General features: G+C 43.6%; 1 protein-coding gene across 1 annotated transcript; it reads left to right on the top strand.

Annotated features, from left to right (window-relative positions):
- Positions 1–31,532: 31,532 nt before the first annotated feature.
- LOC126150560 (uncharacterized) lies at positions 31,533–44,456 on the top strand. Its single transcript, XM_049915884.1, has 2 exons — positions 31,533–31,541; positions 41,995–44,456. The coding sequence occupies exons 1-2, from the start codon at positions 31,533–31,535 to the stop codon at positions 44,095–44,097; spliced, it is 2,112 nt and encodes a 703-aa protein (XP_049771841.1). The 3' UTR covers positions 44,098–44,456.
- Positions 44,457–72,089: the final 27,633 nt, after the last annotated feature.

Here is a 72,089-nt window from a genome sequence, read left to right on the forward strand (position 1 = left end):
AACATAGTTCAAATCTTTCTAGCTGCCTCCTCTGCATTCACCCCTCTGTTATACCAAAAGTAAACGTTGTGTTTCAGGTGTTACACCTTTTTCCACTTGCGACTCAATTTTACAATGCTTAACTGTAGTTCATGATTTTCAATTATGCAAAATCCAGTGCTTAACTGCAAGATGATAACTAGAACTTCAAATTCGAAAATGACGGTTGATACATACACTGACAACGCGGCGCCGCGTTCACATGGGCGGCGCCGGATTTCAGGCGGCGGGTGGCGTCTGGCCGGTGGCCGGTAGCCGCTGCAGTGTGAGGAAACGCTCGAGCGTAAGCTGTTATGATCGCGGCGCAGCCACGAGCTGTCCTGCGGAGTTGTTTCTGGAATACTTGTCATTGCTGGTGGGTAGAATGTTAAGCGAATTATCTTCGATGCTCAATCAGAATCATAACTTTAGACCGAAATAAGGAAAAAAAAAATTGTTGGACACGAACAGGAGACCATAAGCTTAGAATGCATGACGATTACCATTTTTTCTTTTCTTTTTTTTTATTGTTCATTATCGATCGTTGTGTTTGGTCATTGCGGACGTCGAAGGACATCCTGTTCAAGTTCGGTGGTTGATCCTTCCACTCAGTTTTTTTATTACAGAGGCCAACCGGCTCTCTGACCGAACACGCTGAGCTACCGTGCCGGCTAGCACTAGACCACGGGCTCACACAATCCGAGAACATCTCGGAAGTAGACAACACTTCCTCCTAACGCTTCCGCATCTTACAGTGTTGCCAGATTGTGCAGATGGCCGGTCAGTTTTATTGGCTACGTTAAGTGAATAGACTCGGACTTAGTCTCTGTGGCAGGCGGCCGGCGGTCAGTTTTTATGTCTAAAACTGTACTCCAATGTGTTTCATTCACGTATCTGTGTGGCGCTAAAGTGTGGTTATGGATAATACGTGTGCTCAGATTGCGAATGTAACATAATAAGTAAAGAGAGGGAAATGAATTAGGCACCCTTCGTCTTCCGTAACATCAAATATATTTTAGTTATTCTATCTTAAATGAACTGCGCAGAAAATCATTCACCAGAAGTAAATAACTTGTTAGCAACATCAGATGATATTAACAGCTTTCCGGCGCGGGTTAGCCGTGCTTTCAACGGCGTCATATCGCGGATCGCACGTCTGCTTGCGCCGTCAGTTCGAATCCTTCCCCGGGCATGGATGTGTGTTAAGTTAGGTTGGTTTAAGTAGTTGTAGGGCTAGGGACTGATGACGTAAGCAGTTTGGTCGCATAGTTCTTGGAGCCATTTTTTGACCTTTCACGTAAATTTTTTTTTTCATAAACGGCCGTATCTTTAGATTGCGTTGACATAGAAGCTCACTTTTTTACACCACCAAGGGACCAGTTACCACAAGAAGTGCGATACATTTCCGCTTATTATGTCTACCCGTTCTGGAGGTAAACGGGTTTTAAAGTTTGAGTAGACCGATAGACGGCCAAGAAAGTGAGACTTGTAGGGTTCCGTTTTTATCGGTTTAGGTGACGAAATCCTAACAACGAAAACAGCTACGACAGATACTGAAGATGAGGGCTGCATAAATAACACCCACTACTCTTTATTCGAAATGTTCTAGTTGCAGTCGATACATCAGCATATTAATCGTAGCTACGCTTTCGATCCAAATCACGTTTACAGGAATGCAAATAGAATCCATTTGCCTATACACGTGGTAGTTCACATCCCAGTATTAATGCTACCGCGTTTTAGAAGTGCCAACATTCCCATTGCTAGCTAGCTTAAGAAACACTTAGGCTAATGAACGTTTTCTGGCTGTGGCGAGTCTAGTGGAGAATTCGAAACAGTGTAGAATATGTTTGGCAGCTATGTAGCCTTTTATTTCCTGAGGTGGTGCAGAATTATCCCACTAAATTTACCCTCTAATAAGAGTATTTTGTTATTTCGATAAACATCCCGAATGATTATCACATAAGCGGTGACATAAAGGAAGAAAATTCATGTTTTTGAGCCCAGAAAGCTCTATGGAACAGAATCTGTAGATCATTTTACCATCTTCATTGCGAAATTGCCGGCTTATTCATGTCTGGGGTAATAATAGAGGGCTGTTTGCCTGGGTTGTCTGCTAGCGTAGTGAAAGGAAAGTCTGGTTTGTTTTCGGTTCTAATCTCGATGGAGGCAGGTAGAATATCAGTAAAGCAATTTTAAGAAATTCTCGCGGCCCCAATACGTTTTATCGCTACCTTTATTCTGTACTGGCGCCCTGTGCATGTCAATATGACACTCTTGTAGAATTTCATACATGTTACTGCCTACTTTTTCCGCTTCTGTCAATAATGAATTTGACTTAAGTGTGGCACTGAATGATTTTTAACTGAATTTCGTTATGAATCTTCACGCATTGCTAAATTTGCACACTTTCATGGTAGGTCAGCAACGGTAATCCAGTAGGACTGGTCTGAACGTTGACACAGACCGTTTCGCGGCCGAAAGCGGATAATATTTTGCTAATTCGTAACGATCCGGCGTTCTTTGTCTTACTAAAACAATTGTGTTATCTCGATAAGTTGAAATTCATTTTTATTGGTACAGTTCATACCAATTAGCGTTTCTTCTTTCAGTTCTGTCTTATATTTACGTGTTGTATTTAACACACTAATCAGCATTAATATAGTCTTACAAATTATTGAAAATAGCCTAAAAAAGTTCAGATAGTTTGTCAATTTCACGCAAGTGCATAGTATGTTGGTAGCACTTCGTCGCCTTGCCTGTTATGCTGTGTAGCAGACTTTAAAGCCGTGCGGATCAGCATAACGAAAAGGCGAGGGGTCGCGCTCGTTTTGTCCACGACTGTACATGCTTTAAGCGAAAATACTGGTAATTCTGTAGAGAAAACTTCAAATGGGCGTATTCCCAATGATTTCCGAGATACAACACCTTTAACGTCAGTTTTGTATGTTTTTCTCGAATTGTAAACGGCGTCCTCTAGCGAAAACGAGTTCCAGTAGAGAAATGGAACTGCATGACATTTCCAACAAAAATGTCATATTTATTGGGCCTAACAGCGCGAAGAGAGCGAGAAAATATTGGAAATCTCGTGCGACGCGCATGCTCTTTAGCGTACGTAGTTTTTGTAGGCTAATTGAGGTTTCCTGACTAGACAGACCACAAGTGTCCTATATCAAGTTTTCATATAGAATTCCTCTGCCCTACTGTGGTACGTTGTAAACAGTGACAATGTACTGAATAATACAGAAAATACTGGGTTGGTACTTAAGTTCGTAGCGTTTTTCTGTACGTTCAGTACTACAGATACACGTAACGGATACTTAAGTTATCATTAATATATTCTCCTTCACTATTTAAAACAGTTTGCCAACGTTGGGGTAACTTTTCGATTCCTCGAATGCCGATATCAAGTGGTTTGGAGGCGAAGAACTCGTCAGGCCATGTCCGAAGAGCACTTTCATCCGGAAAAGAAGTTCCTCGAAGGTTGTTCGATAGAGATAGGAAAAGGTTCAAATCTGAGGGCGCAAGAGCGGGTGAATAAGGTGGGTGTGGAATGCCCTCCCAACCCAGCTCCTGTTATCGTATAGTGCTTTATGTCACTGTAGCAGAATACGGGCGGGCATTGTCGTAGACTAGCGTCACTTCACGAAGCTTTCCTTGTCCTTGTTCTCGGATTGTGTCTGCAAGACGTCCCAGATGTTGAGAATAAATGTCGGCAGTGATGCTTACCCCCCGGAGAAGCAATTCGTAGTACATTACGCCTTCCACCAGATGCATAACAGGATGTGCTCGGGTCACTCTACGGGGATTTGCTGCTTTGTGTGGGCTCAACCATTCCTTTATTTTCCTTTCGTTAGCATAAAGACACCATTTCTCATCACCACCAATGATACAAGGAATGGTCGGTGTTGTTCAAGAGGCAACTGATGACGAGCAAGCAGAGGTGAACATATGGCCGCCCACTGATTCTTGTGATTTTGGCTTAGAGCATGCGACACCCATACACCCGATTTTTTACCCTTCCCCGTTGCATGCAAATGTCGTACAGCGGTGGAATGATCACAGTTCATCACATTTGTCAGTTCTCGAGTGCAGTCGAAAAAAATTGGATATTTGTGGTAAGATCCTATGGGGCCAAACCGCTGAGGTCATCGGTCCCTAAGCTTACACACTGCTTAACCTAACTTAAGGGGCTCCGGAACGCGCTATACTTGCAATGTTAAAATAACGCTTATAAATTACATCTTTCCTCACAAAGTATTTGAGGTAGGAAGTTGAACTTTTTACAGATTATTTATTGGAATATGGGCTACAACTTAACACAAGGATTTTACAAAATTTTAGTTCAGTTATTAAAGATGATTTTTTTTCAATTGTAATGAAAATTCACAACATTTTTTTGCAATTTTTTATTTATATATTCAAAAATATACAGTTTTTTGGAAAAGCGCTGTGTTAAATTATGCAGAAGGTACTGTGTAACATTTACTGAAAGTTTCAAACAAATATGTTTGGAAGATCATTAGAAAACATGTAATTAGTATGAGAAAATAAAAGTTTTGGGAATCGAGCGACAAAGATTAGATTAACTTTTTAGTGCATTCCAGGTCCATAGGATGGATTATCTCCATCCTCTGCAAACTCCTCCTCCAGCTTCCTCTTGTTCCTCCTCCTGTTTACTCTTGCTTGTATTTCTAGACTCTTTACAGCCCTGTCTGCAGCCCGAAGGCGTTCCTTGTCTAAAGCAAGCATCGCTCGCACCATGTTAGAACCTATCTTCATTCCCATATTTCTAAATACCTTGCACCTTACAATGTTGCCATCATTGAAAGTCGCAACAGCATCATACACACCAAAGTGAAGTGTTTCTATTCCAACAAATACAGTCTTGGGGATTCTCGACCATATAACACTATTTACACTTTCATTGGGGTTTTGAGTTTTTCCGTGAATACACTTTTTCAACAGTTCAGGTGCTGCTATGTCTCTGAAAATAGGTTAGCCACAACACATACTTTATCTCACATCACTAAAATGTACCTGATGAACACGGACGTTAATAATAACACCATTTGACAGCAGTTTAACAGCGCCACAGTGGGTCACGCCCATGTAGAACACATTTTAAAAAAATTTAAAAATAGTTGTAGTCTTCGGAATTGAATAAATTATATATCTATTAAAAGGTAATAGTCTGCAGATTCAGAAAACGCAAAAAAGTAAAAATTGAACTTTTCATGATTTTGAGCCTTTCCGGAGCCCCTTAAACTAACTTACGGTAAGGACGACACACACTCCCATGCCCGAGGGAGGACTCGAACCTCCGACGGGGGAGCCGCGGGGACCGTGACAAGGCGCCTGAGACAGAGCGGTCACCACGCGCTGCGTGAGTGCAGTGATTTGGATCATCGTGCATTAATGCGTTTAAACGATCTTCACAAACCCTTAAGGTCTTCCTGAACATGGAGAACCCCTAATGCCAAAACGATCATCCTTAAAAGGAGAAGACCTTTTTCCTGACATGCTTTCATCAATGACATTATCCCCATACACATAGCAAATGTTTTTCGCTGCCTCTGCTGCTGTCAGCTCAAACAGAATATATCGGAAATATCCACTAGGCACTCCTTTTTCTAGCGACCACAGCTCCATTCACTCTCCAAATAACAATATGTAAACTCAAATAGCAACAGGGAACTACAAATAAAAGACGATAGTCGATAAATAAATCCTTAGCAACCGGAATACTAACATGCTAAACAAAAACGCTACGAACTTAAGCACCAACCTAATGAATAGATAAGAACGTACATTCAACCTGTTCTAGTTCGGAGGCAATTCGGAATAGGGCATATGTCCAAATGAAGCCTTTTGTTCAGAATCACCAATACTGTAACCACTCACGGCATGTACGTTTCATCTTGACTCACCCCGTATACTGGAAAAGCGATACTTATTATCCTTGGTGCAGGCAATAAGAGTAGTGAGATCGAAATTTTACAGGTTAAATCCGTATATCTACACGTAAACCTACATACATGCTCCGCAAACGGCCGTATGGTGAATGGTACAGGGTAAATTATACCATTATTAGACATTTCGTTTTCTGTTCCACTCGCAAACAGAACGAGGGAAAAACGTATATAAATGTGCCTCTAAACGATACCTAATTTCTCTTATCTTATCTTTATAGCTCTTACGCGAAATGTACGTTGGCAACCGTTGTTCTGCAGTCGGTTTCAAATGCCAGTTCTATAAGTTGTCTCAATAGCATTCCGCAGAAAGAACATTGTCTTCCCTCCAGAGACTCCCATCTGCGTGCACGAAGCACCTCTGTGACATTCGCATGATGATCGAATGTACCGGTAACAAATCTAGCAGCACGATTCTGAATTGCCAAGATGTTGTCCTTCAGTCTGACCTCGTGGGTATCCTGGACACTAGAGCAGTACTGAAGACTGGATCACACGTGTGTTCTGTATGCGGTCTGCTTCAGAGATGAACCACACTTCCCCAAAATCTGCCCAACGAACCGAAGTCGATCCTTCCCCCTTCGTACAAGTGTCAGTGGCCGTTCCCTTGTATATCAGTTTGCAACGTTACGCCTAAATACTGTGTCAAGGAGTACAGTACTAATACTGCATTCGAACATTAGAGGATTTTTTTGCTTCTCGTCTGCATTAACTTATATTTTTCTACATTTGGAACAAGGAGCCATTCATCACACCAACTAAAAATTTTGTCAAGCTTATCTTTCATCCTCTTACTGTCACCTTCCCGTACACCAGATTATTATCAGAAAATAGCCGCAGATTGCTGATCACCCCATCTGTGAGATCATTTACTGTATAGAGAGTAAGAGCAGTCCTATAAGTAATGCTCCACATTTCTTAAAAAAGCCATTAATATACATAGACAAACGTCCTTCTTGGTGCTTCACATCTGACGTTTGTTCTGTGCGCCGAACCGTTCTGGCAGATGGCAGAGCCGTAGTACAGCGTCAAAATGGTGGCTACATACAGGGTGTTTCAAAAATGACCGGTATATTTGAAACGGCAGTAAAAACTAAACGAGCAGCGATAGAAATACACCGTTTGTTGCAATATGCTTGGGACAACAGTACATTTTCAGGCGGACAAACTTTCGAAATTACAGTAGTTACAATTTTCAACAACAGATGGCGCTGCAAGCGATGTGAACGATATAGAAGACAACGCAGTCTGTGGGTGCGCCATTCTGTACGTCGTCTTTCTGCTGTAAGCGTGTGCTATTCACAACGTGCACGTGTGCTGTAGACAACATGGTTTATTCCTTAGAACAGAGGATTTTTCTGGTGTTGGAATTCCACCGCCTAGAACACAGTGTTGTTGCAACAAGACGAAGTTTTCAACGGAGGTTTAATGTAACCAAAGGACCGAAAAGCGATAGAATAAAGGATCTGTTTGAGAAATTTCAACGGACTGGGAACGTGACGGACGAACGGGCTGGAAAGGTAGGGCGACCGCGTACGGCAACCACAGAGGGCAACGCGCAGCTAGTGCAGCAGCTGATCCGACAGCGGCCTCGGGTTTCCGTTCGCCGTGTTGCAGCTGCGGTCCAAATGACGCCAACGTCCACGTATCGTCTCATGCGCCAGAGTTTACACTCTATCCGTACAAAATTCAAACGCGGCAACCCCTCAGCGCCGCTACCATTGCTGCACGAGAGACATTCGCTAACAATATAGTGCACAGGATTGATGACGGCGATATGCATGTGGGCAGCATTAGGTTTACTGATGAAGCTTATTTTTACCTGCACGGCTTCGTCAATAAACAGAACTGGCGCATATGGGGAACCGAAAAGCCCCATGTTGCAGTCCCATCGTCCCTGCATCCTCAAAAAGTACTGGTCTGGGCCGCCATTTCTTCCAAAGGAATCATTGGCCTATTTTTCAGATCCGAAACGATTACTGCATCACGCTATCTGGACATTCTTCGTGAATTTGTGGCGGTACAAACTGCCTTAGACGACACTGCGAACACCTCGTGGTTTATGCAAGATGGTGCCCGGCCACATCGCACGGCCGACGTCTTTAATTTCCTGAATGAATATTTCGATGATCGTGTGATTGCTTTGGGCTATCCGAAACATACAGGAGGCGGCGTGGATTGGCCTCCCTATTCGCCAGACATGAACCCCTGTGACTTCTTTCTGTGGGGACACTTGAAAGACCAGGTGTACCGCCAGAATCCAGAAACAATTGAACAGCTGAAGCAGTACATCTCATCTGCATGTGAAGCCATTCCGCCAGACACGTTGTCAAAGGTTTCGGGTTATTCCATTCAGAGACTACGCCATATTATTGCTACGCATGGTGGATATGTGGAAAATATCGTACTATAGAGTTTCCCAGACCGCAGCGCCATCTGTTGTTGAAAATTGTAACTACTGTAATTTCGAAAGTTTGTCTGCCTGAAAATGTACTGTTGTCCCAAGCATATTGCAACAAACGGTGTATTTCTATCGCTGCTCGTTTAGTTTTTATTGCCGTTTCAAATATACCGGTCATTTTTGAAACACCCTGTACGACTCACGTTACAAGCAGCGTGCTGATTTTGAATTCTTGTGTGCAGAAAAAGAAACCGTGGTGAACATCCATAAACGTTTGTGTGCAGTGTATGGCGATGCTGCAGTTGATAGGAGTACAGTAGGGCGATGGGTAGGAAAAGTCACAGCCTCAGAAAATGAAGAACAGAGCCCCATGGTCAGCCACGCTCGGGACGTCCTGCCACAGCCACTGCTCCAGAATCGTACGGATGCCATTATTCGTGCCGACCGGCGACTCACAACACGACAATCGGCTCTACAGTTGTCAGCATTGGTAGTGCGTCTGCAGTGATCTAGACTCTCGGATATTCAAAGAGGTGCTCCCGACGGGTTCCAGGAATGCTCACGGCGGACCACAAGATTCAAAGAAAGGGCATTTCATCTGAATTGTTGGAGCGTTTTGAGACCGACGGAGGGGTCTTTCTGGCACGGATCGTTACGGGGGACGAAAACTGGGTGCACCACTTTGCGCCGGAAACAAAAGGGCAGTCCATGGTGTGGCTTCATCCTCATTCACCACGAAAGAAGAAATTCAAGACAGCCCCTCTGTCGGAGATGGTTCAAAATGGTTCAAATGGCTCTGAGCACTATGGGACTTAACATCTATGGTCATCAGTCCCCTAGAACTTAGAACTACTTAAACCTAACTAACCTAAGGACATCACACAACACCCAGTCATCACGAGGCAGAGAAAATCCCTGACCCCGCCGGGAATCGAACCCGGGAACCCGGGCGCGGGAAGCGAGAACGCTACCGCACGACCACGAGCTGCGGACTCTGCCGGAGAAGTCATGGTGACCCAGTCTTCTGGGATTGTGATGCCGAGAGGGTCGAACCGTTTCCGACGTGTTCTATCGGACAAGAATCCAGCAGAAATCGTGCCCACAGACACGTCTAAACACCTGGGAACACATCGCCAAATTGGGTTGGACATCATTGTCTCATCCACGCTACAGTCCAGACCTAGCATCCTCGGACTTCCATCTCTTTGGGCCGCTTAAATGTTCTCCAAGTGGAACACACTTTGAAGATGACGAGAGTGTCAGTCATGCAGTGAAAACATGGCAATGCGTACAGGACAAGAGCAATTACAAGCGAGGAATACATGCTCTTCCACAACGTTGGCTTACGGCGATAGAAGGTGATGGAGACTACATAGAAAAATAGGACATGGACAAGACATGTTGATGAATATTGTCACCAAATTCTGACTCTTAACAATAAATAGGTTTTGAGAAAAAAAGTGGAGCTTTTTTTACTGAACGATGCTCGTATACAGATGAATGGAAAATAAAACTGAGAATGTGTTAGATGCCAGTCAGTTTGGCTTTAGGAAAGGTAAAGGCATCAGAAAGGCAGCACTGACTTTCTGGTTGATAATGGAAGCAAGACTAAAGAAAAATCAAGACATGTTCGCAGGATTCATTGACCTACAAAAAACGTTCGACAATGTAAAATGGTGCAAGAGGTTCGAATTCTTGAGAAAAACAGGGGTAAGCTACAAGGAAAAGTCAGGTAATATATAATATGTACAAGAACCAAGAGGGAACAATAAGAAGAGAAGATCAAGAACGAAGTGCACGGATTAAAAACGGTATATGACAGGTATATACTGGGTGGTTATAATTAAACTTTAGTAGTAGGGAGATGGGGGCATGAGCCCATTTTTGATATCAGATTGATATGCAAATTAATGAAATTGATCAATTTATTTCCCCTCCCGACCACGCCCATCCTCAACCTCGAACACGCCCAGCCCCACTCCTGGATGACATCACATGTTTTTCTCATCCTGCACGTGGGTACCTGCCTCTGCTCCCTATTTCCACTCCTCCCCCCCCCCCCACCTACATTATTAGTGGGAATTTTGAATATTGGCATAAATTTCGAACTTGGTGGGAATTTTGAATTTTGACGAGAATTTCGAATTTTGGTGGGAATTTCTTTGCCCCAGGGCTGTGCCGACGTACCAAACCCACCATTCCCTCCCACAAAAATTGGTAAAAAATTAAAAATGGCAATGCCCTTTCTGGGACTCGAGCCCTGGTTTTCACGGACAGAAAGTCCAAGTCCGCCTCCTTAACACAATTATACCACCAGAAGGGCTTGGAATTGGTGGTAAATGAAAATTGATGTTGACCCTTCTGGGACTCGACCTCTGGTTCTTCTGGATGGACAGCCCAAGTGCACCCTCCAACACATGGAAACTTCCCAGATGCAGGTTAGTATACTTTATTTATTTCAGTTGGGAAAATGAAGTAAAGATCGGTCCTAATTACGTAAATAGTCATAAAGGTTGGCCCTCATGACACAACGACATGCATAGTGCTACTCAAGGACCGCCTAAAAACGCAGTACAGTTCAAAAATTGACGCTGTCATACATGCGATTATATGCTGCTGGGAAAAAATTCACAATACGACAGGAAACTAGTGGAAGACAGACTTTGAAGTCTGCCCTTCACCTACAAGCTGGCGGGTAAAACGCTGAATGTGAGGTACTGTCTTTATTCTGTCTGGCGGGAAATATGTTCAGCTGACGAGATGCTGGTGTAGGACAGAGAGGAGTTTAATAAGTGATTACCTTTAGGCATACAGCTGAGGACTGTATCCACCGCTGTTTGATGCCAGAGTTCGCTACAGACTCCTGCCCGGCAATCACCGTGTAGCCCAGATAATCGAGGCCAATGCACGCTACCACAACTGATGGAAAACATGCATAATTGTTCTATTACACATCGAAATTGTCGTGAAGAAACAGCGCTGCTAACGAACAGGTCATAATGGAAGGCATGTACTGGTGGTTGGCAAAAAAATCGTCGTAATAGTACAACCACCGCAAAAAATTCAGCTGTGTTCTCCTCGACGGGCGCTGATGAACTAACCAACTTCGAGTTAGTCTGCACTGGAGGAAGACCATATCCAGCAGACTATCATTCACAAGAGAGGGTTCCTAAATTGGTCCTTCATAATCAGTGTAATACATATATATATATATATATATATTTTTTTGCTATAACACATCCAAGCTGGGTATGAATACAATTTTGTACACCTCCATACACTTTAGTTTTCTACCATGACTTCGAGGTCTGTGTCAGGTGCTAAAACGATATTAACATGTTTCGATCCTTTGGCTCCCACAGAAAGCTAAACATCACATGGTGTAAACTATTCAGCTCCCAAAACACACAGGCCGGTAGTAATAAAACACAGATATTATGTTTGTCATTGACAAAAATGTGGAAGACATCGCGATATATGGAAACTGGAAGTCTGTGGCATTGTACGGCGCTTCCAACAGATATCCGAGGGTGATAACCTATACAGTTAAACTCATCTTCCACAGCAACAGGGTAACGGAAGTCTCCATTTCGGCAAGCATTGTTCCCTCATTCTGCAGTCATGTATATAATTACTGTTCCGTCGTTGACCATCGCCGGAAGATGCCGTTCACAACACGTCCGAGATAGTAGAAACATAAAGAGGTACTCTTATCTCATTAGCGGAAAAAAATAAATAAAAATAAAGACATGTGGAGGGCATCGCAGATATGGAAATAGGACGAGTCTGCAGCATCGAGGAACGCTTCCAAACAACTGTCTGAAGTTGACGACCTCTACATTTAATCACATGCTCAACAGTGATCCGCAGATATCGAGTGTTCCGCCAAGTCTTCGTCCATCTCAACCAAGTGATGTCAGTCAGTCATTATGCAGCAATCAACAGCGTACCAGTGGACGGGCGGGGTCGGAAAGACACTTTTGATACGGGGCGATGTACCGTAATGCAGACCACAGTTGATAACGTGATCAATTTTAGCAATTTTACCTGTTGTTCCGTAGTTTCAACGCCAGCCAGTGACACAGTAGAATGCTTACCTATTTGTGTGTTATCAGTAAATCACTCCTTCACTACTTTGCAGCTACAATATACTATATTCTGAATGCAGCGTCCTATACATATTTCCAGCGCATCGATTATAGTGCAGAATTTACTATTGCGACTGACCAACTTCTCTCTGTGGATGGGTGTCACAGAGTATTCTCGCATTCGCAGGATAAAGTCGGAGGCTGACTGATCCTTCACTCATTGTGCTTGACCAATCCTCCCTGCAGCACCAATCATACCCAAGCCACTCATCCAAAAACACAGAATCTCTCCATATGTGTTCGTGTCGAGGAGGGTAGCGCCTCTTATCGGTGTATAGTAGACATGAGAGTGATGTGGTGATACAACAGATGTTTAAGAAGAAACGTATAGTTTATACACGATGGAGCTCCAGACGAATGGAGTTTGAAACAATTCACATACATTAACTGCGCTATCAATTCTGAAGCATTACTCTACTATCTGGAGTCAGTACCAGGAAGGCACCGGCATGAGAGAAATGACCGTAGAGCACAAAGACACACTCATATGGTTGGATGGTTATTGTTTGTTGTGGTCTTCAGTCCTGAGACTGGTTTGATGCAGTTCTCCATGCTACTCTATCCTGTGTGAGCTTCTTCATCTCCCAGTACTTACTGCAACCTACATCCTTCTGAATCTGCTTAGTGTATTCATCCCTTGGTCTCCCTCTACGATTTTTACCCTCCACCCTCCAATGCTAAATTAGTGATCCCTTGATGCCTCAGAACATGTCCTCCCAACCGGTCCCTTCTTCTTGTCAAATTGTGCCACAAACTCCTCTTCTCCCCAATTCTGTTCAATACCTCCTCATTAGTTATGTGATCTACCCATCTAATCTTCAGCATTCTTCTGTAGCACCACATTTCGAAAGCTTCTATTGTCTTCTTGTCCAGACTAATTATCGTCCATGTTTCACTTTCATACATGGCTACACTCCATACAAACACTTTCAGAAACGACTTCCTGACATTTAAATCTATACTCGATGTTAACAAATTTCTCTTCTTCAGAAACGATTTCCTTCTCGTTGCCCCAGTCTACATTTTATATCCTCTCTACTTCGACCATCATCAGTTATTTTCCTCCCCAAATAGCAAAACTCCTTTACTACTTTAAGTGTCTCATTTCCTAAACTAATTCCCTCAGCATCAACCGACTTAATTCGACTACATTCCATTATCCTAGATTTGCTTTTGTTGATGTTCATCTTATATCCTCCTTTCAAGACACTGTCCATTCCGTTCAACTGCACTTCCAAGTCTTTTGCTGTCTCTGGCAGAATTACAATCTCATCGGCGAACCTCAAAGTTTTTATTTCTTCTCCGTGGATTTTAATACCTACTCCGAATTTTTCTTTTGTTTCCTTTCCTGCTTGCTCAATATACAGATTGAATAACATCGGGGATAGGCTACAGCCCTGTCTCACTCCCTTCCCAACACTGCTTCCCTTTCATGCCCCTCGACTCTTGTAACTGCCATCTGGTTTCTGTTAAATTGTAAATAGCCTTTCGCTCCCTGTATTTTACCCCTGCCACCTTTAGAATTTGAAAGAGAGTATTCCAGTCAACATTGTCAATAGATTTCTTTAAGTCTACAAATGCTAGGAACGTAGGTATGCCTTTCCTTAATCTTTCTTCTAAGATAAGTCGTAAGGTTAGTATTGCTTCAAGTGTTCCAACATTTCTACGGAATCCAAACTGATCTTCCCCGAGGTTGGCTTCTACCAGTTTTTCTATTCGTCTGTAAAGAATCCGCTGCGACTTATTAAACTGATAGTTCGCTAATTTTCACAACTGTCAACACCTGCTTTCTTTGGAATTGGAATTATTATATTCTTCTTGAATTATTTCGCCTGTCTCATACATCTTGCTCACCAGATGGTAGCGTTTTGTCAGGACTGGCTCTCCCAAGGCCGTCAGTAGTTCTAATGGAATGTTGTCTACTCCCGGGGCCTTGTTTCGACTCAGGCCTTTCAGTGCTCTGTCAAACTCTTCGCGCAGTATCACACCTCCCATTTCATCTTCATCTATATCCTCTTCCATTTCCATAATATTGTCCTCAAGTACATCGCCCTTGTATAGACCCTCTATATACTCCTTCCACCTTTCTGATTTCACGTCTTTGCTTGGAACTGGGTTTCCATCTGAGCTCTTGATATTCATACAAGTGGTTCTCTTTTCTCCAAAGGTCTCTTTAATTTTCCTGTAGGCAGTATCTATCTTACCCCTAGTGAGATAAGCCTCACCATCCTAACATTTGTCCTCTAGCCATCTCTGCTTAGCCATTTTGCACTTCCTGTCGACCTCATTTTTGAGATGTTTGTATTCCTTTTTGCCTGCTTCATTTACTGCATTTCTATATTTTCTCCTTTCATCAATTAAATTCAATATTTCTTCTGTTACCCAAGGATTTCTACTACTTACTTGATCCTCTGCTGCCTTCATTACTTCATCCCGCAGAGCAACCTATTCTTCTTCTATTGCATTTCTTTCCCCCATTCCTGTCAATTGTTCCCTTATGCTCTCGCTGAAACTCTGTAGAACCTCTGGTTCTGTCAGTTTATCCAGGTCCCATCTCCTTAAATTCCCACATTTTTGCAGTTTCTTCAGTTTTAATCTTTAGTTCATAACCAATAGATTGTGGTCGAGGTCCAGATCTGCCCCTGGCAATGTCTTACATTTTAAAACCTGGTTCCTAAATCTCTGTCTTACCATTATATAATCTATCTTATGCGTTCTAGCAACTCCAGGATTCTTCCATGTACACGACATTCTTTCATGATTCTTGAACCAAGTGTTAGCTATGTGCAAAATTCTACGAGACGGCTTCCTCTTTCATTTCTTAGCCCCAATCCATATTCACCTATTATGTTTCCTTTTCTCACTTTTCCTACTCTCGAATTCCAGTCACCCGTAATTATTAAATTTTCGTCTCCCTTCGCTACCTGAATAATTTCATTTATTTCATCATACATTTCATCAATTTCTTCATCATCTGCAGAGCTAGTTGGCATACAAACTTGTACTACTGTAGTAGGCGTGGGCTTCGTGTCTATCTTGGCTACAATAATGTGTTCACTACGCTGTTTGTAGTAGCTTACCCGCACTCCTGTTTTCTTATTCGTTATTAAACCTACTGCTGCATTACTATTGCTTTTGTATTTATAACCCTGTATAGCACGCTAAATAGCGGAATTCGGGTGATTATGTGCAGCCATCGTGGATCCGTAAGAGTATAAGAGGAGGCGCGATAGACTGCCGTGCCCTTTTAAAGGAACCATCCCGACATTTGCCTGAAGTGGTTTAGGGAAAATCACGGAAAACCTAAATCAAGATGGCCAGATGTGGATTTGAACCGTTGTCCTCCAGAATGGGAGTCCAGTGTGCCAACCGCTGCTCCACCTCGCTCTTTGTATCAGTAAGTTGAAGGAAAGGGAAAAGACAGTGTGTGTCAATCAGCAAGCTATTACCGTGTGTTGTCGTCGAGTTCTTCATTATAAAATTGCCCGTGGACAACAGTTGGTTTACTTCACATGGGGAAGAATCATCGGGAAACTGGAAGGAGGACGAAATGTGACAAATGTAGCAGAGGAGTTTGGTGTTGCTCACAGCATTGTTTCATGTGCATGGGGAGCGTTCCGAACCACCGGCACTGCTGCCCGAAGGAGAGGTGTCAGACCAGAGTCACAACTACAGCAGCAGATGACCGCTACATTGCGCAACAAGCAAGAAAGGCTCCACGCTAAGGAGAGGGTGCGATTGCAGCCACGTCTAACAGGACTGCAAAGCACACAATCTCACACTCCACAGTGGTACGTCGACTGCATGGCGATCATCTCTTTACCCGAAGGCCAGTCTGTTGTGTTCCGCTGAGTCCCGCACATCGCCGGGGTCGTTCCTAATGGTGCTAAGAGCATAGGGACCGGAACAGTGAGGACAGGTATCGTGTGTCCTTCTCGGACGAGAGTAGATTCAGTCGTAGTAGTATTCCGGTTACACACCCGTAATGCACGCAGGAACACGGTCGAACATAATCATCTTGGTGGTACAGGTGTTGTGAGGTGGGGAGGAATAATGCTGTATAGGAGTACTGATCTGCAGATCTTTGAAAACCGTGCACTCACTGGCCAATGTTACTGTGGCCCTGTGCTCGTTCCCCGTGCATCTTGTCGGGGGTACTTTCGGCCCTGACTTCATTTCTATAGAGGACAATGCGCGACCGTATCTAACAGCGCATGTGGAGGAACTGTTGGAACGAGAGGATGTTCGGCGAATGGTCTGGCCTGCCCGTTTTCCCGACTTAAATCCCATCGAGCCTGCGCGGGATGCGTTGGGGAGGCGAACTGCACTGCGGCACGTCCACGTGACGCCGACGACCGACCGTCTGTCGAGGTAGAGCGCGCTGCTGCCAGAACTCCTTACTGACCTTGTGGGGATCACAATGCAGGGCACGTGTTGCTGTCTGTGGTGGTCACATACCTTATTAAGAACCATACCCATCCTTTTGTAATGTCCAGAGGATCATCACGAATGGTGGTGACTTCAGTGTAGTTATTATCTTTGAATAAAAGTGTTATTTCTGCGCATCTTCTTGCATGTTTCTTTCGGTTAACCCCCTTTACTATAACGCAGCAGTTCTTTCTATGTACAAGGGTAATGCCAAAAGTAAGGTCTCCAATTTTTTTTAAAGTACATAGACCTGTATATTTCTACAATGGTTAACATCAGTTTACAGCTCGAACATTTAGCTATTTTTTGACATAGTCACCATTTCTGTCGATGCCTTTTTGTAGATCCTGCGGCAGTTTTTGTATGCCCATGTCATACCAGCTCGCCGTCCGCCCCCGGTAGCTGAGTGGTTGACAGCTACTCGACCCCAGGCATACAGAACAGGGACAGTGAATGTAAATATCATTAGATCGCCCTTGAAACAGCAGTTGTTTAGGGACATGATATACGCGTCGGATGTGGATATACTGATGCTGCAGGAAATTTACATTCCTGAGTTCCAGGAAGTACATGGATACATCTCCTACACCTCGCCTCACTCGAACAACAACAGTGGAATGGCGATATTGGTCCGGGACGGGATTCCGGTTCGCGACCTGGCTTATCTACCTTCGGCACGAGGACTGGCGATAAGTTAATGGAATTCGCATTCTCAACGTTTATGCCCCTTTCGGCACAGACAACAGACGGGTGCGTGCGAGATATTATTCGGAAGAGATTGTGCCCTTATTTACCGGCAGATTTGATCATTTCATTATAGGTGGTGACTTCAATTGTGTTTTAGCTAAAAAAGACCAGACTCCACATTACAATACTTGAAGCGAATTACATGGGCTATGCCGGGATCTGGAGTTAAGCGACACCTGGGATATGATTCATAGGAACAGTGACGGATATACTTTTTATACCAGTCACTCGGCGAGCAAACTCGATCGAATATATGTTTCGGTTGGCCTACAGGATAAGGTGGTCGACGCGGAACGATGGCCTGCGGCATTTACTGATCATCTGGCTTACATTTGCACCATATCACTCCCTAGGCAAAGCGTGTGGAGAAGCCGCAGGACATGGAAGCTCAATTCGTCGCTTTTGGCGGACCCCGAATGTCGTCAGAGAGTCGAGGGGGTGTGGGCCACATGTCAACGCCGTATACCAACATATACCTCCGTGCTTCAATGGTGGCTCGAGTGTACTAAGCCAGCAATAACAAGAGCTCTAATACAGTATGGTCGGGATAAGACGAGATGGCAAAGAGACACTCTTGATTATTATTACACCATGCTTCGTGAACTGTCATTCCAGGTGCCGTCTGCAGAACATCATGCGGAAGTTCATCGTGTCAAGGCACAAATCCTATCGATCACGCGACTACCACTGGGTGGCATCCCAATACGGGCTTCTCTGCCTCGTGATGACTGGGTGTTGTGTGATAGGTTAGTTAGGTTTAAGTAGTTCTAAGTTCTAGGGGACTGATGGCCATAGATGTTAAATCCCATAGTGCTCAGAACCATTTGAACCAACCCAATACGGGCAAGATGTCTCGAAACCATCACTGGGGAACGTACCTCGATGCACCAAGTGTCGCGGGAACATAAACGTTACCGCCGGGCATTGGTTCAAAATGGCTCTGAGCACTATGGGACTTAACTTCTGAGGTCATCAGTCCCCTAGAACTTAGAACTACTTAAACCTAACTAACCTAAGGACAACACACACATCCACGCCCGAGGCAGGATTCGAACCTGCGACCGTAGCGGTCGCGCAGTTCCAGACTGCAGCGCCTAGAACCGCTTGGCCACTACGGCCGGCCCGGGCATTGGTAACAGTGCTCTACGGTTTAGATGGCCGTCAACTGACAACACAACAGGACATTGCAAATGAATTTTTAGAGCATTTCCGCCACCTATATGCCGGTACACCGACGGACCGTCGAGTGGGGGAAGAGATACTGCAACATCTGCAAACGACACTGACAGACACGGATAAGGCAGCGTTTATGGAGCCACTCACAGAAGACGATATAAAGGTGGCACTCACAAAAGGAGCGGCCCATAAATCACCAGGGCCAGATGGGATTACGCTAGAGTTTTATCGAGAATTCGTGCACATGATGATGCCACAGTTGGTGTCGATGTACAATGAGGCGATGCGTCCGGACATGCGCCTACCGTTGGATTTTGTGACGGGCTTTCTTCTTCCCATCCCGAAGATGGCGGGGAGTCGCAGTGTTAATCAATATCGGCCTCTCACTATGCTAAACACCGACTATAAAATCTTTGCACGACTACTAGCATCTCGTCTCAAGCTGGCGATATCCAGGACAATATCCCCTGATCTGGCTTGCCTAGGTGTGCGAAGAAACATCTCCTCGGCGTTAAGTGAATACCGTGACGTTATCGCCCTTGCGGAAACGTGTAAAATGCGAGCAGCGATGATATCTGTGGTCTTCGATCGCGCGTTCGACAGGATAAACCATGACCTCTTGGCGTCAGTCATGAGCCGAATGGCGATTCCACCTGTTTTCATCTCCATCGTTATGAGGCTAATACGAGGGGCTACATCGAAGGTGATTGTAAACGGTCGGGAAGCGGGCTCGATTCCTATTAACAGCTCAGTCCGACAAGGGTGCCCACTCTCCATGATGCTGTTTGCGATAGCGCTTGAGCCGCTGATGTGTGTTATGCGCGCTCACTTACTGGGAAAGCGCTTAATGAGAACTCTTTCGTTTGTCGCGCATATGCGGACGACCTGATCCTTCTTGTCAGATGAGGACATGAATTGCGTCAGGCTGATGAACATCTAGACTCTTACGGGACGGCAGCAGGCAGTGTCGTTAACATGACGAAATCCAAAATTATGCACATTGGACGGGGTCTGGAAGACGTACCGGGACCGTTTCAGACGGTGGAACCGGTGAGATGTCTGGGGATCACATTTACCCGTTCACTACGGCGGTCAGCGGTGGCGAGTTCTCGGCGCTTCTGCAGAATGTTCGTCTGACGATACGCAACAACTCACTGAGAGCGTTTGACATGAGCCAACGTGTGGCATACACCAACGTTCACATAGCGTCACGACTGCCCCATTTAGCGCAGATCCTACCAATACCGAAGGGTATTGCAGACAGCCTCATGGCTGCCTTACTATGTTAGTATTGGTATGTTATTTAAGATCAAATATGACACGTTAACGCTACAGTTACGGAAGGGTGGCCTCAACCTCACAAACGTGGGAAACAAAGCTTTGGCGCTGTACATGCGAGCGATGATACGAAATTGGCAACAACGAAAGCATACCACAACGTCAGCTGTCATAGAAGTACTTGCTCCGCCTTCGTAGGAACCCCCGATAGCGGTGGGCAACATTTCGCCTTCGCTTGCACACACTGCCTCATTTCTTGTTGATTATAGCTATGTTCGTCTGAAAGTACCTTCGACGAGAATATCCACGACTAGCGAGATCTATAGGTGCTTGATGGATCACCATGGCCGCAACATAATGGAATTCAAATACCCGTCGAGAACTTGGAACCACATTTGGTGTGTAGTGCATAATCCATTACTGTCAACAGCAGCGAGATCGATGTGGTATTGTTATGTACATAGTTCCGCGTAGTCAGCGCGTACACAACTTTCCCACTAGGGCGCGCCCCGCTAAGCACAAAAGCGCAGGCGCAGCGCTCGTCCGTCTCCGCACTACGATATGGCGCTGTCTTAGAGACGGACCAAATTCTGCTTCCAACGATCCGCGTAGTAATATGTCACGCAGCCAATGAGATTGCTGCTAATGTAGAACCTTTTCTCCTCGTGGATCACACTCGCGCAGTGATACCTGAATGCTCGAGGTATTATAACGAGTGTACAGACCTCCGATTGGTCAGTCTGCATTAGTCTGTACGAGTCTGCATTTGTCTGCACCAGTCTGTATCAGTCTGCATTAGTGTGCATTTATCTGCACCTATCTGTACCAGTCTGCATTAGTCTGTACCTGTCTGTAGTCAAGTTTCAGTCTGCGCCTAATAAGATTATCATATTCCTGTACATAGCCATGAAATGAATAGACACTTTGTCAGGTATCAGAGATATGTGAGAATAAGATTAACGTACCAAGACCAAAGGAACTTCAGATTTTCAATTGTAAACAGCATCCAGAATCAAGTTACGTAATATCTATGATTTTTATTATTTTAATAAATGTGTGTGAAAATTAATCAAGTTCTTTTTAAAGTTGGTCACCGTCAATCCGCTACTCTAAGTGTGCAAGTGGCATTTCTATCGTCTGACCTAACGGCAGAAGATAAACACGCCACGATAAGACCACGAGACATATTGCTGACACTCGCCTACTTCGCTAGAGCGACAAGTCAAATAATCTGATGGTGTGTGTACCGAAGGTCATACGGTACGCACACCACAGGTATAATCTTATGAACCGTAAACTTGTGACCAGGAGTCGATTACATACAATTCATATGGTCGATTCTCCTCTTTGCACAAACTGTGTTCTGTTAACAACGGAAGAACATGGTTTAATGTGTGTCGCAGCGAGGGACGTCTGGATGCTGACGCGTCGAATACTGGCCTTTCTTCGGCGCACTAACTACACAGAAATCACATCGGATGTACTTTTTCTACCGGACAAGACCTTTTTTTTCCTAACAAAAGACGTATGCGCTCAATTGGATCGCTGGACATGTGACGAAATATTTGTATTCGTACGATATTAAGTCCGTGATGCATTATTGGATGTATTTACAAGAACAACACGAGCTCATACGGAGTCATACGAAATACAGGACTTACTTTTCCAATTTTTTAGGAAGTGTTTTTCACAATCCGCCGGACAGCTGGGGTGTCCCAGAAATGAGAAGACTCCTGCAGCAGAACGACTAGAGACAGTACTGCGCGGTTCAATTATATTGGCATATAGCATACTGAGAAGAAAACTGGCCCATACCTGTTGGTGCCAGTTATGACTGGATTATGTTAACGTGAAAAGAAAGGAAAAAACACACACACACACACACTACGATGGCAAACACCGAAACCGCCTCAGATAATGGTCCTTCGAATGGTCGACGCAGGAGAAATACATGCCGCCCACAATGGCAGAAATGGTCAAGATTGTATGGCTTTCTGCCAGATTTATCATGCGACACGGCGCATGGCGTGCTGCAGAGAGAGAGGGCGACCTTTTACGTTGATTTTATGGTTTCCAAATTGTTTTTGCTGTCTCGATACTTTTCTTATCCCTAAGACATCACAATTGTACAAATAAAAATTGTTTGTTTACCCTGCCTTCCTGTCATCATTATTTCATCCCCATCGACGTGCAAGTCACCGAAGTGGCGTCAAATCGAAAGATTTGCACCCGACGACCAGTCTACCCAACGGGAGGCCCTGGTCGCACGACATTTTTATACCAGCTCGCTGGTGAAGAAGGATGCCGCCACTGGCGTGTTTGTTGCTTGGTCTCAGGTGTAAAGTCGTATGCTCAGGTTTCGTCACCCGTGACAATTGAGTCCAAGAAGTTGTCCTGTTCGGCTGAAAGGCGGCGAAGAAACGCGCGGGAAGCACCAACTCGTTGCCGCATGTGGTCCTCAGTCAGCATGCGTGGCACCAATCTTGTGCACACCTTTCTGTTGTGTCTAGACAGGACAGTCTAGACACAGGGTGAGGTTACCGAGGGGCACGCGTCAACTCACACCGACTGGCGTGAAGTCTGGAACAGGATACTTTATGAATGCTAATAAGAAAAGTACGTATCGTATGTTTACTTAACTTTACTTCATCCTTGTGGTACATCGCTATTGACGATACAAGTGAGACTATCTCCAGATACGGTTAATTACAATCACTGTAAGGCTAATGGCGCCTTGCTAGGTCGTAGTCACGGACTTAGCTGAAGGCTATTCTAACTGTCTCTCGGCAAATGAGAGAAAGGCTTCGTCAGTGTAGTCGCTAGCAAAGTCGTCGTACAACTGGGGCGAGTGCTAGTCCGTCTTTCTAGACCTGCCATGTGGTGGCGCTAGGTCTGCAAGTACTGACAGTGGCGACACGCGGGTCCGACATGTACTAATGGACCGCGGCCGATTTAAAGCTACCACCTAGCAAGTGTGGTGTATGGCGGTGACACCACACTTTCGGTAGCTCAATGTTTCCGTTAAAATTCTGTGAGCGGTGCTTCGCGAAACCTCAGGAACCAACGTGCAGAGATCATCCAGGGTGATCCGCCGATCTTCACGTATGCTTTGCTCAACCTTCAACACTGTCTCCTCAAAAACTGATGGACTCCCGCTCCTTTCTTCGTCGTGAATTTCGGTCCGATCAGCTGCAAACTCTCTACACCACTTACGAACATTTTTGACATCCATGCACGACTCACCATACACTTCCGTTATTTGGTAGCGATGGATTTCAATTGACGCAGTGCCCTTTGCGTTCAAAAACCAAATAACTGCGCGCAATTCGCACTTTAACATCCAACGGGAGCTCCATCCTCAACGCCGGCCAAGCCAAGACTCAGCGCCTCAGCGTCGGGTGCGCATGTTCTCTTCATAACAGTGTGACCAACTGCCACACAAACAGAGTTCTGCACTTATAAAAAAAATAGGAGACCTTACTTTTGGGATTACCCTCGTATGTCCCAAGTTTCATCGAACTACACTACATGTTGCTTGACAGTGTCACATCATGCGGAAGTTGCTTTTGTCCTTGAGTTCTGCATACCATTGTATGTGATGTGTGGCCGGTGGCTGCTAAATTTCTGAGGATGGTTACGTCTGGTGAGTGAAGATGTAAAAATAAAAGAAAGTTGTAGGCGGCTTATGGTTGCTACAGAGTTTTAAGTCAATAATGCATTACTCACTCTCGAACCACATTTTTTTTTGACACTAAGCATTTTGATTTAGTGAGCAACGAACAAGCTAAGCTTTATATAGTGAGTAAAACAAGTGGTTTACCTATCAGATCAGAGGCGTACCGAGGTGACCGTGCATCCTGGTAGAACTGCTGCCCGCGCAACCCGCCAGACCCCCCCCCCCCCTCCCACCCTACAATACTAACATCCTGCAATTTGAAAAATATTACTCGAATGAACCGTATTGGTGATTAATATTGCACACAACCAATAAAATGCATCATTCGAGTAAATAAATTATTAGTTGTAAAACCTTTCTAAAAAAAGTGACCAGGTGTGAAGAGGTCTTTCGGTCTGAAGGTTATGTACAAACTTAATTACTTACAGAGACAGTGCATTCACCCCGGGAATCGACAGTCACGACGATTTTTGCCTGTTATCGGCATTGATACTGGCAAAATAACGGTCCCAGTTTTATTTTTATGGTAGTAGTATGCGAACTGTTCATGATTCTACAAAAAAATTTGTAAGAAAAAAATGTTCAAATGTGTGTGAAATCTTATAGGACTTAACTGCTACGGTCATCAGTCCCTAAGCTTACCCCACTACTTAATTATGCTAAGGACAAACACACACACCCATGCCCGAGGGAGGACTCGAACCTCCGCCGGGACCAGCCGCACAGTCCATGACTGCAGCGCTTTAGACCGCTATTTTTTTCATTTTGTTCGTTGTGTTTGGTCGTTGCGGACGTGACATGACATCCGTTCAAGTTCGTTACTGATCCTTTCAAAAATGGTTCAAATGGCTCTGAGCACTATGGGACTCAACTGCTGTGGTCATCAGTCCCCTAGAACTTAAACTATTTAAACCTAACTAACCTAAGGACATCACACACATTAATGCCCGAGGCAGGATTCGAACCTGCGACTGTAGCAGCAGCGCGGCTCCGGACTGGAGCGCCTAGAACCGCACCGCCACCGCGGCCGGCACTGATCCTTTCACTCAGCTTTTTTTATTACAGAGGCCACCCAGCTCTCTGACCGAACACGCTGAGCTACCGTGCCGGCGGACCGCTCGGCTAATCCCGCGCGGCTAGAATTGTAAGATAAAAGAGCCTTATTGTTACACTGGCCACTGAAGATGCTTTACAATGAAGCGAAACGCGATTGGTCTTAATAAGACTTTCATTAAAGTTGCAAAAGACAGCATTTACCCTATACAACTTTTAAGTTTTTAGTCATGTAACAAATGACAAAAGAAATATTTTTTCGTGTTATTTCAATAAAAATTGCCACTTTCCTGTTTTTTTTCTTTGCTTCTACTGCGAAATCTTTCTTACTGTCAAATTTCCTTATTCTGGGCCAACGGGAAGTGCCCTATGGATTTTAATGAAGGAGTTTGAGAGTATCAAAAAATGTGACACAAATTGCCATATCTTTTGACTGCATTGACATATAAGTACGAGTTTCTTACAGTGTCAAGGGACCACAGACCTTAATATGCACATAAAAGTTAACTTCATGCGTCTACCCGATCCTCAGAAAATGGATTCTTAACAGATGAACAGACACTTCGCATTTTTGTGACGACTACAGGGAATAAACAAGGGTCTGTGTAATTGTTAGCAAAATATACATTATTCACAAATTATCTTAAGAAAAGTGCTACAGAAATTGGTATAAAATATTTAATGTCAACGAATTATAGTCCTGACTGATAGAAGTCGTCTGAAATGTAACATCATACACTACCTTCGTTTTCTTTCCTCTGTTAGTCAATTCTGTAACTATTACATCCGTAACGGTTTAAGCTATCGATATGGAAATTGATGAAGTGAGACATTTTTGGTATGGTTAAAATGCTTAAAATTCACATACGTGCGCTTTGAACTTCACGCTAGGCGGCTCTTTGTCTTCTTCTCACGGGTGCGTCTTCTTTTAAAATGATCCTTGAAAACAGCCTCAGACTGAAACTGTACGATAGTACGAAAATAACGTTGTATGTGTGGTGTCGGTTCTTTCGAATATGCCCGAAAGAAATGACATTTTGATCACACATCCCCTATGAACCGAGTCACAAAGGAATACCGGTGGGCATTGTTTTATATCAATGGTGCAAGTTGAAAACTTGTGCTGGACCGAGATCGCATACAGGTCTCCTGTTAACAAGGCAGATACGCTGATCACTACGTCATCAGTACTCAGTGGTCACCGGGACTGCTCCGACTACCCTAGCACGACTCCCGTCAGACTCAAATTTTCGGCTTACCCCATGAATTACGTGGTCGTTAGCCTTATTACTCGCTGCATTTCGCCGATTCCAGTAAGAGCTCGGGCTTGGTATGTGCGCGCACTGAAGGGATTCCTTTGTGTCTTGATTCATAGTGGCTACAGACCCAAATTAGTGTCTGTTCGTTCAGACATTTTCGAAAGAACAGACACCATATGTGCACTGACGGAAAAAAAACTCCACACCAGGAAGGAGCTGTGCGGCATAAACGACAGTTGATAGGCGTGTTTCTACATCTGAAAGATGGGTGTAACCTCCCCACAAAATAGTATAAATAATAATAATATGATTCTAATTTTTTGTGTAACGTCAGAACAAAATTCTTTCTCATTTGCAACCTCCCTACAGAAATTCATTCACATTTAACCTCCACACAAAATTTGTTTCCCATTTAATGTGCCCACAAAATTCTTTTCTCATCTAATGTAAGCTCGAAACAGAAAAATTCCTAAACCTCGTAATAAAAAATAAATTCAGTAACCTGGTAAATTTTGGACGACAGCAGTGCTGCGTCATGGCCCTGAAAGATCATTCTGAATCAAAAAAGGAAAATTCTTACCTCAATAAACTCGACCAATATATCTGCTCTTACAATAAATTTTTGCGGCACAGCTCTGTGCAATGCTGGCCGATATATCTGTCATTTATGAAAGGAAGCAACTGATTTTTCTTTTGCAACAATCGGAATGATCATGGATTGGAGAAATTAGTAAATTCTTTAAATTGAAATGAATGCTTATTGAACTCGCATTCGGGAGGACGACGGTTCAATCCCGCGTCCGGCCATCCTGATTTAGGTTTTCCGTGATTTCCCTAAATCGCTCCAGGCAAATGCCGGGATGGTTCCTCTGAAAGGGCACGGCCGACTTCCTTCCCAATCCTTCCCTAATCCGATGAGACCGATGACCACGCTGTCTGGTCTCCTTCCCCAAACCAACCAACCAACAACCAATGAATGCTTATTAAAAAAATTACTTTATATGACAAAGATTATTATTAGGACATTTTTAAAACATTTGCATGGGAGTTCAGATAACATTACTAGATATGCGCGAGGCTGCTTTTTACCTTATACAATAATACTCAGGCTCCGGCATCGCTGCACCGCGACCTGCCAGCCAACACGATACACCAGACCAGACCAGAGCAGACTCCAGACTAGCAACAACTTACTGCTACAGCTACACAGTTCCTACTGCAGTCAACACTGCTCTCTGGTCAGCGATTCTCTTATACTTTGTGTTGTGGACTGACAAGACAGCCAGTCCACAGTGACGGGTAACCGAAAGGCACGCGTTTACACACGCTGGCTGGCGTTAGGTCTGAAACAGGATACGTAATGAATGCTATATAGAAAAGTACGTAGCTTCTGGAATACTTAACTTTAATCCATCATTTGTATTCAGCATTCTTGATGATACAAGTGAGACTCTCTCTAGAAATGGTTAATGGCGCCTTGCTAGGTCGTAGCCATGGACTTAGCTGAAGGCTATTCTAACTGTCTCTCGGCAAATGAGAGAAAGCTTCGTCAGTGTAGTCGCTAGCAAAGTCGTCCGTACAACTGGGTGAGTGCTAGTACGTCTCTATAGACCTGCTGTGTGGTGGCGCTCGGTCTGCGATCACTGACAGTGGCGACACGTGGGTCCGACATGTACTAATGGACCGCGACCGATTTAAAGCTACCACCTAGCAAGTGTGGTGTCTGGCGGTGACACCACACTTTGCATATCGCAGGCAGCGCATGAGCAATACATCGAAATTACATCTGCTCGGACCTCTTACATAAAATTACATCTGCATTACATCTGCTCGGACCTCTTACATAAAAGTACATCTGCTCGGACCTCTTACATGGGGTCTGTTCAAATTTTGCGACAGTCGCGTAAGAGTGGCGCAAGTAGCGCGACTGTAAGGATGCAGTACAGATTTGCCTTAAATACACGCTTTAGTTACTTTAGAGGTTGGTGGTGGTGAGTTGACGTTAGTCAATAACGCCTTTAAGGTGACAAAGACGCCATTATCAACAATTCACTGAGTTTGAACGAGGTCGTGTAATGGGGCTGTGAGAAGCTGTGGGTTCCTTCTACGATATCGCAGGATAGGCTTAGCAGGAACGTAGGCACTGTGCAAGACTGCTTGCTTAAGCCGTCGGCACACGGACCGTGCTGTCGAACGCCAGCGTTGAGCGTGCCGACTTCAACGCGGTGCTGAACGCTCAGGAACGATGCGACTTGTGCATACGGTACGTGGGCCCCAACGTGCTATACGCGATCACAACGCACTCCAGCGGCAGTTGCGGTATGTTTCTAGCTCGTAAATCACACTGTTTACTTAAACGGGTGCGCGTAAAACTCCCGCATTAACTCTATCAAAACGCACATTTCCTCCATTACCCATAGGCCAGTCGCGCTGTTCTATATGTAATATACACAAATAAAAACTTCAATATCCATGTAAATGTTTTAAGACGAAAAGGAAAGTACGATGTCTAATAAGTAAGAACACAGACTTATAAAATTTCTATTACAAACAGTGTGATACAAATTTGCAATAGTTCTCCACATAAGATAAGCATTATTTCAGCATTCCAACATTTTAGCAAAACACTAAGGTCATTCTTACTTGATCACTGTTCGTACCCAGGAGCAGTATTTTTACAACATCTGAATTACAAGACGTAAAAGAAAAAGGAGCAAAATATCGTTATACAAGTAGCGCAAGCTGTCCTGTAGATTAAGCCAATCGAACTTACTCCTCAAAAGAAGGTGCACTTATATTTACATCACATCAAATATTATAGTATGAACTTATATTAAACTAATAGTAATGCGTCAGAACCTATTACACGAAAGGGGGTGAAAAAATTAGACACCGCGAGACGCGAACCAAAGTTATTTCTTGTAGGTAGGTAGAAGTTGGTAATGCTACTCACTACGCTACACGGACAACATAGGATCCTCCATGTGTCGTTGCATTGAAATGGCACACTCTTATAACGCGCAAGTTACAATAATACTTTTGCCACGAATAAGATGTTTCTCGTTACGTTTTTTGCAACGAAACACACAGTTAACAACTGGTTTTCGAGTAATTCTCAACTTGCTGGTGCTCATAAACGGCATATCTACGTATAGGCTTGAAATGAATGCCAATATGGCGCATCACAACTCTGTGCTGAAGGGAGATGGCGTGCATGTGACGTAGGTGGCGTTGTGCCATCTCATTGGTCAACGCCCAGCCGCACGCTCAGAATATCTGACCTGCTAGATATTGCCCTGCACGTTCGGGAAGACTCCCGAACGTGCTATTCCACGCTATGACGTCAGAAAGTCGGCACGCTCAACGCTCAACGTTCGGATGCGCGGTCCGTGTGCCGACGGCTTTACGGTGGTCACGGGACTCGGGACTGTACGAGTGTCGCAACAAGACGAGGCTCCGATAGGCCGTGTGGCACTACCGAGAACGAAGGCCATCTTGTTCGACATACGGCTCTTGCGCATGGTCCAGCATCCGTAGCAGCAATTTGAGCAGCGGTTGGCACCATCGTGACACAACAGCTTTTATAGAAACTCTGTTTATAATACAAATAAACCTCATGTAAACATTACGTTATGTATTATTCTGCGTTTATTGGAATGTCATTGGATTTCGTTTCACGTGGAGCAGAAGCCAAGCTGTCTCGAGTACAGTCAAATAGGCTAATGAGGATACATTTTATGCTATTGCGTTACGCGTATATCGACTCAGCGACGATATGGGGCAACAGATTTACCGACGCATTTAACGTGGACAGCACTGGCCAGGCACCTAGTCCAATTAACCTGCAGTGATGTGAACAGTTGCAGCAAAGGCGTAAAAAGAGACGAGGATAGAACAATATACCTTTGAACGTCATTTAATTTTTAAGCACGAGGAAATTATACACTCCTGGAAATGGAAAAAAGAACACATTGACACCGGTGTGTCAGACCCACCATACTTGCTCCGGACACTGCGAGAGGGCTGTACAAGCGATGATCACACGCACGGCACAGCGGACACACCAGGAACCGCGGTGTTGGCCGTCGAATGGCGCTAGCTGCGCAGCATTTGTGCACCGCCGCCGTCAGTGTCAGCCAGTTTGCCGTGGCATACGGAGCTCCATCGCAGTCTTTAACACTGGTAGCATGCCGCGACAGCGTGGACGTGAACCGTATGTGCAGCTGACGGACTTTGAGCGAGGGCGTATAGTGGGCATGCGGGAGGCCGGGTGGACGTACCGCCGAATTGCTCAACACGTGGGGCGTGAGGTCTCCACAGTACATCGATGTTGTCGCCAGTGGTCGGCGGAAGGTGCACGTGCCCGTCGACCTGGGACCGGACCGCAGCGACGCACGGATGCACGCCAAGACCGTAGGATCCTACGCAGTGCCGTAGGGGACCGCACCGCCACTTCCCGGCAAATTAGGGACACTGTTGCTCCTGGGGTATCGGCGAGGACCATTCGCAACCGTCTCCATGAAGCTGGGCTACGGTCTCGCACACCGTTAGGCCGTCTTCCGCTCACGCCCCGACATCGTGCAGCCCGCCTCCAGTGGTGTGGCGACAGGCGTGAATGGAGGGACGAATGGAAACGTGTCGTCTTCAGCGATGAGAGTCGCTTCTGCCTTGGTGCCAATGATGGTCGTATGCGTGTTTGGCGCCGTGCAGGTGAGCGCCACAATCAGGACTGCATACGACCGAGGCACACAGGGCCAACACCCGGCAACATGGTGTGGGGAGCGATCTCCTACACTGGCCGTACACCACTGGTGATCGTCGAGGGGACACTGAATAGTGCACGGTACATCCAAACCGTCATCGAACCCATCGTTCTACCATTCCTAGACCGGCAAGGGAACTTGCTGTTCCAACAGGACAATGCACGTCCGCATGTATCCCGTGCCACCCAACGTGCTCTAGAAGGTGTAAGTCAACTACCCTGGCCAGCAAGATCTCCGGATCTGTCCCCCATTGAGCATGTTTGGGACTGGATGAAGCGTCGTCTCACGCGGTCTGCACGTCCAGCACGAACGCTGGTCCAACTGAGGCGCCAGGTGGAAATGGCATGGCAAGCCGTTCCACAGGACTACATCCAGCATCTCTACGATCGTCTCCATGGGAGAATAGCAGCCTGCATTGCTGCGAAAGGTGGATATACACTGTACTAGTGCCGACATGGTGCATGCTCTGTTGCCTGTGTCTATGTGCCTGTGGTTCTGTCAGTGTGATCATGTGATGTATCTGACCCCAGGAATGCGTCAATAAAGTTTCCCCTTCCTGGGACAATGAATTCACGGTGTTCTTATTTCAATTTCCAGGAGTGTATATGGCAAAATGCAGGCGGTATGCTTCTTGAGTGACCTGACGGAAAACATAAGATGCCCTAGATCTTAGCTAACATAGTATTGTAAATAACAACAAGAGTGGTGAAAATTTGTGACTTTAACAAGTGTCTCTTTTCTGCATGCGCTATGCTTGGCGTAAAAGCGCACTGCTGATTTACCATGGAGTTAAATATTGAAGCCACTGAAGATATTGCAGTCAGTCCTCTGGTACTCTCTGAATTCCTTCCTTATCAGCCTCCGAAGAATACATTTCCGTACTGCTGCGTTGATAACGAGGCGATCAGCAACAGGATCCCAAGCCACCAAAAATTCCACATTTCCTCCTCCTCCTTTATGACGTGCTGTTCTGCGTTTCGCCATCGTTCGGCAGTGACGTGTCACAAAGCTTCGTCCATTATTTCCATTACGATTGGCAGCTTAAATGTCTTGTTGTTATTTCTAGCGACAAATACCTCAACTTGGCCCTAGAATAGTTGGATTGTGTTCAGATAACAGTCGTACGGTCACAGCTGTAAAAATGTAGTATTTGTACGGTGTGCTCGACGCCGTGAAAATAATTGTTTTTCACGTTTCTGGGACGCTTATCATTGGCGCGTGTGAGACAACATTTATCTGACAAAATAATCGGCGTATTCAAACAAAGAGTATTTGAATTTTCATTTTGCTCCAAAAAATGTCATTGTGCAATGTTCTCTTAACTTCAGAAATCTTTAACAATCTTTTATAGAATATTGACACTTAAGAATATATATTTGCTATGAAAACTAGAGTTTTGCTTGCGGTATGTAATTAGAAACTAGAATACAAGCATTTTTTTAAATGATGTTTAACTACGAGTTAATTAGCATATGTTTGAAAGTTTCATATTTAAATGATCTAGGTATTCAAACCGAAAACAAATTACAGACCTCAACGAGATTCGTATTGTTGCCCCAAAGCAAATGTGATTATCATTCAATGACGCTACCTATTATACCACGCATATGGTTCCAATATAATTACTATTTATTACGTACTGTTTCTCGAAAAACGTTACAGCTGATTTTTCTCTGCGAGCTTATGAAAAACATTAAGAACAACTTATTCCTCGCCGTTAAGGGTGATCGGTGCGCATGTTTCATTACGAAGCAGGAAGCAGTGTCATCCATTTTCACAGTACGTATTAACAACGACACAATCAGAGCACAAGTAGCGTTTAAGGGGACTGACTGTACACGATTTTTTTGAAACAAAAATTACGTAGCTGACGTATGATTAAGAATCACGTTGATGTCTGTTAATACACTACTAGCCATTAAAATTGCTACACCAGGAAGATGACGTGCTACAGACGCGAAATTTAACCGACAGGAAGAAGATGCTGTGATATGCAACTGATTAGCTTTTCAGATCATCCACACAAGGTTGGCGCAGGTGGCGACACCTACAATGTGCTGACATGAGGAAAGTTTCCACCCGATTTCTCATACACAAACAGCAGTTGACCGTCGTTGCCTGGTTGTGATGCCTCGTGTAAGGAGGAGAAATGCGTACCATCACGTTTCCGACTTTGATAAAGGTCGGATTGTAGCCTATCGCGATTGCGGTTTATCGTATCGCGACATTGCTGCCCTCGTTGGTCGAGATCGAATGACTGTTAGCAGATTATGGAATCAGTGGGTTCAGGAGGGTAATACGGAACGCCGTGCTGGATCCCAACGGCCTCGTATCACTAGCAGTCGATATGTCAGGAATCTGATCCGCATGGCTATAACGGATCGTGCAGCCACGTCTCGATCCCTGAGTCAACAGATGGGGACGTTTGCAAGACAACAACCATCTGCACGAACAGTTCGACGACTTTTGCAGCAGCATGGCCTATCAGCTCGGAGACCACGGCTGCGGTTACCCTTGACGCTGCATCACAGACAGGAGAGCCTGCGATGGTGTACTCAACGACGAAACTGGGTGCACGAATGGCAAAACGTCATTTTTTTGGATGAATCTAGGTTCTGTTTACAGCATCCGTGTTTGGTGACATCCCGGTGAACGCACATTGGAAGCGTGTATTCGTCATCGCCATACTGGCGTATCACCCGGTGTGATGGTATGGGGTGCCATTGGTTACACGTCTCGGTCACCTCTTGTTCGCATTGACGGCACTTTGAACAGTGGACGTTACATTTCAGATGTGTTACGACTCGTGGCTCTACCCTTCATTTTATCCCTGCGGAAACCTACCTTTCAGCAGGATAATGCACGACCGCATGTTGCAGGTCCTGTACGATACAGAAAATGTTCGACTGCTGTCCTGGCCAGCACATTCTCCAGATCTCTCAGCAACTGAAAACATTTGGTCAATGGTGGCCGAGCAACTGGCTCGCCACAATACGCCAGTCACTACTCTTGATGAACTGTGGTATCGCGATGAAGCTGCATGGGCAGCTGTACCTGTACACGCCATCCAAGCTCTGTTTGACTCAATGCCCAGGCGTATCAAGGCCGTTTTTACGGCCAGAGGTTGTTGTTCTGGGTACTGATTTCTCAGGATCTATGCACCCAAATTGCGTGAAAATGTAATCACATGTCAGTTCTAGTATAATATATTTGTCCAATGAATACCCGTTTATGATCTGCATTTCTTCTTGGTGTAGCAATTTTAATGGCCAGTAGGGTACATCAGAATGTCTTAAACTGTCATTTACTATGACATGGTAATAAGGGACATAAGTTGGACCTACTTCCAAAAGCAGAACAACGACAGTGTACGAGAGTTGCGGTTGCTGACCAATCATGGCGCTTGTATTTGTTTACACCGGGTTTATTCTTATGATGAACGAAGTGTACAAATCGCTTACTTCAAGGACGATTCCAAGCCAGGCGCCCTGTGGAGTGCATTGCACCGCCAACCGTCGCCATTTACGATGTCAGTGGTGTCGAGACAGGGCTCACTGGAGGGCAGGGCGGAGGTGTGTTGTGTTGTCTCATGGAAACGGGTTCTGCCTCGGTACCAGCGGTCGCCGTGTATGGGTTGTAAGGAGACCTGCTGTGGAACTGCAGTCAGACTGTGTGCATGTTGGACACATTGGACCTGCGCCTGAAGTTATTGTCTGTGGAGCGATTACGCATGATAGCATGTGCTCCCTCGTGGTAAACCCTGACTGCAAATTTCCACGTCGGTGTGGTGATTCGACCTGTTGTGCTGCCATTCATGAATAGCATTCCACAGGGCGTTTTCCAGCAGGATAACGCTCGCCCACATGCTGCTGTTATAACCCAACATGCTCTACAGAATGCCGACATGTTGTTTAGGCCTCTCGATCACCAGATCTATCGAGCACATATGGGACATCATCGGACAGCAACTCCAGCGTTTTCCACAAACAGCACTTAACGCCCTTGTATTGACCGACCAGGTGCTCAAAAAAATGGTTAAAATGGCTCTAAGCACCATGGGACCTAACATCTCAGGTCATCAGTCTCCTAGACTTAGAGCTACTTAAACCTAACTAACCTAAGGACATCATACACAATCATGCCTGAGGCAGGATTCGAACCTGTGACTGTAACAGCAGCGCGGTTCCTGACTGAAGCGCCTAGAACCGCTCGGCCACAGGGGCCGATGACAAGGTGCAACAGCCATGGAACTCCATCCCACAAACTGACTTCCGGCACCTGTACAAGACAATTCACGCACGATTGCATGCTTGCTTCCACCATTCTGGCGGATACACCAGTTATTAAATTACCAGCATATCACATTTGCAATGCCTTATCCCGCGCTTACATTAACCGCTGATCTTGCAATGTTAATCACTTAAATATGTTACTTAAAAAAATGTATTCCCGAAATTTCGTTACTCTACGTTAGTTAATTTTTGGTGTTGCGATTTTTTTTTGCGTCGTTGTATAATTAACGCAACGAAGGCTATGTCCCCTCTCGAACTCTTACATTCATTTGTGTCTTGAAATTAAAAATGTTGCAGAAAGCACGGAATCATTTAAAAATTTGTATCAACTGTAGACCCAAGTTCAAAGACAATTGCTTGCTAAGTAAGATGTAACTTCTATAGCACCTTGTATACATATGGATGATACTTGTCAACGAGAAGCACTAAACTATAGCGAGCAAATCCTGAAAAGTGTGGCCCGACGAAGACTTTCTGTTTGCATCTGAAATATGAGGAATTTCTTGCTTACACTGTTTCTGATTTTTTATTGGGAGGCTACGGAAAACTGAACCTCTAGATTAGCGCACATCTTTGGCTGGTTGGTTTGTTTTGGGGAGGGGACGAAACGGCGGGGTCATCAGGCCCATCGGATTATGGAAGGGCGGGGAAGGAAGTCGGCCGTGCCCTTTCAAAGGAACCATCCCGGCGGTTGACTGAAGAGATTTAGAGAAATCAGGATGGCCGGACCCGGGTTCGAACCGTCGCCCTCCCGAATGCGAGTCCAGTGAGCTAACCACTGCGCCACATCTATCTTTACAATAGTAAATGAAGTATTATACCCGAGCAAACAAGTTTTTCATCTAGAGATCTCTTCAGTTCCTTTCGAATGACAGCATTTTTTTAACTAATTAACCCATGAGGCATACACAGACGACACTAACAAATGCCAGTCGCTTGAAAAGGGGACAAACGCTGGCCATGGAAAGAAAACTCTACTATTACGAACATCATCTACAGTAGTCGTTAATCGCGCGTTTTTGGGATTAAAAAAATGAAATATGCTTCACTCAAAGCAACAACAGGTCATAAAATTCTCTTACATAATCATTTTTAAATCCTAGTTTGATTATTAGATTTCCGTGAAACATTAAGCCATTAAGCCTGTAAGCACATCATTTTTAAAGTTGACACGTCTAGACACATTCCATCAGAAACATTTTGTCAGTCAAATATCGATTTGCTGTGCCATTAAGGAAATTGCTGTCGCCATGTGTGAGTAAGTTTCACGCCCCCCCCCCCCCCCCCCCCCCTCGTGCCAGCTCCGCACAAGTCACACAGTCGTTTCCATCACAAAATTTGATACATTATTCGTTTTGTTTTGTACAAAAGCCTCGCGAGTTTCAAAAGAAACATTTCGAATTTTTGCCACACTAACCCCTTTGAATTTGAAAGTACACCTACTTCCACTCTTTATTACCAATCAGAAAGCTGCTGTAGGAACAAATGTGTACAACCATAAAAAAATTATTTTACTCTTCAGACAAATTAACATTCACTTTCTTCTAACTCCATGAGGAATGTTCGACTTACGTACAGCAATATTCTTTCAAATTAACTACCATTAACATGCGTTTCTGCACAAGTCAGCTTCATCAGCTTCAACTTATTCTATCTGTTCAACTGAATTTGTGAAAAAGCAAAAGAGATACAGAGAGAACACTTCCAGTTAGTTATTATTTGTGAGAAGCCAGTGGTTAAGAATCTGCTATCTAAGCCGGACCCCTAACGCACATGGATGCACTCTAGAAAGGAGCAAATGATTGGAATCTGAACGATGGAAGTAAACTTACCGGTCAAAATACACTGCCCATCAAAAAAATTATTTAATGTTTCCTTGACTTCAAAAGTCAAATCATACTAAATTTTGATTAAGAAAAACAAATAAGACAAACAAAAAATTTTAGTAGCCCTAGTATCTGTGATGAAAGTGTTTTATTTTAATGGATTAAGAGAAGACAATACAATTTAATTACATACGCCAACAACGTTGAAAGTCCATTTTCTTAGTGTCAGTTAGATTCTAAGAGTTCTAAATTGATGAAAGAATTCCTGCAGTTGAGTGAGTCTGAACAGAATCATGTGGTGGCTTTACGAGATGGTTGTCACTTGGATTGCCTTTTGTGAGCTCCGAGGCATCCCAACACACATTCCAGCAGTAATCCGCAAGTATTGTTCAATTCCAACGACCCTGATATCTTTCTTCCACTGCAGAAATGTTCAGATAGAACCTTAACGTGCTCATCACAGACATCTCCACAACTATGAGCGCGCACTAGGAGTGGGCGGAGAAAATGGATTTCAAGGCACTTGTTGCATCCGAGTTGATGGTACTTTTCCAGAAGTATTGTCACCAATTGTTTTCATCTGGTTTGTTGTCTAAAAACTCACGAATAAATCTGTCTCTTTAGTAGGTACTTAAAGGTCTGTCCTTCTCAGTTCATACTTTGACAAAAATTTTGATCAAACCAAACTTTATATGAAAGCGCGGAAGAACAATACCTTTTGTATCCACGAGGGGCTCAGCAGCGACACGTTCCTCATTAGAGTTAAGTTTGTCTCTGGGCCAGGCTGCTTCAGTATAATGCGATTTCCTGTCCCTACCGTCCTGCATGCATAAAAAGCAGCAGTATTCACTGTACTCCATTTGCATCTTAAGTGTATAGCGGTGACTTTAGATCGCCACAGAGTTTCCACTTGTGTTCAGCATATTTGCTTGAGTCAAGGACTGCCTTATTGGCATAAGTCTCCTTCAAACAAACTACCCGACCAGTAGGAGTAGAAGTAGGACGATTGCCGTTACGAATTAATACAACTGCCATACTAAGTTTGGAGGAGTCTATGAATAGCCCCCAATCAGTTCAATCATGATTCGTGGCATCTAAATCGCCCAGGCGCCAGCTTCCGAGCAACATACAGCGTAAGTCTGTAGCGCCATCTCGCCTTATTGTACCTCCATGCACAAGCATGTAAAATTGTGAAGTTTTTAAATCAGTGTCAGTTACGACTTTTTTTATTTTCTAAAAATTATAAATCTTTGGTACATGTATCATAAACAAAAAATAGATGCATTTAGTACACCATAACTTAAGTAGAACTTGTGATGTCAGAATAAATGAACATTTTAATAAAGTGTCACTACTATGCCACTACTATGTATGCTGAGTCCATGATTTATCTTGGTCCCCTACCTTCATACCAAAATAATACTGATAGTCCATTTTCATAACAAGTATCAGATTGCGTTTGCGTGACGAGAATTTATTCTGCGCTAATTACAACACAAGCAATATGAAACTCACATCAAGATTGTTCTTAACCTATAAACAGCTGGAAAAAGTTGTGTTCCGTTCTTTAACACGAGTAACAACTCCAGAAACAAAATTACACGTAAAATGTATATCGGGAAAAAACTGACATGTCGTTGTACCTCCAAAGCAAGGTTAATCTAACATTTTTATGGTTATTTTTGAAGTCAGCAGATGGAACTACACAAGAATAATTTGTTTTAGAGCAGGAAATGTTTTGAAACTTCCTGGCAGATTAAAACTGTGTGCCGGACCGAGACTCAAACTCGGGACCTTTGCCTTTCGCGGGCAAGTGCTCTACCAACTGAGCTACCCAAGCACGACTCACGCCCCATCCTCACAACTTTACTTCTGCCAGTACCTCGCCTCGTACCTTCCAAACTTTACAGAAACTCTCCTGCGAACCTTGCAGAACCTTCAGGAAATGTTTTTATTGTTGGGCAGTGATTTTAGGTACCCCTTTAAAAGAGCACACTTATAGCTCTGGAGGCTGTAGAAGGTGTAGAACTAGTAATATTACGGTGTAATGGCTCTGTTGGCAAAGGAAACTACACCAAGCTCTTTAAACATAGGAAAGGTTTCTAATCAAGAAATAGCACGAAAACCACAGGCTAGATTTCTCACTATCATACTTGATTCATTACTATGTTGAGGTCCCCATATAAACAACTTCATCAACATATATGACACAACATTGAAGACCACAGAATCACTAGGAAATTTATAGTGGTGAGCGCACCCTAACATTCTTCTCCCCTTATACTGGACTTAATACGTTCACGAGCACGTTACAGATCCATTGATGCCACAACGAATCTAAGAAGTTCCTTCTATTTCGCTGGCAGCACTACAAAAGTCTTCACATTTGTGTAAGAACTACAGTACCAACAAAAGGCGCTCAAAAAATATGATAAAATTTGATGGAAATAACATTACGGTGTTTACATCAACTTTTTCCTTTCTCTGTGTTTCGCAATCAAATTAACTACCTAATCACAACCAATAACAGGCAATAAATACAACTTTAAAATCGCTAGTAGTAAAACGAAAATAATAGCACACGAGGAAAATATACAGTCAGATCAAAAACTGTTTTGGATAGTTCAGAGAAGAAGTCTCTGATATCTCTTATTTAGGCAGTGCTACAAAGTTTTGGTTCTGACTATGATACTAAAAATGAAGTACACAAATTCCAAATTGTCTGTGGTACCATTAGCAGAACATAAGACCTAAATGAGATCATAATGAAATTTTATAAAGTGATGGCGATCCCTGTGTTTCCTTGTGGAATCGAAAGCTAGGTTACGAAAAAAAAAAAAAAAAAAGAAATTAGATCAGAATTGAATATTTTCAAGATGAATAAACAATACAAGAGTATCTTGTACATTGATTGGATGGAACACCTAATGAGAATACCAGGCCACAGAACTCTCCAAAAGATCCTGAACTGCAAGCTGGATGGGAAAAGAGCTCATGAAGACCTCGAAAAACATCGGAATGATTTTGTTTGTGGGTTCTGAGCAGGCAACCGCCCGCTGATGTCATGGAATGTATTCACTTGCGAGACATGGAACAAAGCGCTTTAAAGTAACAGAGGATTGTGAATGAAATGCATACGACACTAGTGTAATATTCTACAATACTGCAGAGTCTCTCGTATCTCTTATTTAGGCTCTGTTATAAGTGTTTAATTTGACTGTGATATTGAAAATAAAGTACACACATTCCAAGTTGTCTGTGGTCCAATTAGCAGTACATAGGACCATAAATTACAAAAAGATATGATAACGAAATTCTATGAACTGATGGCATCCAGTGTTGTGTGTGTTTCATTCATAATAGATAAAATATTTTACCAAGAACCGACTGAATAGTCAGTCAAGGAAAATAATGTACACTACTGTCCATTAAAATTTCTACACCACGAAGATGACGTGCTACAGACGCGAAATTTAACCGACAGGAAGAAGATGCTGTGATATTCGAATGAATAGCTTTTCAGAGCATTCACAAAAGGTTGACACCCGTGGCGACAACTACAGCGTGCTGACATGAGGAAAGTTTCCGACTGATTTCTCATGCCCAAACAGCAGTTGACCGGTGTTGCCTGGTGAAACATTGTTGTGATGCCTCGTGTAAGGAGCAGAAATGCGTACCATCACGTTTCCGGCTTTGATAAAGGTCGGATTGTAGCGTATCGCGACTGCGGTTTATCGTATCGCGACATTGCTGGTCGCGTTGGTCGAGATCCAGTGACTGGTTGCAGAATACGGAATCGGTGGGTTCAGGAGGGTAATACGGAACGCCGTGCTATTGGGAATAGCCTCGTATCACTAGCAGTCGAGATGACAGGCATCTTATTCGCATGGCTGTAACGGATCGCACAGCCACGTCTCGATTCCTGAGTCAACAGATGGGGACGTTTTCAAGACGACAACCATCTGCACGAACATCCTGACGACGCTTGCAGCAGCATGGACTATCAGCTCGGAGACCATGGCTGTGGTTACCCTTGACGCTGCATGACAGATAGGAGCGCCTGCGATGGTCTACTCAGCGGCAAACCTGGGTGCACGAGGGCAAAACGTCATTTTTTCGGATGAATCCAGGTTCTGTTTACAGGATCATGATGGTCCGTGTTTGGCGACATCGCGGTGAACGCACATTGGAAGCGTGTATTCGTCATCGCCATACTGGCGTATCACCCGGCGTGATGGTGTGGGGTGCCATTGGTTACATGTCTCGCTCACCTCTTGTTCTCATTGACGGCACTTTGAACAGTGGACGTTATATTTCAGATGTGTTACGACCCGTGGTTCTACCCTTCATTCGATCCCTGCTAAACCCTACATTTCAACAGGATAATGCACGACCGCATGTTGCAGATCCTGTACGGGCTTTCTGGATACAGGAAATGTTCAACTGCTACCCTGGCCAGCACATTCTCCAGATCTCTCACTAACTGAAAACGTGTGGTCAATGGTGGCCGAGGAACTGTCTCGTCACAATACGCCAGTCACTACTCTTGATGAACTGTGGTATCGTGTTGAACCTGCATGGGCAGCTGTACCTGTACACGCAATCCAAGCTGTGTTTGTTCAATGCCCAGGCGTATCAAGGCCGTTATTACGTCCAGAGGTGGTTGTTCTGGGTACTGATTTCTCAGGATCTATGCACCCAAATAGCGTGAAAATGTAATCACATGTCAGTTCTAGTATAACATATTTATCCAGTGAATACCCGTTTATCATCTGCATTTCTTCTTGGTGTAACAATTTTAATGGCCAGTATTGTATTTCCGACCTAAATAACAGTCTTTCGCTTCCAGCCCCATGAAATTTTATATAGTCCTCGTTGTTGCGGTTAAATGAATCATTTATGCGTAGAAATTGCCTTCGATTGCAGCGTTTTTCTCAATATCACGTTATGGTTTCAGGTGGCAGTGTGCGTCGTTCTGCATCCTTGGATAGCAGCGTGGAATGAGGCGGCTACCACTGGACCGCCGCCAGCAGTTCGCCACATTGTGGAGTCCGTCTTGAACAGGACACCCTTCGGCGATGGCCCGCTCCTGGTCCTCACGCGCGATGAAACGCCCACACCAAAACCTGTAGGCAGGCGCCGCCTGGCGCCGCCGCTACCAACGATTACCGTCGGGGGCCTTCGGACAGTCGCTCTCAAAGTGTTACAGCTGCCTGTGATCAACTTCCAGCCACCTGGTGACAGGACAAGTGAGCCAGAAGCGACTGTCAGAGGACTGCTCCTGATAACAGGGGATGGTCTCAGGACAAGAGAAACTCTGGAACTGCTACTGCAACAGGCGAATAATTTTGTAAAGTGGAATCCCCGATCGCTGTTTCTAGTTTTCTTCCTTACGGTCAACACGCAGTATCATAGTAAAGTGACAGATATGCTTCGAGAATTCGACAGTAGAAATATCATAAATTGCACAATCGTCGTAATACTGTTGTCTGGACAGACGCTAGCTGCAGTCAGTAGCGTAATCGTGTACACTTGGTTTCCGTATAGTTCTTCTGGGAAATGTAGGAATGCTGAAATTCAATTATCGGTGTTGGACGAATGGGATTTAGAGCGACATTTTTTCAGGAAGAATTCGAGCTTATTTCCCGAAAAGGTGCCCCGACAACTGGACCTATGTCACCTAAAGGCAGCTACATATCACGTTCCACCTTTTGTGACGATCACCAACGAAAACGTAACAGAGGACCCGGATTTAGCCGGATACGAGATATTCACAATAAAACTTGTTGCGTCAATGCTAAATGTATCTTTGAATATAACAACTGTGGCACTTGGCAGTCATAACCTGACGTATCCACTGAATACTTCCTGGACAGAAGTTGTCGAAATTGGAGAGGCAGACATAGCTTTTGGAGGAATTCACGAGACTATACTATCCCGACATAATGTCGAAATAACAGTATCCTACCTTCGAGACTCGGTGACGGTATTCGTCCCACGGGCCTCTAAACTTCCTGTATGGATGAATTCTTTTTTTATAATTCCACCACTCCTCTTGATAACCATTATTGGATTACAGTTTCTGCTTTCGGCTGCCTCCTTTCTGTGTTCAGACAAGAACGAAATTTCGTACTATCAGAAATTTAGCCACACTTCCGTGAATTTCTGCAGCGTCGTCTTCTCAGTACCGGTTAGGCAGCCCGTAACCCTTAGAACCAGAACGATTTTTGCTTCGTGGGTGCTTTTCTCACAGGTGATGAGCTACGTCAACCAGTCGACTCTCACCAGCAGAATGATGCAACCGAATTACGAGGAGCAAATATCGACCGTGGAAGAATTTTTTTCCTCAGGTCTTGCCTGCAAAACAACGAGGAATTATATAAGAGTGGCCCCCAAATACTGTGTAGAATGCTCTTCTTTCGAATCTTGTTTCAACCGTATGGTCCGTTCAGGAAAAATAGGTGTCCTCGGGCCGCGAATATATCTCACTCATATGAGTCTAGCAAAGTTCAGCAGGAAAAGAGGACTACCTTATGCTGTCCCTCTTTCGGACGATGTATTTGCATACAACGTGGTCATGATTGTCCCCACGGGCAGCCCGCTGTTACCTCTCCTGAACAACGCCATACTGCGCGTTAATGAGGCAGACCTGGTGTCGCCGCTGCTTTATCGATATTCGCGGGATGTTCTCAGAAGCCTCGAATGGGATTTTGAGGACGAAGAAGAGGTGCAGAACACCTTCATCTCCCTTCCCCCTTTCAAGTCTACATTAATAGCTCTTGCAGTTGTCCTCTGCTTTTGCACTATGGTACTGCTAGGGGAGGTGTTCTACAACAGGTGGATTGAAACGGGGTTCAGAGGCAAGTTAAACACCGATAGTTTCTGTAAATATGTGAAGGATTTTTCTGAACCGTCACTTTCGATCGAAATTTGTGCTGATGAGACATTAACGTTCAAAACATTACAACAAATACCTACAAGCTGTGGAACAAGTGGCAAAACTGACAGGAATGGCTTGGAAGGAAATGTCAAGAATCCCAAAACCAGGAGAGTCAGTTAACGCGGTTGTTGATCATTGGATGAACCCAAACTGTTCCAAAGCTAGCCGCTAAATGCCTTTCCAGTTTCCTACAGATCAGTACACTGGTAGAGAGAACGTCATGAGGCCTCATTCCACCTCAGAAGTTGGTCCATTTATTCGTTTGCAAGACTGTTCTCTGAGACATTTTATATTAGAAACCTGACGCACTTAGTGACAGGTCTTTTCTACAGGATGGTGTAAACCTAAGGAAAGTAATTTCGTATTCTGAAGTCAACGAAATCCTCATATCTTTCTTTGTTCCGCTGTTTCAAGCTAGGTAAAAATGAACTTATGCGTAATACACATGTCTCATATCACCTGCGCAAATGGTAAGTAACTAGAATATCAATCAGAATGAATAATATTGTGTCCATATTCATGACAGATCTGTATTCATTGATATCTTTGCACGAAACTAAACGGCAAACAACAACCACTGATATTTATAAAGGTCTTGTTGTAAAACAAATAATAAATACATTTATACTTTTGGATTTTAATTTTTGTCTGGTAGTGTGAATCTTTTTTTTATTGTTACCTCATTTCCCTACGAAGCGATGGACTGGCAGCGGATAAGACTACATTTCAGTCAAAGTTTACACAACTTGCAAAGATGTTTTAAAATACATAAAAACAGATATCAATAATGATAATTTTCTTAAAATGCGCGTTGGTGTACAACACTGATGAATTTTTAAAACTGAGTAGATGAAGTCGTATTACCTTTACAACATAATCAATGATCATAATATGAATGACGCTATGCTACAATGTTGATGGTGATGACGCACAAAAATGATCAAGGTCATGATGGAGGTGGGATGGTGAGTGTGACTATATGGTCCTCTGGAACCACAGGTAGCGAGTAAAAGTTATCAAGGTGGGGGAAGAGGGATGGTTCAAATGGTTCAAATGGCTCTGAGCACTATGGTACTTAACATCTGAGGTCATCAGTCCACTAGAACTTAGAACTACTTATACCTAATTAACCTATCACACACATCCATGCCCGAGGCAGGATTTTAACCTGCGACCGTAGCAGTCGCGCGGTTCCGGACTGAAGAGCCTAGAACCGCTCGGCCAGCGAGACCGGCAGGGATGGAGAAAGATGAATGGGTGGAGTGGAGTGGAACGTTGTGACTATGGCTGGAAATAGGGGTAGATTTCGGGACAGAATTCTAATTGGGGAGTAAGGGGTTGGTTGAGATTCCGGCGAATGAATATGGCATGAAAGTGCACGGAAGGTGGAATATAGATGTAGTGGCGCAGTAGGGTATCGATTAGTGGATGTGTTATTGAGTGCCATAGCTGATTTTTGTGATTAATGTATTGGATGCGAAGGTTCTCTGGGAAGAGAAGAATCTGTAGAATGTGGGTGAGCTGGTATGGGATGCAATTTCTGGAAGGTAGGCAGATGTGGAAGGCAAGGCGGAGTGCTGGTCTTTCCAAGATTTCAATATACTTGTAGAATTTATGAGAGGAGAGATCCAAGCAACGATTGGATAGGTGAGGATGGGGCAGATGATGGTTTTATTGGTGAGGGTAATGCTAGAAGGATGTAGCCCCCATCGTAGTTTTCTGTCATAATTTACTGTTTCAATCGAAGGTATAAGGTGGTTGTAGATGAAGAGATGGAAAACTGGACCACAGAAACGGCGACTTGGTTTTTCTGTGTATTTACCAGAATTCCAAGGGACTTGTGGAAAAGATGAAAGGAGTGGCGAGTGCCGGCAAGCGGTGTCGTCAGCATGTTGGAGGAGGTAGGTGGAAGGCGTTTGTTTGAGAACGTCTGAAATGTGCAGGATGTGAACGAGGAGTGCCAGTATAGAACCTTGAGGCACACTTACAGTGGAGCGAAATATGTGGGAGGGTGATCTATGATGACAGTGGTAAAGGAAGAATGCTATAAGGTAGACATAGTCGAGTGGGAGTGTGTAGGTTTTTAGCTTGACGAACAGTCCATAATTTGAGTGGTGAGATGTTTTTTGGATATCAGGGGAGACAAATATGGTGGATTTCCGTTTATGTAGTTGATTAGAGATAAGTTGGTCGTCGATGGAATAGTTGGGATGAGAGCCAATTAGGTACTGGGGGCAGGTATGTGGGTTGCAAGTTGCTGATGGATTCATTGGGTGAGGACGGTTTCTAAATCTACATCTACATCTACATAGATACTCCGCAAGCCACCGTACGGTGCGTGGTGGAGAGTACACTCTACCACTGCTTGTCATTTACTTTCCTGTTCCACTTGCAAATAGAGCGAGGGAAAAACGACTGTCTATATGCATCCGCATGAGCTCTAATTTCTCTTATCTTACCTTCGTGGTCCTTACGCGAAATGTACAAGTATGTTGGCGGCAGTAGAATTGTTCGGCAGTCAGCTTGAAATGCCGGTTCTCTAAAGTATCTCAGTAGTGCTTCTCGGAATGAACGTCGCCTTCCCTCCAGGGATTCCCTTTGAGTTCCCGAATCATCTCCGTAACACTTACGCGTTGTTCGAACGTAACGGTAACAAATCTAGCAGCCGACCTCTGAATTGCTTTGATGTCTTTCTTCAGTCCGACCGCGTACGGATCCCAAACGCTCGAGCAGAACGCAAGAACAGGTCCCACCATAGTTCCTATATGCGGACTCCTTTACAGGTGAATCACTGCTTCCTACAATTTTCCCGATAAACCGAAGTCGACCATTCGCCTTCCTTACAACGGTTCTCACATGCTTGTTCCACCTCAAATCGCTTTGCAACGTTACGCCCAGATATTTAAGCGATTTGACTGTGTCAAGCAGGACGCTAGTAATACTGTATCCGAAAATTACAAGTCTGATCTTTCTACTCATTCACATTAACTTACATTTTTCCACATTTAGATCCAACTGCCATTCATCACTCCAACTGAAAATTTTGCCTAAGTCATCTTGTATCTTCCTATAGTCAATAAATGTTGACACCTTACCGTACACGACGACATCTGCAGCAAACAACCGCAGATTGCTGCACACCCCGTCTGACAAATCATTTGTGTATATCATTTGTGTATTGGTCCTATCACACTTCCCTGGGGCACTTGTGACTATACCATTGTCTTTGATGAACACTCGGCTTCGAGGACAACGTACTGGGTTCTATCACTCCAGAAGTCTTTGAGCCACTCACATGTCTGTGAACTTGATCCATGTGCTCGTACCTTCGTTAACAGCCTGCAGTGGGGCACCGCGGCAAATGCTTTCCGGAAATCTAAATATATGGAATCTTCCAGTTGTCCTTCATCCATGGTTCTCAGTATATCATGTGAGAAAAGGGCAAGCTGAGTTTCGAACGAGTGATGCCTTCTGATTCGTGGACACAAGCTTCCCAATCTCAAGAAAGTTTATTATATTCGAACTGAAAATATGTCCATGGATTCTGCAGCAAATAGAAGTTAGAAATGTTGGTCTGCAATTTTACGGGTCCATTCTTTCACCTTTCTTATGCACTGCAGTCACCTGCGCTTAATTTCCAGTCGCTTGGGACTTCGCGCTGGGCGAGAGATTCGCGATAAATGCAAGCTAGGTAGGGGGCCAATGCCGTAAAATCGAGCTGGGATTCCATCCAGACCTGGTGATTTATATGCTTTCAAATCTTTCAATTGTTTCTCTACTCCAGGTACGTATATTACTATGTCGTCCATACCGGAGTCTGTCCGATGGTCAGCTGACGGTATGTCTGTATGTATCTCCTGTGTGAACGATTTCTTGAACGATAAATTTAAAACTTCAGCTTTCGTTTTGCTATCTTCAACTACCACGCCACTCTGGTCACCAGGGGCCTGAAAGGAAACCTTAAAACCGCTTAGCAGTTTTGCTTAAGACCAGAATTTCCTCGGGTTCTCTGCCAGCTTTTGCCAAGGTGTGACGGCCGCAGTTGTTGTATGCTTCGCGTATAGATGTTTTCACAGACCCTCGAAACTCTACCAACATTCGCTTGTCATTCGTGTGTTCCCTTTTGAACCGAGAGTGCAACAACCTCTGCTTCCTCAGCATCCGTCGAATTTCGTTATTAAACCATGGTAGGTCTTTTCCATTCTTTATCCACTTTCTAGGCAAGTAACTCTCCAGACCACTTTGCCCATAATTCCTCTACATCCATCTTACTGGATCTAAGTGATGCCAGTTCAATTTCTACGTGAGATTCTAATAACTTATCTGCACTATCTATTAGAAACACTCGCCTAGTCTTCTTGACTGATTTAGTCGCCGTAGGCTATAACGACATCGTGATCGCCAATCCCCGTTTCTATACTGACATTGTCGATGACGTCCGGCCTATTTGTACCTACAAGACCTACGATGTTTCCACTCTGTGTGGCCTGCCAAGTTAGCTGCTCAAGACAATTTTATGAAACGTGTTCAAAAGTATTTCTCATGTTCAAACAAATTTCGGGCTTGCAGCCGGTCGTCGTTCAATACTTCGCACAATATTTCAACTGGGCACCTGCCAGTCATATCTTCAGGTGAGCCGTCGCAGACGGCAGAAGATGACTGGCAGGTGCCCAGTTGAACGAGGACCGGCTGCAAGCCCGAAATTTGTTTAAACAGTCAATTCGCCGGGAAAGTTTTAAAATTCACAGTATTTCTCATGACTGCATGTTTGTTCTCCCCCCCCCCTCCCCCAATAAATCCATAGAGATCCCAATCTATACTCGGTAGGTTAAAGTAGCCTTCAACTGATATTGCATGATCTGGGTATTTACTCGCTATTGACAGTGTGCTTTCTTTGAATGTCTCTAGAACTGTCACAGGTCAATCGGATGGCCGGTAAAAAATCCAACAATTAACTTGGTTTCATCTACACCTCTTATACGTGACCAGATGACTTCATTGTCACGCTCAAGGTCGCTCTCAACAGAGACAATACTTTTGTCAACTGCAATGAACACTCCCGCCTCACATGGCCTCTAATCTGCTTTTCCGATATACGTTCCACTACTCGTTAATAGCTCAGAGGTTTCCACTTCGGATTTCAGTCGGCTCTAGGTCAAAAGAATAATTTGAGAGCGAGAACTTTTCTGGAGGGCCGCAAATTCTGGAAAATTATTACAGATATTTCGACAGTTTACTGATACAAGATTCTTCATCTCCCAGTACCTACTGCAACCTACATCCTTCTGAATCTGCTTAGTGTATTAATCTCTTGCTCTCCCTCTACGATTTTTACCCTCCACGCTGCCCTCCAGTACTAAATTGGTGATCCCTCGATGTCTCAGAACATGTCCTACCAACCGATCCCTTCTTCTAGTCAAGTTGCGCCACAAGCACCTCTTCTCCCCAATTCTATTCAATACCTCCTCATTAGTTATGTGATCTACCCATCTAATCTTCGAAGTTCTTCTGTAGCACCATATTTCGAAAGCTTCCATTCTCTTCTTGTCCAAACTATTTATCCTCCATGTTTCACTTCCATACATGGCTACACTCCATACAAATACCTTCAGAAACGACTTCTTGATACTTAAATCTATACTCGATGTTAACAAATTTCTCTTCTTCCTTGCCATTGGTAGTCTACATTTTATATCCTCTCTACTTCGACCATCATCAGTTATTTTGCTCCCCCAGCTTCATAGTGCACGTGAAATCCGTGAATACAGGGGAGGATGGACCTCTTCTCCTTGCTACTGCAACGGACCACGCCGAGAAACGAGATCCGTTCCATCTCGCACTGGTGGCGAAGATGGCAGTCACGATGGAGAACATGAAGTCGAGCCGAGGATCGTCTCAGTGCTTCTGATGTCAGCATGTTGGGCATGTGGCAAGCTACTGCTTGATGCACAATGTCTTTGTCAAGTGCGCTGGCGACCTTCGGACCCAGCGATGTCCACTCTCCAGAGAAGAGGAACAAAGTGTCTGAACTGTGGTGGGAAACACGTGCCGAGTATCATAGCAGGTCCTTTGTCAGTTTCAGTGTGGGTTCAGGAGGTATGACGCCAATGTCGATAGGACCCGGCTGAAGCCAGCTGTACAACAGGCTGTCCTACGAAAGAAGCACTCAACTGAAGTCTTTTTGGACCTTTAGAAGGTCTATAATACAACCTGGAAGCGTAATATCTTCGGGTAACTACATGTATGCGGCTTTTAGGAGCATCTTCTTGTTGTTCTACATTTCTTCACCTTCCCACATTATTTTAGGTATCGAGTTAATGATATTTTTTCCTTTCGCTTTGTTGAAAGAAAACGTTGTCCCTCAAGGTAAAGTATGAAGTGCGATCTTATTGTTAATAGCTATATATAGTGTTACGTCCACAGTGAAGAGAGTAGGTAACTGCTCGTTATCTGTGTGTACCTTTTCAGTTTTAGTTCATCGCCCAGTCTTGTAACAAGTACACAACAGCTGCAGATGACTATTTCGAGACTGGATGAATATACACGAAAAACCGGTTTTAAGTTTTCATCAAAAAAATCTGTGTGTGTTGGTTGTAACGATCCTCGTCGTGCTTTTGTGGATGCACAGTATCTGGGTCTGCTAGGCTATATACATTAAAGCACTGGATTCAGTCCACCAAGAGGGCATTTACCATGGCAACGTCAAGCTTAGAATGAGCTCCACTGTCGGCCTGTATGTTGAAGCTGGTGATCGACAATTTCCAATCAAAAGGCAGCTACTCGTGATGCAACAAACGAGCAAACGTACTCTGTGCCCCAGTTGCCTGCATACCATACTGTTGCTCGCCCACCCATACAACGACTTTTCAATAGTAGTCCTGTAATTTGGGATTCAAGAAATACTGAGCACAGCAATAAGATCGAGAAACGTAATGCTTGAGAAAAGGTGTGTAGTAAATTTGTTCTGGACCTCGAAAATCCAATACTTTCGTTGACGTCTGTATTTTCTTTTCCAATCACGAAGCGAAAAAGAATACATTTCGTAAGTAGATCGCACAAGAACGTAGACAGCACTCATCGAGAACTTAAGCCACGCGGTTCAGTCGAGTGCCCCGTGGTTCAGACACGCAGTAGTCGTGTATCTCAGTGATTGAACCAAGCAGCTGAATCGCCACGACGAAGTCGCTAATGTGAAAGCACCCTTAAAGACTCTGATGTTAAGTTTCCCTGTAGTTTTTTTCAGAAATGGATACCAGGAATTTCTTTGGATAAAGTTTCTGGTACACAGAAAAGTAAGCTCCACGTCTCATTGAAAGTTCCAGGTTCAGTACCTTCGAAAGTGTGTCCCACAACAACTAGTTTATTCTCAACACAGACCTCTAACTTCACAGTCACTATGTTTACATGCGACACAGTTCCGAAAGGCAAAAACGGAATTTCGGAAACCATTTTTCGCTGTCGTGCTTACATGTTACAGTCTGCAGCGGATTTGCTAGCCAGTTAAATATGGCGTTGTTCCACATTCTGATTTGTCAGCATAATCGCAAAATCTCTTCGCGCGAATACTAGACGTAGAAACGTTCATGCTCAGTATAATATTTCTACTTCTCCCTCATTGTACAATAAGTCACTCTGTCCATATTTAGTGGAATATTTTGAAACTAAACGTAACGTGAAAGCCCCAGCATGTTTCAAAAACGATTGTGTGTTTACGTGGGAGCGAAAATCGATCGAGGAGGTGGGAACCCGGCAGCTAGAAACTGATTTCCAGAATCGATTTTGGAGTGCTTACATGACCAACCAGAGGCAGCACTGGTAAATCGGTTTACGAAATCCTGTTTCTGGGGGGGGGGGGGGGGGGGGGCTTGTAAACTTGATAATTATCTGTCATGCAGAATCTCCACCACTTTCAGTGACCAGAAGTGTTCTTCCACCATTAGTGCTGCATCTGCTGATAGCACTACTGCTGACGCTACTGACAAGGGAACATCCCCATCGCACCCCCCTCAGATTTAGTTATAAGTTGGCACAATGGATAGGCCTTGAAAAAATGAACACAGATCGATCGAGAAAACAGGAAGAAGTTGTGTGGAACTACGAAAAAATAAGCAAAATATACAAACTGGGTCGTCCATGCATAAGATAAGCAATATTAAGGGCAATGTGAGGCGAGGAGCGCCGTGGTCCTGTGGTTAGCGTGAACAGCTGTGGCACGAAAGATCCTTGGTTCAAATCTGCCCTCCACTGAAAATTTTGCTTTCTTTATTTTCGCAAAGTTATGATCTGTCCGTTCGTTCATTGACGTCTCTGTTCACTGTAATAAGTTTAGTGTCTGTGTTTTGCGACCGCACAGCAAAACCGTGTGATTAGTTGACGAAAGGACGTGCCTCTCCAATGGGAACCGAAAACATTTGATCGCAAGGTCATAGGTCAACCGATTCCTCCACAGGAAAACACGTCTGATAATTTGTATACGACACTGGTGACAGCATGTGCGTCACATGACAGGAATATGTTGTCGACCCACCTAACTAGTACACTTGGTGAATGAGTGAAAAGTATCTTCTACGTTGCCCGATTTAGGTTTTCTTGTGGATGTAATAATCACTCTAAAAAAAAGTGATGAAAACATAAGAGTTTTTCACATAAACTGAAAATAAAAAGTTAAAATTTTCGGTCGAGGGAAGATTTGAACCAAGGACCTCTCATTCCACAGCTGTTCACGCTAACCACGGGACCACGGCACTCCTCGCCTCACATTGCCCTTAATATTGCTTATCTTATGCATGGACGACCCAGTTTGTATATTTTGCTTATTTTTTCGTAGTTCCACACAACTTCTTCCTGTTTTCTCGATCGATCTGTGTTCATTTTTTCAAGGCCTATCCATTGTGCCAACTTATAACTAAATCTGAGGGGGGTGCGATGGGGATGTTCCCTTGTGAGTGGGATGACGTCAGTAGTAGGGCAGTGGACATTCGGGCCAAAAACGCTGCTGCACCATCCATCAGCACTTTCTAGAGTTTCGTAACTAAGTTGGTAAGAACGAAACCCATACAGGATCACTTTGTTGTCTGTCTGCCTGTCTGTCTGTCCGACTGTTAAAAACCCTGTCTCTCAGGAACTGGCCGATGTATCACGTTGCAATTTATGTCACACACTACGATCTTCAGTCCCTTTGCGATGTAATAAACTGACGCTTCGAAGTCAATGCAATCAAAAGATACAACCATTTATGTCACATATTGTGATACAAACTCATACATTAAAATCTATAGGGTACTTCCCATTGACCAAGAATCATGCAATTTGGCATGAAGCATGGTTTCACAGTGCAAGGATAAAATCAGAAAACTGTTCATATTTAATTACACGACACAGATAATTTTTTTTTTTTTTTTTGTCATTTGTTATCTGAATTCAAACTGTACTGTGTTCGGCACTACAGTTATGTTGGCTACACACACTATCGATGTTCTAACTGAAGTGAGCTTTTATATGTGTTATCTTAGCGGTAGAGGTTCAGCAGTAACTCGGGACATTTATACGGAGTAAAGAACAGGTGCGAATCTCGACGTATGGATGGTCAGCACAGACAGTTTGTTTACTTGGGTCTAGGTGGAAGGTGCTATGCTCTTTCTCACTGGATGTCATCAGTGTGTATACTGGTCATGTGTGTACTATGCATTGAAGTCTGTGAACGAATAAGATATGTAGATATTGTCTATCTGTAATTGTTCATGAGGCACTTGCTAGATTTGGTGACCCACATGAGACATTGATGTACACTTGGATTGCAACCACATTCCATTTGTTATGATCTAGCCATATCTGCCTCCAATGGGTGTTACTAATATGAGTAAAGCTGATGTACATTGCGTTAACTATTATTTGTGCATGTCCCATTGGGCTCGCCATCATTACTGTGGCATTTTTTCTGTTTGTTCAGTGTTGACATTGCATTAAAGACATGTACAATGTACTTGCTTGATTCTGCTGATATATGAAAACTTGTGTTGGATGCATACATGAGTGAATCATGATAGTGCCTTTTCTAATACTGTGTTGATTCAGGTGTACTATGAGGTATTTTGTATATTCTATGAAGTACTTGAAAATTGATCAGATAAGTATTTGCTTGTAATTAATGGCACATAGAAATTGAACAAGCATTGCTAAACGGAAGGAATCTGATAATTTTTGTTGATAATAATAATTTTTGATGTTCATCTGGCTGCCAGATGATGTAGGCAGGATTTGCTCAATATACGATCATGCTCATTACTCGTTGGTGTTCTGAGTGCAACAAGTGAAAGTATACTGACATGTTAAAATCTACTTGGTGGTACCATTACTTATGCCTATGGTGGAGTTACTTTTAAGATTGCAACCCTAAGGAGAATTATCAGCTGTGCAATTACATTACCAAAAGTTTGGGACTTGAATATTCTGGTGTTTGTAGTGTACTTTCAATTAAGACAACTTACTCGGTGCTCTTGTGAATAGCTGTTTATTATGTTCAATTAAATTTTAATTCTGTCGATTTCTTTGCTGTTGGATCAATAATTGTTTTAAGAGCAGAGAGCTATTGCTGGTTTGAATAAATATTCTGTTTCAGCATTATAATTAGTTCTTGTGACATATTTGCTGATGAAAGGCAATTGTTCTATGGAAGAAACAATTGCTGACCTATGAAATTTTTTTTAAATAAATCTGTGGTATGTAATGTACCAGTCACTCAATTAATCATTTCCACACCTTTCCAATCTACGAGTCCCAATACTTCTGCACAAAACTTGAAATTGAAACATTCTCAGAGGCCTTGGAATCCCCCAGACTGATATCTTGCCATTATCAAAGTCGATAACAGCAAAAATCGTCAACATTCTCGAGTCTCAGGATCAACAGACTGTATACATAACTAAATACGTGCACCACGCTCATTGCGTGAGTCCGAATTTGTCCTTTGCCAATTTTTTATCTGTTGTGTCATATTAGAGCTGAGCTAATTGTGCATGTTATATTTCACTCACACCAGCATCAGCACTTTCTTATCTCCAAGGCCGTACTGGGGACCTCTTGCATTCCTGCTCTGTTGCGTAGCCAGTGGTGTGCGATGTGCATGTGTTGTCAGCATGAGGTGCCCCCTCCCCCTCCCCTCCCCTCTCGCCACCACTCGCGCCAATGCGATTTATTCACTGTCGGTATGCCATGTGTTCAATTAATGAGATATTTGCCTTGAGTAATGTAGAATTACATAAGTCTATTTGTTGTAAATATCTATCAGAGAAATGTACTGGCAGCTTTATACATCAAGAATGGAAGGGCATTATGGTAGAGCAATGTAACACTGTAGACAGGACAAATATTGTTCAGCAAACAATGGCTATGCAGAGAATGGCAAGAAGATGCATTATGTGATTGGGTCCACCGACACAACATTGTGCGTGTGGGAATTGCTCACTATGTTTTAAATACTTATACAGTCTCCTGCCACACAAGAAGAACATGCAACTGCAATAAGTATCACCTGTCTATAACTGTTGTTATGTTTTTGAATGACATTATAATTAGGGTTTTGCACACTGGACTCGCATTCGGGAGGACGACGGTTCAATCCCACGTCCGGCCATCCTGATTTAAGTTTTCCGTGATTTCCCTAAATCGCCTAAGGCAAATGCCGGGATGGTTCCTTTGAAAGGGCACGGCCGACTTTCTTCCCCATCCTTCCCTAATCCAATGAGACCGATGACCTCGCAGTTTGGTCTCCTCCCCCCAAATGAACCAACGAACCAATTAGGGTTTTTTTATACCATGCTAGTGGAGCTTCTCGCAGCAGCAGCAGGTTGTAGGTTTTCAAGATATCCACACACAGCACTCTCTCCCTGCATCTGTATCTTGACAATGATGACGATTGATGAAGATATCAGCTGTAAGTATTTGAAACGAAAAACTCTGCTGTTCTCACATCATGCTGCTAAGCATTCCATTTTCTGTATTTACTTTTCTTTCCATGGCATGACATGATGGGTGTGCTGATGGTGATGTGACTGTTGGGTACAGTAGAAACTGTAATGAGGATATTTTCAGCAGTTACGTAATAAAAATTGTAGCTTAAATAACTGTGTATAATTTAACGGAAAGTACTGGTCTTCGTGGCAGTCAGGAGGAATATTGTAAATAAATTTCGAGTTCTGTGTCTTCATGAAGGGCTTGGAGAAAGTGACGTGGGTTGTTAGTGAAATATGAAGTCTATAATATTGTGGACGAAGGGTGTCCCTCATTGCCTGCAGTCCAATGGAAAATGTACGTTGTTAATTATGAAGCAGCTACTGCTGATTTAAGTGCGAATTTGCTAGAACTTTGGTGGCATGATCGTTAAGCTCATGTAACAGACATATGATGTTTCTTTACGTTAAAATAAATGTCATTGTTGAACAATGAAATGCAACGTTCCTTTATATGTGGAAAATTACTTATGTATGCAGAACAATGTCAATAGACATAGTCTACAGAAATTGCTACTAGTACAATAAACAGGAATGGTGCAATTTGTCACAATAACAATAACCAGATAACCCTGCAGTGTGAGATTAAGAGTGGGAGGCAAGGAATGAGGCGACCTCTATATACACTCCTGGAAATGGAAAAAAAACACATTGACACCGGTGTGTCAGACCCACCATACTTGCTCCGGACACTGCGAGAGGGCTGTACAAGCAATGATCACACGCACGGCATAGCGGACACACCAGGAACCGCGGTGTTGGCCGTCGAATGGCGCTAGCTGCGCAGCATTTGTGCACCACCGCCGTCAGTGTCAGCCAGTTTGCCGTGGCATACGGAGCTCCATCGCAGTCTTTAACACTGGTAGCATGCCGCGACAGCGTGGACGTGAACCGTATGTGCAGTTGACGGACTTTGAGCGAGGGCGTATAGTGGGCATGCGGGAGGCCGGGTGGACGTACCGCCGAATTGCTCAACACGTGGGGCGTGAGGTCTCCACAGTACATCGATGTTGTCGCCAGTGGTCGGCGGAAGGTGCACGTGCCCGTCGACCTGGGACCGGACCGCAGCGACGCATGGATGCACGCCAAGACCGTAGGATCCTACGCAGTGCCGTAGGGGACCGCACCGCCACTTCCCAGCAAATTAGGGACACTGTTGCTCCTGGGGTATCGGCGAGGACCATTCGCAACCGTCTCCATGAAGCTGGGCTACGGTCCCGCACACCGTTAGGCCGTCTTCCGCTCACGCCCCAACATCGTGCAGCCCGCCTCCAGTGGTGTCGCGACAGGCGTGAATGGAGGGACGAATGGAGACGTGTCGTCTTCAGCGATGAGAGTCGGTTCTGCCTTGGGGCCAATGATGGTCGTATGCATGTTTGGCGCCGTGCAGGTGAGCGCCACATTCAGGACTGCGTACGACCGAGGCAGACAGGGCCAACACCCGGCATCATGGTGTGGGGAGCGATCTCCTACACTGGCCGTACACCACTGGTGATCGTCGAGGGGACACTGAATAGTGCGCGGTACATCCAAACCGTCATCGAACCCATCGTTCTACCATTCCTAGACCGGCAAGGGAACTTGCTGTTCCAACAGGACAATGCACGTCCGCATGTATCCCGTGCCACCCAAAGTGCTCTAGAAGGTGTAAGTCAACTACCCTGGCCAGCAAGATCTCCGGATCTGTCCCCCATTGAGCATGTTTGGGACTGGATGAAGCGTCGTCTCACGCGGTCTGCACGTCCAGCACGAACGCTGGTCCAACTGAGGCGCCAGGTGGAAATGGCATGGCAAGCCGTTCCACAGGACTACATCCAGCATCTCTACGATCGTCTCCATGGGAGAATAGCAGCCTGCATTGCTGCGAAAGGTGGATATACACTGTACTAGTGCCGACATTGTGCATGCTCTGTTGCGTGTGTCTATGTGCCTGTGGTTCTGTCAGTGTGATCATGTGATGTATCTGACCCCAGGAATGTGTCAATAATGTTTCCCCTTCCTGGGACAATGAATTCACGGTGTTCTTATTTCAATTTCCAGGAGTGTATATCAGTTCTCATGTGCCATGAAGCAGTTTGACCGTGGTCGTGTGAGATATTTTTCTTGTTTTGGGTTGATTTTCAGTGATCGATATATTGCAAGATCCCAAGTGTTTACTGGTTACCTTCTTTCCCAAGTTTCTAGGATGTCATCTTGTTGTCTCTTGAGGTAGTCGTCCTGCTATGTAGTGCCACTTATTTAACTGCTGATTTCTTTTCCGAACACAGAGGGGTGAGGGCGGCAAGAGTGCTTCTCCATTTAAACAACTCTCTACGAAATCACAAATCCATAATTCTTCTATATTCAGACAAGTTCTCACCTCACAACAAATGATAATTAACAAAGCTTTTCAGACCACATATTCGTACATGACGCTTGTGTGCTTGATAAAAACCATAAGTTCGTTTTTAACTTTAGATAGCATAGCATAGATTCTACACAACACCATTCATTTTTCTTTAGTGCACGAGCATTTTCGTTAGGCCCCTTCCTTCTTTGGAGTCCACAGCACCCCCAAAGCACGACTGCAAAGTGCCAATGGCTCCTCAATCGGCCAGTCCAAATTACACATCTGTCATCGCTTTTTGCACTGTGGGTTACTGCTCCTGCTGTACCATCCATGGAGATGCCACAGGCCTTTGCCTCTGGAACATCGTGTGTAGAGCAGGTGACTGCCACTGGCGCTGTTGCAAGCATTTGCTGTACAAACAACAACAGTGGTGTGGGTGAATGCTGCTGCTGTACAATCCGTCGTGGCACCACAGGCCTTTGCTGGTGGAACATCGTCTATGGCTCCAGAATGAGATTTTCACTCTGCAGCGGAGTGTGCGCTGATGTGAGCTACCGAAGCACGACTCAGCGCACACTCCGCTGCAGAGTGAAAATCTCATTCTGGAAACATCCCCCAGGCTGTGGCTAAGCCATGTCTCTGCAGTATCCTTTCTTTCAGGAGTGCTAGTTCTGCAAGGTTCGCAGGAGAGCTTCTGTAAAGTTTGGAAGATAGGAGACGAGATACTGGCAGAAGTAAAGCTGTGAGTACCGGGCGTGAGTCGTGCTTCAGTAGCTCAGATGGTAGAGCACTTGCCCGCGAAAGGCAAAGGTCCCGAGTTCGAGTCTCGGTCGGGCACACAGTTTTAATCTGCCAGGAAGTTTCATATCAGCGCACACTCCGCTGCAGAGTGAAAATCTCATTCTGGAAACATCCCCCAGGCTGTGGCTAAGCCATGTCTCCGCTATATCCTTTCTTTCAGGAGTGCTAGTTCTGCAAGGTTCGCAGGAGAGCTTCTGTAAAGTTTGGAAGGTAGGAGACGAGATACTGGCAGAAGCAAAGCTGTGAGTACCGGGCGTGAGTCGTGCTTCAGTAGCTCAGATGGTAGAGCACTTGCCCGCGAAAGGCAAAGGTCCCGAGTTCGAGTCTCGGTCGGGCACACAGTTTTAATCTGCCAGGAAGTTTCATCATCTATGGTGTGGGTGACTGCTGCTGCCGTACCATCCATGATGGTGTCACAGATGCACGCCAACTATGTGGGTGCGCGAGGTCTCGAGCACTCACGTATGTAATCTTGTGGGTGCGCCGCACCACAGAATTTTTAGTTTGATAAAAAATAAATAAAATAAGTATTCTTCACTTGCCTTTATCAAAAGGTAATGAAATATTAAAACACTGAGATGTAAGTTAATATTTCAAACCTCTAAAACATAATTGTTTGTTTCAGATGTCTTTGTGCAAAGGCAACCGAGAAACACACTCCCCCTTCTTTACCATTCTTTGGCCAAGTCAGAGGCACTCTTCAGAAAAACAGTCGCACTGTACTGTGAAAGGAATCTCGTCTTTTTTGCTTGCTTTCATGTTTCCTTATAAGGAACACACTACAATGCGCCCACTTGGCTCGTAAACAATTGTTTAAAACATCTGCTTGCCGATATTGAGCAATAATAAAGAATAATCCCATATAGAAGGAAGCCGATTATTACCGACTACCTCAGTAGTTATTTTTTTTAAAACGTAACAACGCTGATGGTTTTAGATTTCGGTGAAACTGTTTTCACTTAATCTGCTTTGTTATCGTTTTATTTGTTGAACCAATAGCTTTGAAGGACGCAGTAGATTATATTGTAGACTGAAGTGGTGTTACCGCATTAATAGATAGTACAAAGAAGATGGTCTACTGACGAGATGCGAGGAAGAAAAGCTCTTCACCGGAAAAAAATGTTAGCAGCTTTCAAGCGTGTTGCCATTACTGGACACGTGTGGAAAGCCGAAACACAATATTAAGTATTGCATCTATATCTGCTTTAGGATTCGAACAGTTTCCTCATCGCTTTGGATAAATTCGTCATGCTTTTTTCATCACCATAGGTTGATATTACTAACACCGACAACAGTGGAAAGCATGTCCAGCCAAACAAAAAAGGAACGCGAGAATGTGTCTTCTGCCAATTCCTGTAGTACATCAGCAAGAAGTGTCAAAAACCTGTCAGACGGGTCATACCATGAAGGATGGAACAACATATTTCCCTGGATTTATTACGACAAGGAAGTGGACAGAGTATTCTGTAGTGTGTTTTTCGCTTTTGATTCCAGTAGAGCGCATTTGTTCGAAACAGATTTTCCGAGTGGCAAAAGGCAGTCGCAGATTTCAAAGTTCACGACAAATGTGCACTTCACCGTTCGTCTGACAACTATGAAACAAGGTAAGTTTTCCAGGAGGTCATAAGACATAAAATACTGTCGACATAAAATACTGTCGTGATCAATGTTATGACGGCGTGAGGAATGTCAGTGGACATTTAACAGGATCACAAAGGAGGATTACTCAGTTGGAGCCGAGAACTATATTTATTTGTTCAATTTGCAGCGTATAATTTGAATTTGGTGCAAGGTACACTATGTCATCAAAAGTATCCGGACATCTGGCTGAAAATTACTTACAAGTTCGTGGCGCCCTCCATCGGTAATGCTGGAATTCAATACGGTGCTCGTCCACCCTTAGCCTTGATGACAGCTTCCACTCTCGCAGGCATACGTTCAATCAGGTCCTGGAAGGTTTCTTGGGGAATCGCAACCCATTCTTCACGGAGAGCTGCAATGAGGAGATGTACCGACGTCGGTCGGTGAGGCCTGACACGTAGTCGGCGTTCTAAAGCATCCCAAAGGTGTTCTGTAGGATTCAGGTCAGGACTCTGTGGAGGCCAGTACATTACACGGATTTTATGTCGTGTAGCCACTCCGCCACAGGTGCTCGATCGTGTTGAAAGATGCAATCGCCATCCCCGAATTGCTCTTCAACAGTGGGTAGCAAGAAGTTTCTTATAACATCAATGTAGACCTGCGCTGTGATAGTGCCACGCAAAACAACAAGGGCTGCAGGCGCCCTCCTCGAAAAACACGGCCACACCATAACACCACCGCCTCCGAATTTTGCTGTTGGTACTACACACGTTGGCAGATGTTCACCGGGCATTCGCTATCGGATCGCTACATTGTGTACCGTGATTCGCCAATCCACACAACGTTTTTCCACTGATTAATCTTCCATTGTTTACGCTTCCTACACCAAACGAGGGGTCGTTTGGCATTTACCGGCGTGATGTATGGCTTATGAGCAGCCGCTCGACTATGAAATGCAAGTTTTCTCACCTCCCGCCTAGCTGTCATGGTACTTGCCGTAGATCCTGATGCAGTGCGGAACTCCTGTGTGATGTTCTGAATAGATGTCTGCCTATTAAACATTACGACCCTCTAGAACTGTCGATGCTCTCTGTCAGTCAACAGAGTAGGTAGGGCAGTACGCTTTTGTGCTGTACGTATCCCTTCACGTTTCCACTTCACTATCACATCGGAAACAGTGGACCTAGGGAGGTTCAGGAGTGTGTGAATCTCGCGTACAGACGCATGACACAAGTGACATCCAATCATCTGACCACGTTCGAAGTCCGTGAGTTCCGGTTAGCGCCCCATTCTCCTCTCTCACGATGTCTAATGACTACTGAGGTCGCTGATATGGAGTACCTGGCAGGAAGTTGCAGCACAACGCATCTAATATGAAAACCGTATGTTTTCGGGAGTGTCCGGTGTGCGAGACTTCCTGGTGATTCTTCATGAATTAATATCATTTGTAAAACATTCGCCAAGGAGGCTAGCGGTGTTTCAGTCACTACAAGAAGACAACGAAGATGGTGTAAAAACCGTTCACAGATTGACTTAGCGACTATTCGGTCCTACAAGGTGGTGTGTCAGGGTATAATCGCCAAAGTGTTTGTAAAGTAGGTATGACGTTCTCTTTAAATTACTGGAAGATCTGTCAAAAGAAAAAGTGAAGTCGGTGGGATGCTAGTGGACATTTTCCAAACCTGCTTGAATCCAAATTTCTTGTTTCCCTGAAAATATTAATGTCAGTTCTCTTCTTTTCAGGACAAATCATTGTCATACCGAGACATTAGATCATCGGTATGAACTCTGTCGGCAAGTTTAGCTTCACAAACGGATATATTTTTGAGTTCAGGAATGAAACCATTATTAGGAAAGCGGAAGAACTTAACATTGATGAACCAGTTTTTCCTAGAAAAAAGAAGATGCCAAAACGCTACGACGAAGGTAGTGATCTTCACGTATTAAACGCCGGAGGAAATCTACAGACAAATATTACCTGAAATATTAGATTTGATTTGATTCAAAGGTTATGGAACTTATTTCACAACTTGAAGCTTTTTCTATCGGTCAGATTGGTGCTGATCGAATTCTGCAGTTATATGGGGCAGACTTTGATAAAGACAAGTTAACATTGCATACTGGCATGTTTCCAGATGTGTACAGAACGAAAAAAGAGGAAGTGGCCAACTTATCAGACATTACAAATATTTTAAGTAGGGAAAACAGTAGTGCCATGCTTGAATGTTCACAGAATTCGTGATTCTTGTTCGGATGATTTAAACTATCCTGTTACTTCTTGTACCTCTGAGCGGTCATCTTCAGCACTTTAGACGATCAAAAAAGTTTTTGCGGTCAACAGTGACACAAAAAAGATTGAACGATTTGGCAATTTTGCATGTTCGTAAAGAAATGACTAAAAATATTGATATCACAAACTTGCAAACAAATTCATATATGCAAATGACTTAAGAAAGTAAGTGTTTTGTACTGAAAGTTAAAATGGTATATTATTTGGCGCGTAAAGTGAGTTGTTCTGTTCAAAACTAAATCTTTATGTAGTTCTCTTTCTCTTTCCCTAGCTGATTTATTAAGATTTTTTATTTTAATTTGTATGAATGTGTTATTTTCCATCAGTAACGTGTTCATAACACCATTGCCTCTTGCAGCCACTGTTCGTGTGAGTTGTTTAACGTATACAATACCTGTCACATATCTAACTGGCATCTTGTTAGTGAATTAAAATTTGAAAAAAGACAAATAATTTAATACGGAAAGAACCTATTAATGTTACGATTACATATTTTGAAGATGTTCCTTACAGCAACTTATAAGCCAAACCCACTTGCGCGACAGCCATTGCGGGCCAGGGCCAGTCACAAGGCCTTAGTGTGGGCGAACACGTGGTCCCGGGCCTGTACAGGGGTGTAACGTTGGGGCCTGCAATGCGGACCTAGGGACCGGCCTGGTACTTCAGCGGCATGCAGAGTAAAAGATTATTTTAATTTTATTAGGAATTAAAATAAAATAAATGAAATATATACAAATATAAACACAGAAATATGTATACGATAAACAGTATGTTCTTCGGAATCCAGAAAAAATCGGCGCAGCTTAGTTATTACAAAACAATGTCAACAATGAAAATGTATACCAAAATATCACATTTAGGTAGAAAATTATCCATTCTTGATGTTTAGTGTGCCCGAGGCACGTTTCACATTTGTCATATCTTCATTCGGCAACACTGTCATTTACATTAAATGAATTTGCAATTGTGAATGAGGACAGCCAACAGCTGTGGAATGTCATGACGAGAATGAAAATTTTGCTAGACAGGGTCTCCAACCCAGATTTCCCACTTATCGTGAGCATGAATGTCCAAAGGAACTTCGCACCTTAATCAGAATAACACAAGAACTACAATATCGTATTTGTCTGCCGATACCGGGCAAGCGAATTTCTAGTACAACGTCTCATTTGTACAGGAATGTGCATAATGGATGTACACGTCGCAGACGCGTGTTTGACGACATACGGAAGTCTGGGCCTGGCTGTGAACCGTGTACGGATAGCCAAATGGTAAGGCGGCCGCTCGCGGTAAGCGGGAAATCCGGATTCGAGGGCTGGTTCAGAATAACGCAGTGAACAGTGACAAGGAAAGGGGGATCGAGGATTAAATATAATATATATAATGGAAACTGATTAATAATTTCTGCTTGAATAATCAAAAAAATCGGAGAGAATGATTGAAAGAAATTGGAATGTACAATCCTGAGTGAACTTTAACTGGCACTAATATCAACAGACCTTTGAAGTTGATACATTTTTAGATTAACATTCGTAAATTTAAGTACCTCTTTTCCCTGTTACCGCTGTCGTGCAAAGAGATTGATATGACAATACTGGTTCCGGATCGCCCCTCCTCTGCTCACGCTAATTCTTCTTGTCTGCTTCCATCCTCTTGATGCACGATTCTCGGTGCGGGCGAAATGATGAACATATGCGATTATTAAGACACTTCGTCTCGCTAATAACTTTTATAACGCTTCTTACACAGGGTGTTACAAAAAGGTACGGCCAAAGTTTCAGGAAACATTCCTCACACACAAAGAAAGAAAATATGTTATGTGGACATGTGTCCGGAAACGCTTACTTTCCATGTTAGAGCTCATTTTATTACTTCTCTTCAAATCACATTAATCATGGAATGGAAACACACAGCAACAGAACGTACCAGCGTGACTTCAAACACTTTCTCACAGGAAATGTTCAAAATGTCCTCCGTTAGCGAGAATACATGCATCCACCCTCCGTCGCATGGAATCCCTGATGCGCTGATGCAGCCCTGGAGAATGGCGTATTGTATCACAGCCGTCCACAATACGAGCACGAAGAGTCCCTACATTTGGTACCGGGGTTGCGTAGACAAGAGCTTTCAAATGCCTCTATAAATGAAAGTCAAGAGGGTTGAGGTCAGGAGAGCGTGGAGGCCATGGAATTGGTCCGCCTCTACCAATCCATCGGTCATCGAATCTGTTGTTGAGAAGCGTACGAACACTTCGGCTGAAATGTGCAGGGGCTCCGTCGTGCATGAACCACATGTTGTGTCGTACTTGGCTCTGAGCACTATGAGACTTAACTTCTAAGGTCATCAGTCCTCTAGAACTTAGAACTACTTAAACCTAACTAACCTAAGGACATCACACACATCCATGCCCCAGGCAGGATTCGAACCTGCAACCGTAGCGGTCGCGCGGTTCCAGACTGAAGCGCCTAGAACCGCTCGGCCACTTCGGCCGGCCTGTGTCGTACTTGTAAAGGCACATGTTCTAGCAGCACAGGTAGAGTATCCCGTATGAAATCATGATAACGTGCTCCATTGAGCGTGTGGAAGAACATGGGGCCCAGTCGAGACATCACCAACAATACCTGCCCAAACGTTCACAGAAAATCTGTGTTAATGACGTGATTGCACAATTGCGTGCGGATTCTCGTCAGCCCACACATGTTGATAGTGAAAATTTACAATTTGATCACGTTGGAATGAAGCCTCATCCATAAAGAGAACATTTGCACTGAAATGAGGATTGACACATTGTTAGATGAACCATTCGCAGAAGTGTACCCGTGAAGGCCAATCAGCTGCTGATAGTGCCTGCACACGCTGAACATGGTACGGAAACAACTGGTTCTCCCGTAGCATTCTCCATACAGTGACGTGGTCAACGTTACCTTTTACAGCAGCAACTTCTCTGACGCTGACATTAGGGTTATCGTCAACTGCACGAAGAATTGCCTCGTCCATTGCAGGTGTCCTCGTCGTTCTAGGTCTTCCCCAGTCGCGAGTCATAGGCTGGTATGTTCTGTGCTCCCTAAGACGCCGATCATTGGTTCGAACGTCTTCTTGTCGGGACACCTTCGTTCTGGAAATCTGTCTCGATATAAACGTATCGCGCCACGGCTATTGCCCCGTGCTAATCCATACATCAAATGGGCATCTGCCAACTCCGCATTTGTAAACATAGCACTGACTGCAAAACCACGTTCGTGATGAACACTAACCTGTTGATGCTACGTACTGATGTGCTTGATGCTAGTACTGTAGAGCAATGAGTCGCATGTCAACACAAGCACCGAAGTCAACATTACCTTCCTTCAGTTGGGCCAACTGGCGGTGAATCGAGGAAGTACAGTACATACTGACGAAACTAAAATGAGCTCTAACATAGAAATTAAGCGTTTCCGGACGCATGTCCACATAACATCTTTTCTTTATTTGTGTGTGAGGGATGTTTCCTGAAAGTTTGGCCGTACCTTTTTGTAACACCCTGTATAATGTATGGCTCAGAAACATGGACAATGACTGTAGCAGAAGAAGAACTCTGGAGAAGACGGGAGAGGAAAATATTAAGAAAGATTTTTGGAGCCGTGTATAAGGCGGGGCAATGGAGGAAAAGGAAAAACAAGGAATTGGAAGAACTGTATAGGATACCTGATTTGGTGACTGAAATTAAGTGTAACTGATTGAGATGGCTGGCCATGTAGAGCGAATGTCGGAGAATTGAGCTGTCAAAAAGGTTTACACAGGAAATCCAGGTGGCAAAAAGAGCAAAGGGAGACCCCGCAAACGATAGCTGGAGGATGTGGAAAGTGATTTGATTGACTGGAGTCAGGAGATGAAGGGAACGAGCAGAAAATAGTCTGATTGGGCTGTGGTCATCAGAGAGGCCAAAGCTCTGCATGGACTGTAGCGCCAAGGAGTAATTAAGTAAAAACGAGAGGAAAAAAAATAATGATTCATTACAACAGGCATTACAATTTCGTATACACACTGCCAATAATCGAGAAAGAAGTAATGGTGTAATAACGGGCAGTCTACCCAGTTCAGCACAATGGTTACAGAAGTTTCCAGTGTCAAAAGTGAGTGGTATTCTGAAGTGAAAAGTTATAAACAATTATCAAGGAAGAAAATGAGGTGATAGCAAAAATCGACATAAATGTAATTAGGCATGTTAGTATCGTAGACTATTCAAACGATTGCGCAGATTATCAGTTGGATATAAATGATAACACTAAGAAGTTCTTTGTTTGAAAAAATCCTTCAGCTTCGAGTGAGGTGGTTAGAAATTGGAGGTGGCTAACCAAATGTATAATATGACCGAAACTATACGCACGTCTGAAGGCATGTGTTGTATTAAGAGCGTGGTGTAAGAGAAGCACAGATGACGTCGGTATGTATTCATAACTAAATAAAAGCGATAACGGGTGAAAATAGGTGCTTGAGCTTATTGTGAATATGACGATAACACTGTGTAACCCAATAGCATATCTTTTTGGGGACGCAAGGAGAAAATAGGAAAATCAAACAGAAGAAACTTTTTAGCAACCATCAAACTTCTCGCAAACTACAATTTGGTATTATGCGATCTAATAATAAACTAAAATAGGCCTACATGCAAAAATGCCTTAGCCCTTCCATTCAAAATGTCCAGTTGAAAAAAAAATTATTAATGACATTAACGTTGCCTCATTATTTTCTGTTATTACACATATAACATAGTACATTACAAACAAGACCAGTTAACTCAGAAATTTAAACATGTTATAGGCGAAAGCCTTGTGACGTGAAGATAAATGTAAGTTTTTTCAGTTTCCGTGAAATAAAAGATCAAAGAGCATTAGGAAGAGAAAAAGAAATACTAACTGACCTTTTAACTAAATGGTCAGGGTTATGACGGTTGCGCCAAAATATCAGGCATACACAATGCTATCAGAACAAGAATTCAACAAAGACATAAGATTGCAAAATATGTGCATTGTGCAGTATACACTTTAAGTCTGGCTGGCACTTAACGAAGCTACATGAGGAATTCAAGAAGTCAGGTCCTCTTACGACGCAGTAGAAGCGTTGTAATTTTTCGTCAGTCATAGAATTAAACGATGGAAATTTGGTATCTTCTTGTATCTTAAAAGCTTAGCCCAACAGATTCGTTTTCGAGATACCAGTCTGTAAAAGTCTTTCGTTTTGCTTATGTCTATTAGGCTGCTTAAAGCTCCGTAAAAACTAATTTTTACATTTAAGTAAGGGAAGAAAGAGAACAATACGTTGTTCTGTACAACCAATTAGAGAAATGTGAATTCATTTTTCAGATAGCACTGCGCTCAAAGCTTAGCAATTTAGCTTGTGTCTGTGTATGTGCGGTTGGATATGGGTGTGTGTGCGAGTGTATACCTGTCCTTTTTTCCTCCTGAGGTAAGTCTTTCCGCTCCCGGGATTGGAATGACTCCTTACCCTCTCCCTTAAAACCCACATCCTTTCGTCTTTCCCTCTCCTTCCCTCTTTCCTGATGAAGCAACCGTTGGTTGCGAAAGCTTCAATTTTGTGTCTATGTTTGTGTTTGTTTGTGTGTCTATCGACCTGCCAGCGCTTTCGTTTGGTAAGTCACATCATCTTTGTTTTTAGATATATTTTTCCCACGTGCAATGTTTCCCTCTATTATATCCATATCATTAATTTGAACCCTACATTATGGACAGGTAGACAATTTAAGAAAATTCTTTATAGAACAAGCAGAAACTAGCAAAATACACAAAGCAATCACTCATATAAATACATCAGCTACACCACTGCAATTTAATAACCACTTCTACAACCCTTTAGATAACATAACATCAACAGATACGAAGAAAGTAAATTGGAAAAAGAAAACTCTACATGGCAAGCACCCGTATCGTCTAACATAGCCACACATCGACCAAGACGCATCCAACACATGGCTAAGAAAAGGCAATATGTACAGTGAGACGGAAGGATTCATGATTGCAATACAGGATCAAACAATAAACACCAGATATTACAGCAAGCATATTATTAAAGATCCCAATACCACAACTGATAAATGCAGACATTGCAAACAACAAATAGAAACAGTAGATCACATCGCAAGCGGATGTACAATACTAGCAAATACAGAATACCCCAGAAGACATGACAATGTAGCAAAAATAATACATCAACAACTTGCCATACAACATAAACTAATAAAACAACATGTTCCCACATACAAGTATGCACCACAAAATGTACTGGAGAATGATGAATACAAATTATACTGGAATAGAATCATTATAACAGGTAAAACAACACCGCATAACGAACCTGACATCATACTCACCAATAAAATGAAGAAATTAACACAACTAATCGAAATATGCATACCCAATACAACAAATATACAGAAGAAAACAGGAGAAAAAATTGAAAAATACATCCAACTGGCTGAGGAAGTCAAGGACATGTGGCAACAGGATAAAGTTGACATTATACCAATTATACTATCAACTACAGGAGTCATACCACACAGTATCCACCAGTACATCAACACAATACAGCTACATCCAAACTTATATATACAACTACAGAAATCTGTAATTATTGATACATGTTCAATTACCCGAAAGTTCCTAAATTCAATGTAACATATACCGTACAGTTGAAAGGAAGTCACGTTTGATCAAGGTCTGCATCACTTTCCATTTTTAACCACACATAACGTCTGGGAAAGGAAAGAATAATAATAATAATAATAATAATAATGTATGGTACCATACTGAAATTTTGTTGTGACAGGAAAGGTTAATCGAAAACACACAGAAGTATAGCAATGCCCAACTCTGTACAACAGTTCAGTCCACCCTACGCACACACAGTCAGTGGTACATTGAACTCCAAGGAAGTCTGCAGCTACGAATGATAGCCGTAGTCTATGGAAAGTTCTGCCAGAGCTGTAACAGTGCGGTTGACAGACACAGATACACACATCAGTTACCCATTTGGGATGGATGTGACCACGTGCCCTTCTTCCCATTGACACCCATTCTATGTAGCATCATCAGTAATGAGGGACAAATCAGCTCAACTTATGTAAATAGTCTGTACAAGTGTGACACCTACAACACCCTTATTTACGGGAGCTGACGGCATCTAGAGAATTTTGAAGGTGGTTCGATGAACCTTTAATTTGCAGAGTATCCACATAGATGTAGATCAACGAGGACATACAGAGGGGGTCATAGCATTCATCATCATCTTAGTGTACCGGCTCTTTTTTTTCCATGGGATCTGCCAAGGTGGGTGGTAGAAACTCACATTATGTACAGCTGTATACAGCATGGCAACTATGTGTCGCAGACCACATGTTTCAGCTACGCGATATACAAACATAAGACTTATAACATTAGGTGCCCTTGTTGTGTATCTTGTGCTTCTCGTAATGAGTCCAGCTATTTTCTGTAATTGCATGCTTGCTACGCATGCAGATATATGAAGCCAGTGTCCAGAAATACATTTGTGAACCAAAGTGATAGCTGCAAGTTTTCTGCTGACTCACTAGTTCTCAAGTTCAGAGGCTTTCAGGCTCTCATCCTTGGCTGATACCAAGAGAACAATTCCAGCATGCTATTGTCGTGTTGAGTCGTCGGTACTCTGAATGCTCTTCAGCAGCACCTCGCATCTGGTTCCAGTTTTACTGTGGCGGTTTGCTTCATGATTCCAGTTAATGACCATGGGAACAACTGCAGAACAGGACACCAATTTCCGTGGAAGTGTTGCACACTTAATACAGTAGATGACTAGTACAGGCATTTTATAGAAGATGGTAATGTGTAGAGCTGTTATAACATTTGTAAATTTATAGAAATGATACTGCTGTCTACAGAATAAAAAGAATGTCAGCTGAAAAAAAAAACGAAAAAGCACAGCAGTTCATAATCCCTCTCACTACAGAGCAAATTATCTACTCAAAACATGATGGATACAGGATACTGCTGATGAGTTACCAACACACAGCCACCATTCTGTACATTGTAAATACTGCTTACTGGTGTCTGCTACACGTACATAGTCTTTTATTGGGACAAACACACACTGCATTCTTCCCTCAAAATGTATGGCATGGGACTGGAAATTCATTGCTGCAACAGGAGGGGATTTAATAATACACAGTCTTCTGTTTCACCACCAAACAATATAACTTCATTATTTCAGACTCAAAGTTGTTGATTGTTGCACAGTTTGTAATACTGACAGAACACTAGCAATGACTTCACAACTCCAGTGGCTACTAATTAATTCTAGATTCCTTCAGACAGGTCAGTAGCTTGTGCCATCCAAGAATTTTTTTTAATATGTAGGCCAGCATATGTATGTTATCCCCTTATCTGTGTCCTGTGCTCTCAAAATACATGTAATTTCATGTATCATTCCGTGTTTAAAGAAACTATGAATGTTGGTGAAAAAAATATGGGAACATTTAGCTTTATGTAATGATATGCTGTATAACAGCACACACCCAGTCTTTCAAACTCTGTTAATTATACAAAATTCAAAAAGGGCTCCCATAGGTAGCGTAATACTAAGAACTCTTAATAATAAAACACTCACTCACTCACTCACACACACACACACATACACACACACACACACACACACACACACACACATACAAATGTAAGCAAAAGCTCTTAAAATGCAAAGACTAAAAGAAAAGAAAGACAAAAGTGCACAAAAACTCCTAAATTACAAAGACAAAAAAACTGCATCCTGGACATACAAATGAAAGAGTCCTTGTAACTTTAATAATAAGATGGGGAAAACTGTAATTATCTAAGATATCTATGATCTGAACATTTGTGATGTCTAGACATAATGAACACAACTGCCTTAATATACTATTGCTGGTGGTCATCTTAACAATTTTGAAACTGAGATAATTCCATTCGATTGTCGATCAATTTTTGAATAGTTATTGTAATTCCAGATGTTACTTATTATTAATGACTAATTCTCAAAATGTATAGTGTTAAACTTCCGGTATATTTCCAGTATTTTTTGTACTATTTCATGACTCCCA

This window comes from Schistocerca cancellata, chromosome 2, assembly GCF_023864275.1.
Source record: "Schistocerca cancellata isolate TAMUIC-IGC-003103 chromosome 2, iqSchCanc2.1, whole genome shotgun sequence".
Lineage (NCBI taxonomy): Eukaryota > Metazoa > Arthropoda > Insecta > Orthoptera > Acrididae > Schistocerca > Schistocerca cancellata.